The sequence below is a fragment of the Symphalangus syndactylus genome, chromosome 3, assembly GCF_028878055.3.
Source record: "Symphalangus syndactylus isolate Jambi chromosome 3, NHGRI_mSymSyn1-v2.1_pri, whole genome shotgun sequence".
Classification (NCBI taxonomy): Eukaryota; Metazoa; Chordata; class Mammalia; order Primates; family Hylobatidae; genus Symphalangus; species Symphalangus syndactylus.
This window is the reverse complement of record NC_072425.2, coordinates 6,131,956-6,204,044: the sequence shown is the minus strand read 5'-3', so window position 1 is coordinate 6,204,044 and position 72,089 is coordinate 6,131,956.

The window sequence follows — 72,089 nt, the reverse complement described above, 5'->3', positions numbered from 1 at the left end:
TTATTTCTGATCTGTAAATTCAGTTAACAGAGCTAAACCATATTTTTGATTGAGCAGTTATGAAACAATCTTTTTGTAGAAAATGCAAGTGGACATTCGGAGCGCTAAGATTGTAATAGAGGAAAAAGGAATATCTCCAATTAAAAACTACACAGAAGCATTCTCTGAAACCACTTTCTGTTCTCCGCATTCAACTAACAGAGTTGAGCTTTACTTTTGAAGGAGCAGTTCTGAAGCACTCTTTGTGTAGAGACTGCCAGTGGATATTCGGAGCGATAAGTGGGTAATAGTCCAAAAAGGAGTATCTTCAACTAAATACTACACAGAAGCATTCTGTGAAACTTCTTTCGGTTCTGTGCATTCAACTAAGAGAGTTGAACCTTACATTTGATTGAGCCGTTCTGAAACACTCTTTCTGTAGAAACTTCAATTGGACATTCTGAGCGCTAAGAGGCCTATATTGGGAAAAATAATATCTTCAAATAAAAACTACACAGAAGCATTGTTTGAAACTTATTTCTGATATGTGCATTCAGCTAACAGAGTTAAACCATACTTTTGATTGCGCAGTTCAGAACACTCTTTCTGTAGAAAATGCAAGTGGACATTCGGAGCGCTAAGAGGGTAATAGTGTAAAAAGGAATATATTCAAATATAAACTACACAGAAGCATTCTGTGAAACTTTTTTCTGTTCTGTGCATTCAACTACCAGGGTTGAACCTTACATTTGATTGAGCCGTTCTGAAACACTCTTTCTGTAGAAACTGCAATTGGACATTCTGAGCGCTAAGAGGCCTATATTGGGAAAAATAATATCTACAAATAAAAACTACACAGAAGCATTCTGTGAAACTTCTTTCTGTTCTGTTCATTCAACTAAAAGAGTTGAACATAAGTTTTGATTGAGCCGTTCTGAAACACTCTTTCTGTAGAAAATGCAAGTGGAGTTTCGGAACGCTAAGAGGGTAAAGGTGGAAAAAGGAATGTCTTCAAATATAAACTACACAGAATCATTCTGTGAAACTTGTTTCTGATCTGTGCATTCAGCTAACAGAGTTAAACCATACTTTTGATTGAGCAGATCTGAACACTCTTTCTGTAGAAAATGCAACTGGAAATTTGGAGCGCTCAGAGTGTAGTAGTGGAAAAAGGAATATATTCAAATACAAACTACACAGAAGCCCTCTGTGAAACTTCTTTCTGATCTGAGCATTCAGCTAACAGAGTTAAACCATACTTTTGATTGAGCAGTTTTGAAACACTCTGTCTGTAGAAAATGCAACTGGACATTCGTAGCGCTAAGTGGGTAATAGTGGAAAAAAGAATATGTTCAAATATAAACTACACAGAAGCATTGTATGAAACATCTTTCTGTTCTGTGCATTCAACTAACAGAGTTGAACCTTACTTTTGATTGAGCCGTTCTGAAACACTCTTTCTGTAGAAACTGCAATTGGATATTCTGAGCGCTAAGAGGCCTACATTGGGAAAAATAATATCTTCAAATAAAAACTACACAGAAGCATTGTGTGAAACTTATTTCTGATATGTGCATTCAGCTAACAGAGTTAAACCATACTTTTGATTGCGCAGTTCAGAACACTTTTTCTGTAGAAAATGCAAGTGGACATTCGGAGCGCTAAGGGGGTAATAGTGGAAAAAGGAATATATTCAAATATAAAATACACAGAAACATTCTGTGAAACTTCTTTCTGTTCTGTGCATTCAACTTCCAGGGTTGAAACTTAATTTTGATTGAGCCGTTCTGAAACACTCTTTCTGTAGAAACAGCAATTGGACATTCTGAGCGCTAAGAGGCCTATATTGGGAAAAATAATATCTACAAATAAAAACTACACAGAAGCATTCTGTGAAACTTCTTTCTGTTCTGTTCATTCAACTAAAAGAGTTGAACATTAGTTTTGATTGAGCCGTTCTGAAACACTCTTTCTGTAGAAAATGCAAGTGGAGATTCGGAGCGCTAAGAAGGTAATAGTGGAAAAAGGAATGTCTTCAAATATAAACTACACCGAATCTTTCTGTGAAACTTCTTTCTGATCTGTGCATTCAGCTAACAGAGTTAAACCATACTTTTGATTGAGCAGATCTGAACACTCTTTCTGTAGAAAATGCAACTGGACATTTGGAGCGCTCAGAGGGTAGTAGTGGAAAAAGGAATATATTCAAATACAAACTACACAGAAGCACTCTGTGAAACTTCTTTCTTATCTCAGCATTCAGCTAACAGAGTTAAACCATACTTTTGATAGAGCAGTTTTGAAACACTCTGTCTGTAGAAAATGCAACTGGACATTCGTAGCGCTAAGTGGGTAATAGTGGAAAAAGAATATGTTCAATTATAAACTACACAGAATCATTGTATGAAACTTCTTTCTGTTCGGTGCATTCAAATAACATAGTTGAACCTTACTTTTGATGGAGCCGTTCTGAAACACTCTTTCTGTAGAAACTGCAATTGGACATTCTGAGCGCTAAGAGGCCTACATTGGGAAAAATAATCTCTTCAAATAAAAACTACACAGAAGCATTTTGTGAAACATATTTCTGATATGTTCATTCAGCTAACAGACTTAAACCATACTTTTGATTGCGCAGTTCCGAACAATCTTTCTGTAGAAAATGCAAGTGGACATTCGGGGGGCTAAGAGGGTAATAGTGGAAAAAGGAATACATTCAAATATAAACTACACAGTAGCATTCTGTGAAACTTCTTTCTGTTCTGTGCATTCAACTAACAGAGTTGAACCTTACTTTTGATTGAGCCGTTCTGAAACACTCTTTCTGTAGAAACTGCAATTGGACATTCTAAGCGCTAAGGGGCCTACATTGGGAAAAAGAATATCTTCAAATAAAAACTACACAGATGCATTCTTTGAAACTTATTTCTGATCTGTAAATTCAGTTAACAGAGCTAAAGCATATTTTTGATTGAGCTCTTATGAAACACTCTTTTTGTAGAAAATGCAAGTGGACATTCGGAGAGCTAAGATTGTAATAGAGGAAAAAGGAATATCTCCAATTAAAAACTACACAGAAGCATTCTCTGAAACCCCTTTCTGTTCTCCGCATTCAACTAACAGAGTTGAGCCTTACTTTTGAAGGAGCAGTTCTGAAACACTCTTTGTGTAGAAACTGCCAGTGGATATTCGGAGCGCTAAGTGGGTAATAGTCCAAAAAGGAGTATCTTCAACTAAATACTACACAGAAGCATTCTGTGAAACTTCTTTCTGTTCTGTGCATTCAACTAAGAGAGTTGAACCTTACATTTGATTGAGCCGTTCTGAAACACTCTTTCTGTAGAAACTGCCATTGGACATTCTGAGCGCTAAGAGGCCTATATTGGGAAATATAATATCTTCAAATAAAAACTACACAGAAGCATTGTTTGAAACTTATTTCTGATATGTGCATTCAACTACAGAGTTAAGCCATACTTTTGGTTGTGCAGTTCAGAACACTCTTTCGGTAGAAAATGCAAGTGGACATTCGGAGCGCTAAGAGGGTAATAGTGGAAAAAGGAATATATTCAAATATAAACTACACAGAAGCATTCTGTGAAACATCTTTCTGTTCTGTGCATTCAACTACCAGGGTTGAACCTTAGTTTTGATTGAGCCGTTCTGAAACACTCTTTCTGTAGAAACTGCAATTGGACATTCTGAGCGCTAATAGGCCTATATTGGGAAAAAGAATATCTACAAATAAAAACTACACAGAAGCATTCTGTGAAACTTCTTTCTGTTCTGTTCATTCAACTAAAAGAGTTGAACATTAGTTTTGATTGAGCCGTTCTGAAACACTCTTTCTGTAGAAAATGTAAGTGGAGATTCGGAGCGCTAAGAGGGTAATAGTGGAAAAAGGAATGTCTTCAAATATAATCTACAGAGAATCATTCTGCGAAACTTCTTTCTGATCTGTGCAATCAGCTAACAGAGTTAAACCATACTTTTGATTGAGCAGATCCGAACACTCTTTCTGTAGAAAATGCAACTGGACATTTGGAGCGCTCAGAGGGTAGTAGTGGAAAAAGAAATATATTCAAATTCAAACTACACAGAACACTCTGTGAAACTTCTTTCTGATCTGAGCATTCAGCTAACAGAGTTAAACCATACTTTTGATTGAGCAGTTTTGAAACACTCTGTCTGTAGAAAATGCAACTGGACATTCGTAGCGCTAAGTGGGTAATAGTGGAAAAAAGAATATGTTCAAATATAAACTACACAGAAGCATTGCATGAAACATCTTTCTGTTCTCTGCATTCAACTAACAGAGTTGAACCTTACTTTTGATTGAGGCGTTCTGAAACACTCTTTCTGTAGAAACTGCAATTGGACATTCTGAGCGCTAAGAGGGTAATAGTGGAAAAAGGAATATATTCACATATAAACTACACAGTAGCATTCTGTGAAACTTCTTTCTGTTCTGTGCATTCAACTAACAGAGTTGAACTTTACTTTTGACTGAGCCGTTCTGAAACACTCTATCTGTAGAAACTGCAATTGGACATTCTAAGCGCTAAGAGGCCTACATTGGGAAAAAGAATATCTTCAAATAAAAACTACACAGATGCATTCTGTGAAACTTATTTCTGATCTGTAAATTCAGTTAACAGAGCTAAACCATATTTTTGATTGAGCAGTTATGAAACACTCTTTTTGTAGAAAATGCAAGTGGACATTCGGAGCGCTAAGATTGTAATAGAGGAAAAAGGAATATCTCCAATTAAAAACTACACAGAAGCATTCTCTGAAACCCCTTTCTGTTCTCCGCATTCAACAAACAGAGTTGAGCCTTACTTTTGAAGGAGCAGTTCTGAAACACTCTTTGTGTATAAACTGCCAGTGGATATTCGGAGCGCTAAGTGGGTAATAGTCCAAAAATGAGTATCTTCAACTAAATACTACACAGAAGCATTCTGTGAAACTTCTTTCTGTTCTGTGCATTCAACTAAGAGAGTTGAACCTTACATTTGATTGAGCCGTTCTGAAACACTCTTTCTGTAGAAACTGCAATTGGACATTCTGAGCGCTAAGAGGCCTATATTGGGAAAAATAATATCTTCAAATAAAAACTACACAGAAGCATTGTTTGAAACTTATTTCTGATATGTGCATTCAGCTAACAGAGTTAAAACATACTTTTGATTGCGCAGTTCAGAACACTCTTTCTGTAGAAAATGCAAGTGGACATTCGGAGCGCTAAGAGGGTAATAGTGGAAAAAGTAATATATTCAAATATAAACTACACAGAAGCATTCTGTGAAACATCTTTCTGTTCTGACCATTCAACTACCAGGGTTGAACCTTACTTATGATTGAGCCGTTCTGAAACACTCTTTCTGTAGAAACTGCAATTGGACATTCTGAGCGCTAAGAGGCCTATATTGGGAAAAATTATATCTACAAATAAAAACTACTCAGAAACATTCTGTGAAACTTCTTTCTGTTCTGTTCATTCAACTAAAAGAGTTGAACATTAGTTTTGATTGAGCCGTTCTGAAACACTCTTTCTGTAGAAAATGCAAGTGGAGATTCGGAGCGCTAAGAGAGTAATAGTGGAAAAAGGAATGTCTTCTAATATAAACTACATAGAATAATTCTGTGAAACTTCTTTCTGATCTGTGCATTCAGCTAACAGAGTTAAACCATACTTTTGATTGAGCAGATCTGAACACTCTTTCTGTAGAAAATGCAACTGGACATTTGGAGGGCTCAGAGGGTAGTAGTGGAAAAAGGAATATATTCAAATACAAACTACACAGAAGCACTCTTTGAAACTTATTTCTGATCTGAGCATTCAGCTAACAGAGTTAAACCATACTTTTGATCGAGCAGTTTAGAAACACTCTGTCTGTAGAAAATGCAACTGGACATTCGTAGCGCTAAGTGGGTAATAGTGGAAAAAAGAATCTGTTCAAATATAAACTACACAGAATCATTGTATGAAACATCTTTCTGTTCTGTGCATTCAACTAACAGAGTTGAACATTACTTTTGATTGAGCCGTTCTGAAACACTCTTTCTGTAGAAACTGCAATTGGACATTCTGAGCGCTAAGAGGCCTACATTGGGAAAAATAATATCTTCAAATAAAAACTACACAGAAGCATTTTGTGAAACTTATTTCTGATATGTGCATTCAGCTAACAGACTTAAACCATACTTTTGATTGCGCAGTTCCGAACACTCTTTCTGTAGAAAATGCAAGTGGACATTCGGAGCGCTAAGAGGGTAATAGTGGAAAATTAATATATTCAAATATAAACTACACAGTAGCATTCTGTGAAACTTCTTTCTGTTCTGTGCATTCAACTAACAGAGTTGAACCTTACTTTTGATTGAGCCGTTCTGAAACACTCTTTCTGTAGAAACTGCAATTGGATATTCTAAGCGCTAAGAGGCCTACATTGGGAAAAAGAATATATTCAAATAAAAACTACACAGATGCATTCTGTGAAACTTATTTCTGATCTGTAAATTCAGTTAACAGAGCTAAACCATATTTTTGATTGAGCAGTTATGAAACAATCTTTTTGTAGAAAATGCAAGTGGACATTCGGAGCGCTAAGATTGTAATAGAGGAAAAAGGAATATCTCCAATTAAAAACTACACAGAAGCATTCTCTGAAACCACTTTCTGTTCTCCGCATTCAACTAACAGAGTTGAGCCTTACTTTTGAAGGAGCAGTTCTGAAACACTCTTTGTGTAGAGACTGCCAGTGGATATTCGGAGCGATAAGTGGGTAATAGTCCAAAAAGGAGTATCTTCAACTAAATACTACGCAGAAGCATTCTGTGAAACTTCTTTCTGTTCTGTGCATTCAACTAAGAGAGTTGAACCTTACATTTGATTGAGCCGTTCTGAAACACTCTTTCTGTAGAAACTGCAATTGGACATTCTGAGCGCTAAGAGGCCTATATTGGGAAAAATAATATCTTCAAATAAAAACTACACAGAAGCATTGTTTGAAACTTATTTCTGATATGTGCATTCAGCTAACAGAGTTAAACCATACTTTTGATTGCGCAGTTCAGAACACTGTTTCTGTAGATAATGCAAGTGGACATTCGGAGCGCTAAGAGGGTAATAGTGTAAAAAGGAATATATTCAAATATAAACTACACAGAAGCATTCTGTGAAACTTTTTTCTGTTCTGTGCATTCAACTACCAGGGTTGAACCTTACATTTGATTGAGCCGTTCTGAAACACTCTTTCTGTAGAAACTGCAATTGGACATTCTGAGCGCTAAGAGGCCTATATTGGGAAAAATAATATCTACAAATAAAAACTACACAGAAGCATTCTGTGAAACTACTTTCTGTTATGTTCATTCAACTAAAAGAGTTGAACATTAACTTTGATTGAGCCGTTCTGAAACACTCTTTCTGTAGAAAATGCAAGTGGAGTTTCGGAACGCTAAGAGGGTAAAGGTGGAAAAAAGAATGTCTTCAAATATAAACTACACAGAATCATTCTGTGAAACTTGTTTCTGATCTGTGCATTCAGCTAACAGAGTTAAACCATACTTTTGATTCAGCAGATCTGAACACTCTTTCTGTAGAAAATGCAACTGGACATTTGGAGCGCTCAGAGGGTAGTAGTGGAAAAAGGAATATATTCAAATACAAACTACACAGAAGCACTGTGTGAAACTTCTTTCTGATCTGAGCGTTCATCTAACAGAGTTAAACCATACTTTTGATTGAGCAGTTTTGAAACACTCTGTCTGTAGAAAATGCAACTGGACATTCGTAGCGCTAAGTGGGTAATAGTGGAAAAAAGAATATGTTCAAATATAAACTACACAGAAGCATTGTATGAAACATCTTTCTGTTCTGTGCATTCAACTAACAGAGTTGAACCTTACTTTTGATTGAGCCCTTCTGAAACACTCTTTCTGTAGAAACTGCAATTGGACATTCTGAGCGCTAAGAGGCCTACATTGGGAAAAATAATATCTTCAAATAAAAAATACACAGAAGCATTGTGTGAAACTTATTTCTGATATGTGCATTCAGCTAACAGAGTTACACCATACTTTTGATTGCGCAGTTCCGAACACTCTTTCTGTAGAAAATGCAAGTGGACATTCGGAGCGCTAAGAGGGTAATAGTGGAAAAAGGAATATATTCAAATATAAACTACACAGTAGCATTCTGTGAAACTTCTTTCTGTTCTGTGCATTCAACTAACGGAGTTGAACCTTACTTTTGATTGAGCCGTTCTGAAACACTCTTTCTGTAGAAACTGCAATTGGATATTCTAAGCGCTAAGAGGCCTACATTGGGAAAAAGAATATCTTCAAATAAAAACTACACAGATGCATTCTGTGAAACTTATTTCTGATCTGTAAATTCAGTTAACAGAGCTAAACCATATTTTTGATTGAGCAGTTATGAAACAATCTTTTTGTAGAAAATGCAAGTGGACATTCCGAGCGCTAAGATTGTAATAGAGGAAAAAGGAATATCTCCAATTAAAAACTACACAGAAGCATTCTCTGAAACCCCATTCTGTTCTCCGCATTCAACTAACAGAGTTGAGCCTTACTTTTGAAGGAGCAGTTCTGAAACAGTCTTTGTGTAGAGACTGCCAGGGGATATTCGGAGCGATAAGTGGGTAATAGTCCAAAAAGGAGTATCTTCAACAAAATACTACACAGAAGCATTCTGTGAAACTTCTTTCTGTTCTGTGCATTCAACTAAGAGAGTTGAACCTTACATTTGATTGAGCCGTTCTGAAACACTCTTTCTGTAGAAACTGCAATTGGACATTCCGAGCGCTAAGAGGCCTATATTGGGAAAAATAATATCTTCAAATAAAAACTACACAGAAGCATTGTTTGAAACTTATTTCTGATATGTGCATTCAGCTAACAGAGTTAAACCATACTTTTGATTGCGCAGTTCTGAACACTCTTTCTGTAGATAATGCAAGTGGACATTCGGAGCGCTAAGGGGGTAATAGTGTAAAAAGGAATATATTCAAATATAAACTACACAGAAGCATTCTGTGAAACTTTTGTCTGTTCTGTGCATTCAACTACCAGGGTTGAACCTTACATTTGATTGAGCCGTTCTGAAACACTCTTTCTGTGGAAACTGCAATTGGACATTCTGAGCGCTAAGAGGCCTATATTGGGAAAAATAATATCTACAAATAAAAACTACACAGAAGCATTCTGTGAAACTTCTTTCTGTTATGTTCATTCAACTAAAAGAGTTGAACATTAGTTTTGATTGAGCCGTTCTGAAACACTCTTTCTGTAGAAAATGCAAGTGGAGTTTCGGAGCGCTAAGAGGGTAAAGGTGGAAAAAGGAATGTCTTCAAATATAAACTACACAGAATCATTCTGTGAAACTTGATTCTGATCTGTGCATTCAGCTAACAGAGTTAAACCATACTTTTGATTGAGCAGATCTGAATACTCTTTCTGTAGAAAATGCAACTGGACATTTGGAGCGCTCAGAGGGTAGTAGTGGAAAAAGGAATATATTCAAATACAAACTACACAGAAGCACTCTGTGAATCTTCTTTCTGATCTGAGCATTCAGCAAACAGAGTTAAACCATACTTTTGATTGAGCAGTTTTGAAACACTGTGTCTGTAGAAAATGCAACTGGACATTCGTAGCGCTAAGTGGGTAATAGTGGAAAAAAGAATATGTTCAAATATAAACTACACAGAAGCATTGTATGAAACATCTTTCTGTTCTGTGCATTCAACTAACAGAGTTGAAACTTACTTTTGATTGAGCCGTTCTGAAACACTCTTTCTGTAGAAACTGCAATTGGACATTCTGAGCGCTAAGAGGCCTACATTGGGAAAAATAATATCTTCAAATAAAAACTACACAGAAGCATTGTGTGAAACTTATTTCTGATATGTGCATTCAGCTAACAGAGTTAAACCATACTTTTGATTGCGCAGTTCAGAACACTCTTTCTGTAGAAAATGCAAGTGGACATTCGGAGCTCTAAGAGGGTAATAGTGGAAAAAGGAATATATTCAAATATAAACTACACAGTAGCATTCTGTGAAACTTCTTTCTGTTCTGTGCATTCAACTAACAGAGTTGAACCTTACTTTTGATTGAGCCGTTCTGAAACACTCTTTCTGTAGAAACTGCAATTGGATATTCTAAGCGCTAAGAGGCCTACATTGGGAAAAAGAATATCTTCAAATAAAAACTACACAGATGCATTCTGTGAAACTTATTTCTGATCTGTAAATTCAGTTAACAGAGCTAAACCATATTTTTGATTGAGCAGTTATGAAACAATCTTTTTGTAGAAAATGCAAGTGGACATTCGGAGCGCTAAGATTGTAATAGAGGAAAAAGGAATATCTCCAATTAAAAACTACACAGAAGCATTCTCTGAAACCACTTTCTGTTCTCCGCATTCAACTAACAGAGTTGAGCTTTACTTTTGAAGGAGCAGTTCTGAAGCACTCTTTGTGTAGAGACTGCCAGTGGATATTCGGAGCGATAAGTGGGTAATAGTCCAAAAAGGAGTATCTTCAACTAAATACTACACAGAAGCATTCTGTGAAACTTCTTTCGGTTCTGTGCATTCAACTAAGAGAGTTGAACCTTACATTTGATTGAGCCGTTCTGAAACACTCTTTCTGTAGAAACTTCAATTGGACATTCTGAGCGCTAAGAGGCCTATATTGGGAAAAATAATATCTTCAAATAAAAACTACACAGAAGCATTGTTTGAAACTTATTTCTGATATGTGCATTCAGCTAACAGAGTTAAACCATACTTTTGATTGCGCAGTTCAGAACACTCTTTCTGTAGAAAATGCAAGTGGACATTCGGAGCGCTAAGAGGGTAATAGTGTAAAAAGGAATATATTCAAATATAAACTACACAGAAGCATTCTGTGAAACTTTTTTCTGTTCTGTGCATTCAACTACCAGGGTTGAACCTTACATTTGATTGAGCCGTTCTGAAACACTCTTTCTGTAGAAACTGCAATTGGACATTCTGAGCGCTAAGAGGCCTATATTGGGAAAAATAATATCTACAAATAAAAACTACACAGAAGCATTCTGTGAAACTTCTTTCTGTTCTGTTCATTCAACTAAAAGAGTTGAACATAAGTTTTGATTGAGCCGTTCTGAAACACTCTTTCTGTAGAAAATGCAAGTGGAGTTTCGGAACGCTAAGAGGGTAAAGGTGGAAAAAGGAATGTCTTCAAATATAAACTACACAGAATCATTCTGTGAAACTTGTTTCTGATCTGTGCATTCAGCTAACAGAGTTAAACCATACTTTTGATTGAGCAGATCTGAACACTCTTTCTGTAGAAAATGCAACTGGAAATTTGGAGCGCTCAGAGTGTAGTAGTGGAAAAAGGAATATATTCAAATACAAACTACACAGAAGCCCTCTGTGAAACTTCTTTCTGATCTGAGCATTCAGCTAACAGAGTTAAACCATACTTTTGATTGAGCAGTTTTGAAACACTCTGTCTGTAGAAAATGCAACTGGACATTCGTAGCGCTAAGTGGGTAATAGTGGAAAAAAGAATATGTTCAAATATAAACTACACAGAAGCATTGTATGAAACATCTTTCTGTTCTGTGCATTCAACTAACAGAGTTGAACCTTACTTTTGATTGAGCCGTTCTGAAACACTCTTTCTGTAGAAACTGCAATTGGATATTCTGAGCGCTAAGAGGCCTACATTGGGAAAAATAATATCTTCAAATAAAAACTACACAGAAGCATTGTGTGAAACTTATTTCTGATATGTGCATTCAGCTAACAGAGTTAAACCATACTTTTGATTGCGCAGTTCAGAACACTTTTTCTGTAGAAAATGCAAGTGGACATTCGGAGCGCTAAGGGGGTAATAGTGGAAAAAGGAATATATTCAAATATAAAATACACAGAAACATTCTGTGAAACTTCTTTCTGTTCTGTGCATTCAACTTCCAGGGTTGAAACTTAATTTTGATTGAGCCGTTCTGAAACACTCTTTCTGTAGAAACAGCAATTGGACATTCTGAGCGCTAAGAGGCCTATATTGGGAAAAATAATATCTACAAATAAAAACTACACAGAAGCATTCTGTGAAACTTCTTTCTGTTCTGTTCATTCAACTAAAAGAGTTGAACATTAGTTTTGATTGAGCCGTTCTGAAACACTCTTTCTGTAGAAAATGCAAGTGGAGATTCGGAGCGCTAAGAAGGTAATAGTGGAAAAAGGAATGTCTTCAAATATAAACTACACAGAATCTTTCTGTGAAACTTCTTTCTGATCTGTGCATTCAGCTAACAGAGTTAAACCATACTTTTGATTGAGCAGATCTGAACACTCTTTCTGTAGAAAATGCAACTGGACATTTGGAGCGCTCAGAGGGTAGTAGTGGAAAAAGGAATATATTCAAATACAAACTACACAGAAGCACTCTGTGAAACTTCTTTCTTATCTCAGCATTCAGCTAACAGAGTTAAACCATACTTTTGATAGAGCAGTTTTGAAACACTCTGTCTGTAGAAAATGCAACTGGACATTCGTAGCGCTAAGTGGGTAATAGTGGAAAAAGAATATGTTCAATTATAAACTACACAGAATCATTGTATGAAACTTCTTTCTGTTCGGTGCATTCAAATAACATAGTTGAACCTTACTTTTGATGGAGCCGTTCTGAAACACTCTTTCTGTAGAAACTGCAATTGGACATTCTGAGCGCTAAGAGGCCTACATTGGGAAAAATAATCTCTTCAAATAAAAACTACACAGAAGCATTTTGTGAAACATATTTCTGATATGTTCATTCAGCTAACAGACTTAAACCATACTTTTGATTGCGCAGTTCCGAACAATCTTTCTGTAGAAAATGCAAGTGGACATTCGGGGGGCTAAGAGGGTAATAGTGGAAAAAGGAATACATTCAAATATAAACTACACAGTAGCATTCTGTGAAACTTCTTTCTGTTCTGTGCATTCAACTAACAGAGTTGAACCTTACTTTTGATTGAGCCGTTCTGAAACAGTCTTTCTGTAGAAACTGCAATTGGACAATCTAAGCGCTAAGAGGCCTACATTGGGAAAAAGAATATCTTCAATAAAAACTACACAGATGCATTCTGTGAAACTTATTTCTGATCTGTAAATTCAGTTTACAGAGCTAAACCATATTTTTGATTGAGCAGTTATGAAACACTCTTTTTGTGGAAAATGCAAGTGGACATTCGGAGCGCTAAGATTGTAATAGAGGAAAAAGGAATATCTCCAATTTAAAACTACACAGAAGCATTCTCTGAAACCCCTTTCTGTTCTCCGCATTCAACTAACACAGTTGAGCCTTACTTTTGAAGGAGCAGTTCTGAAACACTCTTTGTGTAGAAACTGCCAGTGGATATTCGGAGCGCTAAGTGGGTAATAGTCCAAAAAGTAGTATCTTCAATTAAATACTACACAGAAGCATTCTGTGAAAGTTCTTTCTGTTCTGTGCATTCAACTAAGAGAGTTGAACCTTACATTTGATTGAGCCGTTCTGAAACACTCTTTCTGTAGAAACTGCAATTGGACATTCTGAGTGCTAAGAGGCCTATATTGGGAAAATAATATCTTCAAATAAAAACTACACAGAAGCATTGTTTGAAACTTATTTCTGATATGTGCATTCAGCTAACAGAGTTAAACCATACTTTTGATTGCACAGTTCAGAACACTCTTTCCGTAGAAAATGCAAGTGGACATTCGGAGCGCTAAGAGGGTAATAGTGGAAAAAGTAATATATTCCAAAATAAACTACACAGAAGCATTCTGTGAAACTTCTTTCTGTTCTGTGCATTCAACTACCAGGGTTGAACCTTACTTTTGATTGAGCCGTTCTGAAACACTCTTTCTGTAGAAACTGCAATTGGACATTCTGAGCGCTAAGAGGCCTATATTGGGAAAAATAATATCTACAAATAAAAACTACACAGAAGCATTCTGTGAAACTTCTTTCTGTTCTGTTCATTCTACTAAAAGAGTTGAACCTTAGTTTTGATTGAGCCGTTCTGAAACACTCTTTCTGTAGAAAATGCAAGTGGAGATTCGGAGCGCTAAGAGGATAATAGTGGAAAAAGGAATGTCTTCAAATATAAACAACACAGAATCATTCTGTGAAACTAATTTCTGTTCTGTTCATTCAACTAAAAGAGTTGAACCTTAGTTTTGACTGAGCCGTTCTGAAACACTCTTTCTGTAGAAAATGCAAGTGGAGATTCGGAGCGCTAAGAGGGTAATAGTGGAAAAAGGAATGTCTCCAAATATAAACTACACAGAATCATTCTGTGAAACTACTTTCTGATCTGTGCATTCAGCTAACAGAGTTAAACCTTACATTTGATTGAGCAGATCTGAACACTCTTTCTGTAGAAAATGCAACTGGACATTTGGAGCGCTAAGAGGGTAGTAGTGGAAAAAGGAATATATTCAAATATAAACTACACAGAAGCATTCTGTGAAACTTCTTTCTGATCTGAGTATTCAGCTAACAGAGTTAAACCATACTTTTGATTGAGCAGTTTTGAAACACTCTGTCTGTAGAAAATGCAACTGGACATTCGTAGCGCTAAGTGGGTAATAGCGGAAAAAAGAATATGTTCAAATATAAACTACACAGAAGCGTTGTATGAAACTTCTTTCTGTTCTGTGCATTCAACTAAAAGAGTTGAACCTTACTTTGATTGAGCCGTCCTGAAACACTCTTTCTGTAGAAACTGCAGTTGGACATTCTGAGCGCTAAGAGGCCTATATTGGGAAAAATAATATCTTCAAATAAAAACTACACAGAAGCATTGTGTGAAACTTATTTCTGATATGTGCATTCAGCTAACAGAGTTAAACCATAGTTTTGATTGCGCAGTTCCGAACACTCTTTCTGTAGAAAATGCAAGTGGACATTCAGAGCGCTAAGAGGGTAATAGTGGGAAAAGGAATATATTCAAATATAAACTACACAGAAGCATTCTGTGAAACTTCTTTCTGTTCTGTGCATTCAACTACCAGTGTTGAACCTTACTTTTGATTGAGCCGTTCTGAAATACTCTCTCTGTAGAAACTGCAATTGGACATTCTGAGCGCTAAGAGGCCTATATTGGGAAAAAGAATATCTACAAATAAAAACTACACAGAAGCATTCTGTGAAACCCCTTTCTGTTCTGGGCATTCAACTAACAGGGTTGAACCTTACTTTTGATTGAGCCGTTCTGAAACACTCTTTCTGTAGAAACTGCAATTGGACATTCTAAGCGCTAAGATGCCTACATTGGGAAAAAGAATATCTTCAAATAAAAACTACACAGATGCATTCTGTGAAACTTATTTCTGATCTGTAAATTCAGTTAACAGAGCTAAACCATATTTTTGATTGAGCAGTTATGAAACACTATTTTTGTAGAAAATGCAAGTGGACATTCGGAGCGCTAAGATTGTGATAGAGGAAAAAGGAATATCTCCAATTAAAAACTACGCAGAAGCATTCTCTGAAACCCCTTTCTGTTCTGCACATTCAACTAACAGAGTTGAGCCTTACTTTTGAAGGAGCAGTTCTGAAACCCTCTTTGTGTAGAAACTGCCAGTGGATATTCGGAGAGCTAAGTGGGTAATAGTCCAAAAAGGAGTATCTTCAACTAAATACTACACAGAAGCATTCTGTGAAACTTCTTTCTGTTCTGTGCATTCAACTAAGAGAGTTGAACCTTACGTTTGATTGAGCCGTTCTGAAACACTCTTTCTGTAGAAACTGCAATTGGACATTCTGAGCGCTAAGAGGCCTATATTGGGAAAAATAATATCTTCAAATAAAAACTACACGGAAGCATTGTTTGAAACTTATTTCTGATATGTGCATTCAGCTAACAGAGTTAAACCATACTTTTGATTGCGCAGTTCAGAACACTCTTTCTGTAGAAAATGCAAGTGGACATTCGGAGCGCTAAGAGTGTAATAGTGGAAAAAGGAATATATTCAAATATAAACTACACAGAAGCATTCTGTGAAACTTCTTTCTGTTCTGTGCATTCAACTACCAGGGTTGAACCTTACTTTTGATTGAGCCGTTCTGAAACACTCTTTCTGTAGAAACTGCAATTGGACATTCTGAGCGCTAAGAGGCCTATATTCGGAAAATGAATATCTACAAATAAAAACTACACAGAAGCATTCTGTGAAACTTCTTTCTGTTCTGTTCATTCAACTAAAAGAGTTGAACCTTAGTTTTGATTGAGCCGTTCTGAAACACTCTTTCTGTAGGAAATGCAAGTGGAGATTCGGAGCGCTAACAGTGTAATAGTGGAAAAAGGAATGTCTTCAAATATAAACTACACAGAATCCTTCTGTGAAACTTCTTTCTGATCTGTGCATTCAGCTAACAGAGTTAAACCATACTTTTGATTGAGCAGATCTGAACACTCTTTGTGTAGAATATGCAACTGGACATTTGGAGCACTAAGAGTGTAGTAGTGGAAAAAGGAATATATTCAAATATAAACTACACAGAGGCATTCTGTGAAACTTCTTTCTGATCAGAGCATTCAGCTAACTGAGTTAAACCATACTTTTGATTGAGCAGTTTTGAAACACTCTGTCTGTAGAAAATGCAACTGGACATTCGTAGCGCTAAGTGGGTAATAGGGGAAAAAAGAATATGTTCAAATATAAACTACACAGAATCATTGTATGAAACTTCTTTCTGTTCTGTGAATTCAACTAACAGAGTTGAACCTTACTTTTGATTGAGCTGTTCTGAAACACTCTTTCTGTAGAAACTGCAATTGGACATTCTGAGCGCTAAGAGGCCTACATTGGGAAAAATAATATCTTCAAATAAAAACTACACAGAAGCATTTTGTGAAACTTATTTCTGATATGTGCATTCAGCTAACAGAGTTAAACCATACTTTTGATTGCGCAGTTCCGAACACTCTTTCTGTAGAAAATGCAAGTGGACATTCGGAGCGCTAAGATGGTAATAGTGGAAAAAGGAATATATTCAAATATAAACTACACAGTAGCATTCTGTGAAATTTCTTTCTGTTCTGTGCATTCAACTAACAGAGTTGAACCTTACTTTTGATTGAGCCGTTCTGAAACACTCTTTCTGTAGAAACTGCAATTGGACATTCTGAGCGCTAAGAGGCCTATATTGGGAATAAGAATATCTACAAATAAAAACTACACAGAAGCATTCTGTGAAACTTCTTTCTGTTCTGTTCATTCAACTAAAAGAGTTGAACCTTAGTTTTGATTGAGCCGTTCTGAAACACTCTTTCTGTAGAAAATGCAAGTGGAGATTCGGAGCGCTAAGTGGGTAATAGTGGAAAAAGGAATACCTTCAAATATAAACTACACAGAATCATTCTGTGAAACTTCTTTCTGATCTGTGCATTCAGTTAACAGAATTAAACCATACTTTTGATTGAGCAGTTCTGAACACTCTTTTTGTAGAAAATGCAACTGGACATTAGGAGCGCTAAGAGGGTAGTAGTGGAAAATGTAATATATTCAAATATAAACTACACAGAAGCATTCTGTGAAACTTCTTTCTGATCTGAGCATTCAGCTAACAGAGTTAAACCATATTTTTGATGAACTGTTTTGAAACACTTTGTCTGTAGAAAATACAACTGCACATTCGGAGCGCTAAGTGGGTAATAGTGGAAAAAGGAATATGTTCAAATATAAACTACACAGAAGCATTGTATGAAACTTCTTTCTGTTCTGTGCATTCAATTAACAGAGTTGAACCTTACTTTTGATTGAGCCGTTCTGAAACACTCTTTCTGTAGAAACTGCAATTGGATATTCTAATCGCTAAGAGGCCTACATTAGGAAAAAGAATATCTTCAAAAAAAACTACACAGATGCATTCTGTGAAACTTAATTCTGATCTGTAAATTCAGTTAACAGAGCTAAACCATATTTTTGATTGAGCAATTATGAAACACTCTTTTTGTAGAAAATGCAAGTGGACATTCGGAGCACTAAGATTGTAATAGAGGAAAAAGGAATATCTCCAATTAAAAACTACACAGAAGCATTCTCTGAAACCCCTTTCTGTTCTGCGCATTCAACTAACAGTGTTGAGACTTACTTTTGGAGGAGTAGTTCTGAAACCCTCTTTGTGTAGAAATTGCCAGTGGATATTCGGAGCGCTAAGTGGGTAATAGTACAAAAAGGAGTATCTTCAACTAAATACTACACAGAAGCATTCTGTGAAACTTCTTTCTGTTCTGTGCATTCAACTAAGAGAGTTGAACCTTACATTTGATTGAGCCGTTCTGAAACACTCTTTCTGTAGAAACTGCAATTGGACATTGTGAGCGCTAAGAGGACTATTTTGGGAAAAATAATATCTTCAAATAAAAACTACACAGAAGCATCCTGTGAAACTTCTTTCTGTTCTGTTCATTCAACTAAAAGAGTTGAACCTTAGTTTTGATTGAGCCGTTCTGAAACACTCTTTCCGTAGAAAATGCAAGTGGAGATTGGGAGCGCTAAGAGGGTAATAGTGGAAAAAGGAATGTCTTCAAATATAAACTACACAGAATCATTCTGTGAAACTTCTTTCTGATCTGTGCATTCAGCTAACAGAGTTAAACCATACTTTTGATTGCACAGTTCAGAACACTCTTTCTGTAGAAAATGCAAGTGGACAATCGGAGCGCTAAGAGTGTAATAGTGGAAAAAAGAATATCTACAAATAAAAACTACACAGAAGCATTCTGTGAAACTTCTTTCTGTTCTGTTAGTTCAACTAAAAGAGTTGAACCTTAGTTTTGATTGAGCCGTTCTGAAACACTCTTTCTGTAGAAAATGAAAGTGGAGATTCGGAGCGCTAAGAGGGTAATAGTGGAAAAAGGAATGTCTTCATATATAAACTACACAGAATCATTCTGTGAAACTTCTTTCTGTTCTGTTCATTCAACTAAAAGAGTTGAAGCTTAGTTTTGATTGAGCCGTTCTGAAACACTCTTTCTGTAGAAAATGCAAGTGGAGATTCGGAGCGCTAAGTGGGTAATAGTGGAAAAAAGAATGTCTTCAAATATAAACTACACAGAATCATTCTGTGAAACTTCTTTCTGATCTGTGCATTCCGCTAACAGAGTTAAACCTTACATTTGATTGAGCAGATCTGAACACTCTTTCTGTAGAAAATGCAACTGGACATTTGGAGTGCTAAGAGGGTAGTAGTGGAAAAAGGAATATATTCAAATATAAACTACACAGAAGCATTCTGTGAAACTTCTTTCTGATCTGAGTATTCAGCTAACAGAGTTAAACCCTTCTTTTGATTGAGGAGTTTTGAAACACTCTGTCTGTAGAAAATGCAACTGGACATTCGTAGCGCTAAGTGAGTAATAGTGGAAAAAAGAATATGTTCAAATATAAACTACACAGAAGCATTGTATGAAACTTCTTTCTGTTCTGTGCATTCAACTAACAGAGTTGAACCTTACTTTTGATTGAGCCGTTCTGAAACACTCTTTCTGTAGAAACTGCAATTGGACATTCTGAGTGCTAAGAGGCCTATATTGGGAAAAATAATATCTTCAAATAAAAACAACACAGAAGCATTGTGTGAAACTTATTTCTGATATGTGCATTCAGCTAACAGAGTTAAACCATACTTTTGATTGCACAGTTCCGAACACTCTTTCTGTAGAAAATGCAAGTGGACATTCGGAGCGCTAAGAGGGTAATAGTGGAAAAAGGAATATATTCAAATATAAACTACACAGAAGCATTCTGTGAAACTTCTTCCTGTTCTGTGCATTCAACTAACAGAGTTGAACCTTACTTTTGATTGAGCCGTTCTGAAACACTCTTTCTGTAGAAACTGCAATTGGACATTCTAAGCGCTAAGAGGCCTACATTAGGAAAAAGAATATCTTCAAATAAAAACTACACAGATGCATTCTCTGAAACTTATTTCTGATCTGTAAATTCAGTTAACAGAGCTAAACCATATTTTTGACTGAGCAGTTATGAAACACTCTTTTTGTAGAAAATGCAAGTGGACATTCGGAGCGCTAAGATTGTAATAGAGGAAAAAGGAAAATCTCCAATTAAAAACTACACAGAAGCATTCTCTGAAACCCCTTTCTGTTCTGCGCATTCAACTAACAGAGTTGAGCCTTTCTTTTGAAGGAGCAGTTCTGAAACCCTCTTTGTGTAGAAACTGCCAGTGGATATTCGGAGCGCTAAGTGGGTAATAGTCCAAAAAGGAGTATCTTCAACTAAATACTACACAGAAGCATTCTGTGAAACTTCTTTCTGTTCTGTTCGTTCAACTAAAAGAGTTGAACCTTAGTTTTGATTGAGCCGTTCTGAAACACTCTTTCTGTAGAAAATGCAAGTGGAGATTCGGAGCGCTAAGAGGGTAATAGTGGAAAAAGGAATGTCTTCAAATAAAAACTACACAGAATCATTCTGTGAAACTTCTTTCTGATCTGTGCATTCAGCTAACAGAGTTAAACCATACTTTTGATTGAGCAGATCTGAACACTCTTTCTGTAGAAAATGCAACTGGACATTTGGAGCGCAAAGAGGGTACTATTGGAAAAAGGAATATATTCAAATATAAACTACACAGAAGCATTCTGTGAAACTTCTTTCTGATCTGAGCATTCAGCTAACAGAGTTAAACCACACTTTTGATTGAGCAGTTTTGAAACACTCTGTTTGTAGAAAATGCAACTGGACATTCGTAGCGCTAAGTGGGTAATAGTGGAAAAAAGAATATGTTCAAATATAAACTACACAGAAGCATTATATGAAACTTCTTTCTGTTCTGTGCATTCAACTAACAGAGTTGAAACATGCTTTTGATTGAGCCATTCTGAAACACTCTTTCTGTAGAAACTGCAATTGGACATTCTGAGCGCTAAGAGGCCTATATTGGGAAAAATAATATCTTCAAATAAAAACTACACAGAATCATTGTTTGAAACTTATTTCTGATATGGGCATTCAGCTAACAGAATTAAACCATACTTTTGATTGCGCAGTTCAGAACACTCTATCTGTAGAGAATGCAAGTGGACATTCGGAGCGCTAAGAGGGTAATAGTGGAAAAAGGAATATATTCAAATATAAACTACACAGAAGCATTCTGTGAAACTTCTTTCTGTTCTGTGCATTCAACTACCAGGTTTGAACCTTACTTTTGATTGAGCCGTTCTGAAACACTCTTTCTGTAGAAACTGCAATTGGACATTCTGAGCGCTAAGAGGCCTATGTTGGGAAAAAGAATATCTACAAATAAAAACTACACAGAAGCATTCTGTGAAACTTCTTTCTGTTCTGTTCATTCAACTAAAAAAGTTGAACCTTAGTTTTGATTGAGCCGTTCTGAAACACTCTTTCTGCAGAAAATGCAAGTGGGGATTCGGAGCGCTAAGGGGGTAATAGTGGAAAAAGGAATGTCTTCAAATATAAACTACACAGATTCATTCTTTGAAACTTCTTTCTGATCTGTGCTTTCAGATAACAGAGTTAAACCATAATTTGATTGAGCAGATCTGAACACACTTTCTGTAGAAAATGCAACTGGACATTTGGAGCGCTAAGAGGGTAGTAGTGGAAAAAGGAATATATTCAAATATGAACTACAAAGAATCATTCTGTGAAACTACTTTCTGATCTGAGTATTCAGCTAACAGAGTTAAACCATACTTTTGATTGAGCAGTTTTGAAACACTCTGTCTGTAGAAAATTCAACTGGACATTCGTAGCGCTAAGTGGGTAATAGTGGAAAAAAGGATATGTTCAAATATAAACTACACAGAAGCATTGTATGAAACTTCTTTCTGTTCTGTGCATTCAACTAACAGAGTTGAACCTTACTTTTGATTGAGCCGTTCTGAAACACTCTTTCTGTAGAAACTGCAACTGGACATTCTGAGCGCTAAGAGGCCTATATTGGGAAAAATAATATCTTCAAATAAAAACTACACAGAAGCATTGTGTGAAAGTTATTTCTGATATGTGCATTCCGCTAACAGAGTTAAACCATACTTTTGATTGCGCAGTTCCAAACACTGTTTCTGTAGAAAATGCAAGTGGACATTCGGAGCGCTAAGAGGGTAATAGTGGAAAAAGGAATATATTCAAATACAAACTACACAGAAGCATTCTGTGAAACTTCTTTCTGTTCTGTGCTTTCAACTACCAGGATTGAACCTTACTTTTGATTGAGCCGTATTGAAACACTATTTCTGTAGAAACTGCAATTGGACATTCTGAGCGCTAAGAGGCCTATATTGGGAAAAAGAATATCTACAAATAAAAACTACACAGAAGCAGTCTGTGAAACTTCTTTCTGTTCTGTTTTTTCAACTAAAAGAGTTGAACCTTAGTTTTGAATGAGCCGTTCTGAAACACTCTTTCTGTAGAAAATGCAAGTGGATATTCGGAGCGCTAAGAGGGTAATAGTGGAAAAAGGAATGTCTTCAAATATAAACTACACAGAATCATTCTGTGAAACATCTTTCTGATCTGTGCATTCAGCTAACAGAGTTAAACCTTACATTTGATTGAGCAGATCTGAACACTCTTTCTGTAGAAAATGCAACTGGACATTTGGAGCGCTAAGAGGGTAGTAGTGGAAAAAGGAATATATTCAAATATAAACTACACAGAAGCATTCTGTGAAACTTCTTTCTGATCTGAGTATTCAGCTAACAGAGTTAAACCCTACTTTTGATTGAGGAGTTTTGAAACACTCTGTCTGTAGAAAATGCAACTGGACATTCGTAGCGCTAAGCGGGTAATAGTGGAAAAAAGAATATGTTCAAATATAAACTACACAGAAGCATTGTATGAAACTTCTTTCTGTTCTGTGCATTCAACTAACAGAGTTGAACCTTACTTTTGATTGAGCCGTTCTGAAACACTCTTTCTGTAGAAACTGCAATTGGACATTCTGAGCGCTAAGAGGCCTATATTGGGAAAAATAATATCTTCAAATAAAAACTACACAGAAGCATTGTGTGAAACTTATTTCTGATATGTGCATTCAGCTAACAGAGTTAAACCATACTTTTGATTGCGCAGTTCCGAACACTCTTTCTGTAGAAAATGCAAGTGGACATTCGGAGCGCTAAGAGGGTAATAGTGGAAAAAGGAATATATTCAAATATAAACTACACAGAAGCATTCTGTGAAACTTCTTCCTGTTCTGTGCATTCAACTAACAGATTTGAACCTTACTTTTGATTGAGCCGTTCTGAAACACTCTTTCTGTAGAAACTGCAATTGGACATTCTAAGCGCTAAGAGGCCTACATTAGGAAAAAGAATATCTTCAAATAAAAACTACACAGATGCATTCTCTGAAACTTATTTCTGATCTGTAAATTCAGTTAACAGAGCTAAACCATATTTTTGATTGAGCAGTTATGAAACACTCTTTTTGTAGAAAATGCAAGTGGACATTCGGAGCGCTAAGTTCGTAATAGAGGAAAAAGGAATATCGCCAATTAAAAACTACACAGAAGCATTCTCTGAAACCCCTTTCTGTTCTGCGCATTCAACTAACAGAGTTGAGCCTTTCTTTTGAAGGAGCAGTTCTGAAACCCTCTTTGTGTAGAAACTGCCGGTGGATATTCGGAGGGCTAAGTGGGTAATAGTCCAAAAAGGAGTATCTTCAACTAAATACTACACAGAAGCATTCTGTGAAACTTCTTTCTGTTCTGTTCGTTCAACTAAAAGAGTTGAACCTTAGTTTTGATTGAGCCGTTCTGAAACACTCTTCCTGTAGAAAATGCAAGTGGAGATTCGGAGCGCTAAGAGGGTAATAGTGGAAAAAGGAATGTCTTCAAATATAAACTACACAGAATCATTCTGTGAAACTTCTTTCTGATCTGTGCATTCAGCTAACAGAGTTAAACCATACTTTTGATTGAGCAGATCTGAACACTCTTTCTGTAGAAAATGCAACTGGACATTTGGAGCGCTAAGAGGGTACTATTGGAAAAAGCAATATATTCAAATATAAACTACACAGAAGCATTCTGTGAAACTTCTTTCTGATCTGAGCATTCAGCTAACAGAGTTAAACCACACTTTTGATTGAGCAGTTTTGAAACACTCTGTCTGTAGAAAATTCAACTGGACATTCGTAGCGCTAAGTGGGTAATAGTGGAAAAAAGAATATGTTCAAATATAAACTACACAGAAGCATTGTATGAAACTTCTTTCTGTTCTGTGCATTCAACTAACAAAGTTGAAACTTGCTTTTGATTGAGCCGTTCTGAAACACTCTTTCTGTAGAAACTGCAATTGGACATTCTGAGCGCTAAGAGGCCTATATTGGGAAAAATAATATCTTCAAATAAAAACTACACAGAAGCATTGTTTGAAACTTATTTCTGATATGGGCATTCAGCAAACAGAATTAAACCATACTTTTGATTGCGCAGTTCAGAACACTCTTTCTGTAGAAAATGCAAGTGGACATTCGGAGCGCTAAGGGGGTAATAGTGGAAAAAGGAATATATTCAAATATAAACTACACAGAAGCATTCTGTGAAACTTCTTTCTGTTCTGTGCATTCAACTACCAGGGTTGAACCTTACTTTTGATTGAGCCGTTCTGAAACACTCTTTCTGTAGAAACTGCAATTGGACATTCTGAGCACTAAGAGGCCTATGTTGGGAAAAAGAATATCTACAAATAAAAACTACACAGAAGCACTCTGTGAAACTTCTTTCTGTTCTGTTCATTCAACTAAAAAAGTTGAACCTTAGTTTTGATTGAGCCGTTCTGAAACACTCTTTCTGCAGAAAATGCAAGTGGAGAGTCGGAGCGCTAAGAGGGTAGTAGTGGAAAAAGGAATGTCTTCAAATATAAACTACACAGATTCATTCTTTGAAACTTCTTTCTGATCTGTGCATTCAGATAACAGAGTTAAACCATAATTTGATTGAGCAGATCTGAACACACTTTCTGTAGAAAATGCAACTGGACATTTGGAGCGCTAAGAGGGTAGTAGTGGAAAAAGGAATATATTCAAATATGAACTACAAAGAATCATTCTGTGAAACTACTTTCTGATCTGAGTATTCAGCTAACAGAATTAAACCATACTTTTGATTGAGCAGATCTGAACACTCCTTCTGTAGAAAATGCAACTGGACCTTTGGATCGCTAAGAGGGTTGTAGTGGAAAAAGGAACATATTCAAATATAAACTACACAGAAGCATTCTTTTAAACTACTTTCAGATCTGAGCATTCAGCAAACAGAGTTAAACCATACTATTGATTGAGCAGTTTTGAAACACTCTCTCTGTAGAAAATGCAACTGGACATTCGTAGCGCTAAGTGGGTAATAGTGGAAAAAATAATATGTTCAAATATAAACTACACAGAAGCATTGTATGAAACTTCTTTCTGTTCTGTGCATTCAACTAACAGAGTTGAACCTTACTTTTGATTGAGCCGTTCTGAAACCCTCTTTCCGTAGAAACTGCAATTGGACATTCTGAGCGCTAAGAGGCCTATATTGGGAAAAATAATATCTTCAAATTAAAACTACACAGAAGCATTGTGTGAAACTTATTTCTGATATGTGCATTCAGCTAACAGAGTTAAACCATACTTTTGATTGCGCAGTACCGAACACTCTATCTGTAGAGAATGCAAGTGGACATTCGGAGCGCTAAGAGGGTAATAGTGGAAAAAGGAATATATTCAAATATAAACTACACAGTAGCATTCTGTGAAACTTCTTTCTGTTCTGTGCATTCAACTAACAGAGTTGAACCTTACTTTTGATTGAGCCGTTCTGAAACACTCTTTCTGTAGAAACAGCAATTGGACTTTCTAAGCGCTAAGAGGCCTACATTGGGAAAAAGAATATCTTCAAATAAAAACTACACAGATGCATTCTGTGAAACTTATTTCTGATCTGTAAATTCAGTTAACAGGGCTAAACCATATTTTTGATTGAGCAGTTATGAAACACTCTTTTTGTAGAAAATGCAAGTGGACATTCGGAGCGCTAAGATTGTAATAGAGGAAAAAGGAATATCTCCAATTAAAAACTACGGAGAAGCATTCTCTGAAACCCCTTTCTGTTCTCTGCATTCAATTAACAGAGTTGAGCCTTACTTTTGAAGGAGCAGTTCTGAAACACACTTTGTGTAGAAACTGCCAGTGGATATTCGGAGCGCTAAGTGGGTAATAGTCCAAAAAGGAGTATCTTCAACTAAATACTACACAGAAGCATTCTGTGAAACTTCTTTCTGTTCTGTGCATTCAACTAAGAGAGTTGAACCTTACATTTGATTGAGCCGTTTTGAAACACTCTTTCTGTAGAAAATGCAAGTGGACATTCGGAGCGCTAAGAGGGTAATAGTGGAAAAAGGAATATATTCAAATATAAATTACACAGAAGCATTCTATGAAACTTCTTTCTGTTCTGTGCATTCAACAACCAGGGTTGAACCTTACTTTTGATTGAGCCGTTCTGAAACACTCTTTCTGTAGAAACTGCAATTGGAAATTCTGAGCGCTAAGAGGCCTATATTGGGAAAAAGAATATCTACAAATAAAAACTACACTGAAGCCTTCTGTGAAACTTCTTTCTGTTCTGTTCATTCAACTAAAAGAGTTGAACCTTAGTTTTGATTGAGCCGTTCTGAAACACTCTTTCTGTAGAAAATGCAAGTGGAGATTCGGAGCGCTAAGAGGGTAATTGTGGAAAAACGAATGTCTTCAAATATAAACTACACAGAATCATTCTGTGAAACTTCTTTCTGATCTGTGCACTCAGCTAACAGAGTTAAACCTTACTTTTGATTGAGCAGATCTGACCACGCTTTCTGTAGAAAATGCAACTGGACATTTGGAGCGCTAAGAGGGTAGTAGTGGAAAAAGGAATATATTCAAATATAAACTACACAGAAGCATTCTGTGAAACTTCTTTCTGATCTGAGTATTCAGCTAACAGAGTTAAACCATACTTTTGATTGAGCAGTTTTGAAACTCTCTGTCTGTAGAAAATGCAACTGGACATTCGTAGCGCTAAGTGGGTAATAGTGGAAAAAATAATATGTTCAAATATAAACTACACAGAAGCATCGTATGAAACTTCTTTCTGTTGTGTGCATTCAACTAACAGAGTTGAACCTTACTTTTGATTGAGCCGTTCTGAAACACTCTTTCTGTAGAAACTGCAATTGGACATTCTGAGTGCTAAGAGGCCTATATTGGGGAAAATAATATCTTCAAATAAAAACTGCACAGAAGCATTGTATGAAACTTATTTCTGTTATGTGCATTCAGCTAACAGAGTTAAACCATACTTTTGATTGCGCAGTTCAGAACACTCTTTCTGTAGAAAATGCAAGTGGACATTCGGAGCGCTAAGAGGGTAATAATGGAAAAAGGAATATATTCAAATATAAACTACACAGAAGCATTCTGTGAAACTTCTTTCTGTTCTGTGCATTCAACTACCAGGGTTGAACCTTACATTTGATTGAGCCGTTCTGAGACACTCTTTATGTAGAAACTGCAATTGGACATTCTGAGCGCTAAGAGGCCTATATTGGGAAAAAGAATATCTAGAAATAAAAACTACACAGAAACATTCTGTGAAACTTCTTTCTGTTCTGTTCATTCTACTAAAAGAGTTGAACCTTAATTTTGATTGAGCCGTTCTGAAACACTCTTTCTGTAGAAAATGCAAGTGGAGATTCCGAGCGCTAAGAGGGTAATAGTGGAAAAAGGAATGTCTTCAAATATAAACTACACAGAATCATTCTGTGAAACTTCTTTCTGTTCCGTTCATTCAACTAAAAGTGTTGAACCTTAGTTTTGATTGAGCCGTTCTGAAACACTCTTTCTGTAGAAAATGCAAGTGGAGATTCGGAGCGCTAAGAGGGTAATAGTGGAAAAAGGAATGTCTTCAAATTTAAACTACACAGAATCATTCTGTGAAACTTCTTTCTGATCTGTGCATTCAGCTAACAGAGTTAAACCTTACATTTGATTGGGCAGATCTGAACACTCTTTCTGTAGAAAATGCAACTGGACATTTGGAGCGCTAAGAGCGTAGTAGTGGAAAAAGGAACATATTCAGATATAAACTACACAGAAGCATTTTTTGAAACTTCTTTCTGATCTGAGCATTCAGCAAACAGAGTTAAACCATACTTTTGATTGAGCAGTTTTGAAACACTCTGTCTGTAGAAAATGCAACTGGACATTCGTAGCGCTAAGTGGGTAATAGTGGAAAAAATAATATGTTCAAATAGAAACTACACAGAAGCATTGTATGAAACTTCTTTCTGTTCTGTGCATTCAACTAACAGAGTTGAACCTTACTTTTGATTGAGCCGTTCTGAAACCCTCTTTCCATAGAAACTGCAATTGGACATTCTGACCGCTAAGAGGCCTATATTGGGAAAAATAATATCTACAAATAAAAACTACACAGAAGCATTGTGTGAAACTTATTTCTGATATGTGCATTCAGCTAACAGAGTTAAACCATACTTTGATTTCGCAGTTCCGAACACTCTTTCTGTAGAAAACGCAAGTGGACATTCGGAGCGCTAAGAGGGTATTAGTGGGAAAAGGAATATATTCAAATATAAACTACACAGTAGCATTCTGTGAAACTTCTTTCTGTTCTGTGCATTCAACTAACAGAGTTGAACCTTACTTTTGATTGAGCCGTTCTGAAACACTCTTTCTGTAGAAACTGCAATTGGACATTCTAAGCGCTAAGAGGCCTATATTGGGAAAAAGAATATCTTCAAATAAATACTACACAGATGCATTCTGTGAAACTTATTTCTGATCTGTGAATTCAGTTAACAGAGCTAAACCATATTTTTGATTGAGCAGTTATGAAACAATCTTTTTGTAGAAAATGTAAGTGGACATTCGGAGCGCTAAGATTGTAATAGAGGAAAAAGGAATATCTCCAATTAAAAACTACAGAGAAGCATTCTCTGAAACCCCTTTCTGTTCTCCGCATTCAACTAACAGTGTTGAGCCTTACTTTTGAAGGAGCAGTTCTGAAATACACTTTGTGTAGAAACTGCCAGTGGATATTCGGAGCGCTAAGTGGGTAATAGTCCAAAAAGCAGTATCTTCAACTAAATACTACACAGAAGCATTCTGTGAAACTTCTTTCTGTTCTGTGCATTCAACTAAGAGAGTTGAACCTTACATTTGATTGAGCCGTTCTGAAACACTCTTTCTGTAGAAAATGCAAGTGGACATTCGGAGCGCTAAGAGGGTAAGAGTGGAAAAATGAATATATTCAAATATAAACTACACAGAAGCATTCTGTGAAACTTCTTTCTGTTCTGTGCATTCAACTACCAGGGTTGAACCTTACATTTGATTGAGCCGTTCTGAAACACTCTTTCTGTAGAAACTGCAATTGGACATTCTGAGCGCTAAGAGGCCTCTATTGGGAAAAAGAATATCTACAAATAAAAACTACACAGAAGCATTCTGTGAAACTTCTTTCTGTTCTGTTCATTCTACTAAAAGAGTTGAACCTTAGTTTTGATTGAGCCGTTCTGAAACACTCTTTCTGTAGAAAATGCAAGTGGAGATTTGGAGCGCTAAGAGGGTAATAGTGGAAATAGTAATGTCTTCAAATATAAACTACACAGAATCATTCTGTGAAACTTCTTTCTGATCTGTGCATTCAGCTAACAGAGTTAAACCATACTTTTGATTGAGCAGTTTTGAAACACTCTGTCTGTAGAAAATGCAACTGGACATTCGTAGCGCTAAGTGGGTAAAAGTGGAAAAAACAATATGTTCAAATATAAACTACACAGCAGCATTGTATGAAATTTCTTTCTGTTCTGTGCATTCAACTAACAGAGTTGAACCTTACTTTTGATTGAGCAGTTCTGAAACACTCTTTCTGTAGAAACGGCAATTGGACATTATGAGCGCTAAGAGGCCTATATTGGGAAAAATAATGTCTTCAAATAAAAACTTCACAGAAGCATTGTTTGAAACTTATTTCTGATATGTGCATTCAGCTAACAGAGTTAAACCATACTTTTGATTGCGCAGTTCAGAACACTCTTTCTGTAGAAAATGCAAGTGGACATTCGGAGCGCTAAGAGTGTAATAGTGGAAAAAAGAATATCTACAAATAAAAACTACACAGAAGCATTCTGTGAAACTTCTTTTTCTTCTGTTCATTGAACTAAAAGAGTTGAACCTTAGTTTTGATTGAGCCGTTCTGAAACACTCTTGCTGTAGAAAATGCAAGCGGAGATTCGGAGCGCTAAGAGGGTAATAGTGGAAAAAGGAATTTCTTCAAATATAAACTACACAGAATCATTCTGTGAAACTCCTTTCTGTTCTGTTCATTCAACTAAAAGAGTTGAACCTTAGTTTTGATCGAGCCGTTCTGAAACAATCTTTCTGTAGAAAATGTAAGTGGAGATTCGGAGCGCTAAGAGGGTAATAGTGGAAAAAGGAATGTCTTCAAATATAATCTACAGAGAATCATTCTGTGAAACTTCTTTCTGATCTGTGCAATCAGCTAACAGAGTTAAACCATACTTTTGATTGAGCAGATCCGAACACTCTTTCTGTAGAAAATGCAACTGGACATTTGGAGCGCTCAGAGGGTAGTAGTGGAAAAAGAAATATATTCAAATTCAAACTACACAGAACACTCTGTGAAACTTCTTTCTGATCTGAGCATTCAGCTAACAGAGTTAAACCATACTTTTGATTGAGCAGTTTTGAAACACTCTGTCTGTAGAAAATGCAACTGGACATTCGTAGCGCTAAGTGGGTAATAGTGGAAAAAAGAATATGTTCAAATATAAACTACACAGAAGCATTGCATGAAACATCTTTCTGTTCTCTGCATTCAACTAACAGAGTTGAACCTTACTTTTGATTGAGGCGTTCTGAAACACTCTTTCTGTAGAAACTGCAATTGGACATTCTGAGCGCTAAGAGGGTAATAGTGGAAAAAGGAATATATTCACATATAAACTACACAGTAGCATTCTGTGAAACTTCTTTCTGTTCTGTGCATTCAACTAACAGAGTTGAACTTTACTTTTGACTGAGCCGTTCTGAAACACTCTATCTGTAGAAACTGCAATTGGACATTCTAAGCGCTAAGAGGCCTACATTGGGAAAAAGAATATCTTCAAATAAAAACTACACAGATGCATTCTGTGAAACTTATTTCTGATCTGTAAATTCAGTTAACAGAGCTAAACCATATTTTTGATTGAGCAGTTATGAAACACTCTTTTTGTAGAAAATGCAAGTGGACATTCGGAGCGCTAAGATTGTAATAGAGGAAAAAGGAATATCTCCAATTAAAAACTACACAGAAGCATTCTCTGAAACCCCTTTCTGTTCTCCGCATTCAACAAACAGAGTTGAGCCTTACTTTTGAAGGAGCAGTTCTGAAACACTCTTTGTGTATAAACTGCCAGTGGATATTCGGAGCGCTAAGTGGGTAATAGTCCAAAAATGAGTATCTTCAACTAAATACTACACAGAAGCATTCTGTGAAACTTCTTTCTGTTCTGTGCATTCAACTAAGAGAGTTGAACCTTACATTTGATTGAGCCGTTCTGAAACACTCTTTCTGTAGAAACTGCAATTGGACATTCTGAGCGCTAAGAGGCCTATATTGGGAAAAATAATATCTTCAAATAAAAACTACACAGAAGCATTGTTTGAAACTTATTTCTGATATGTGCATTCAGCTAACAGAGTTAAAACATACTTTTGATTGCGCAGTTCAGAACACTCTTTCTGTAGAAAATGCAAGTGGACATTCGGAGCGCTAAGAGGGTAATAGTGGAAAAAGTAATATATTCAAATATAAACTACACAGAAGCATTCTGTGAAACATCTTTCTGTTCTGAGCATTCAACTACCAGGGTTGAACCTTACTTATGATTGAGCCGTTCTGAAACACTCTTTCTGTAGAAACTGCAATTGGACATTCTGAGCGCTAAGAGGCCTATATTGGGAAAAATTATATCTACAAATAAAAACTACTCAGAAACATTCTGTGAAACTTCTTTCTGTTCTGTTCATTCAACTAAAAGAGTTGAACATTAGTTTTGATTGAGCCGTTCTGAAACACTCTTTCTGTAGAAAATGCAAGTGGAGATTCGGAGCGCTAAGAGAGTAATAGTGGAAAAAGGAATGTCTTCTAATATAAACTACATAGAATAATTCTGTGAAACTTCTTTCTGATCTGTGCATTCAGCTAACAGAGTTAAACCATACTTTTGATTGAGCAGATCTGAACACTCTTTCTGTAGAAAATGCAACTGGACATTTGGAGGGCTCAGAGGGTAGTAGTGGAAAAAGGAATATATTCAAATACAAACTACACAGAAGCACTCTTTGAAACTTATTTCTGATCTGAGCATTCAGCTAACAGAGTTAAACCATACTTTTGATCGAGCAGTTTAGAAACACTCTGTCTGTAGAAAATGCAACTGGACATTCGTAGCGCTAAGTGGGTAATAGTGGAAAAAAGAATCTGTTCAAATATAAACTACACAGAATCATTGTATGAAACATCTTTCTGTTCTGTGCATTCAACTAACAGAGTTGAACATTACTTTTGATTGAGCCGTTCTGAAACACTCTTTCTGTAGAAACTGCAATTGGACATTCTGAGCGCTAAGAGGCCTACATTGGGAAAAATAATATCTTCAAATAAAAACTACACAGAAGCATTTTGTGAAACTTATTTCTGATATGTGCATTCAGCTAACAGACTTAAACCATACTTTTGATTGCGCAGTTCCGAACACTCTTTCTGTAGAAAATGCAAGTGGACATTCGGAGCGCTAAGAGGGTAATAGTGGAAAATTAATATATTCAAATATAAACTACACAGTAGCATTCTGTGAAACTTCTTTCTGTTCTGTGCATTCAACTAACAGAGTTGAACCTTACTTTTGATTGAGCCGTTCTGAAACACTCTTTCTGTAGAAACTGCAATTGGATATTCTAAGCGCTAAGAGGCCTACATTGGGAAAAAGAATATATTCAAATAAAAACTACACAGATGCATTCTGTGAAACTTATTTCTGATCTGTAAATTCAGTTAACAGAGCTAAACCATATTTTTGATTGAGCAGTTATGAAACAATCTTTTTGTAGAAAATGCAAGTGGACATTCGGAGCGCTAAGATTGTAATAGAGGAAAAAGGAATATCTCCAATTAAAAACTACACAGAAGCATTCTCTGAAACCACTTTCTGTTCTCCGCATTCAACTAACAGAGTTGAGCCTTACTTTTGAAGGAGCAGTTCTGAAACACTCTTTGTGTAGAGACTGCCAGTGGATATTCGGAGCGATAAGTGGGTAATAGTCCAAAAAGGAGTATCTTCAACTAAATACTACACAGAAGCATTCTGTGAAACTTCTTTCTGTTCTGTGCATTCAACTAAGAGAGTTGAACCTTACATTTGATTGAGCCGTTCTGAAACACTCTTTCTGTAGAAACTGCAATTGGACATTCTGAGTGCTAAGAGGCCTATATTGGGAAAAATAATATCTTCAAATAAAAACTACACAGAAGCATTGTTTGAAACTTATTTCTGATATGTGCATTCAGCTAACAGAGTTAAACCATACTTTTGATTGCGCAGTTCAGAACACTGTTTCTGTAGATAATGCAAGTGGACATTCGGAGCGCTAAGAGGGTAATAGTGTAAAAAGGAATATATTCAAATATAAACTACACAGAAGCATTCTGTGAAACTTTTTTCTGTTCTGTGCATTCAACTACCAGGGTTGAACCTTACATTTGATTGAGCCGTTCTGAAACACTCTTTCTGTAGAAACTGCAATTGGACATTCTGAGCGCTAAGAGGCCTATATTGGGAAAAATAATATCTACAAATAAAAACTACACAGAAGCATTCTGTGAAACTACTTTCTGTTATGTTCATTCAACTAAAAGAGTTGAACATTAACTTTGATTGAGCCGTTCTGAAACACTCTTTCTGTAGAAAATGCAAGTGGAGTTTCGGAACGCTAAGAGGGTAAAGGTGGAAAAAAGAATGTCTTCAAATATAAACTACACAGAATCATTCTGTGAAACTTGTTTCTGATCTGTGCATTCAGCTAACAGAGTTAAACCATACTTTTGATTCAGCAGATCTGAACACTCTTTCTGTAGAAAATGCAACTGGACATTTGGAGCTCTCAGAGTGTAGTAGTGGAAAAAGGAATATATTCAAATACAAACTACACAGAAGCACTGTGTGAAACTTCTTTCTGATCTGAGCGTTCATCTAACAGAGTTAAACCATACTTTTGATTGAGCAGTTTTGAAACACTCTGTCTGTAGAAAATGCAACTGGACATTCGTAGCGCTAAGTGGGTAATAGTGGAAAAAAGAATATGTTCAAATATAAACTACACAGAAGCATTGTATGAAACATCTTTCTGTTCTGTGCATTCAACTAACAGAGTTGAACCTTACTTTTGATTGAGCCCTTCTGAAACACTCTTTCTGTAGAAACTGCAATTGGACATTCTGAGCGCTAAGAGGCCTACATTGGGAAAAATAATATCTTCAAATAAAAACTACACAGAAGCATTGTGTGAAACTTATTTCTGATATGTGCATTCAGCTAACAGAGTTACACCATACTTTTGATTGCGCAGTTCCGAACACTCTTTCTGTAGAAAATGCAAGTGGACATTCGGAGCGCTAAGAGGGTAATAGTGGAAAAAGGAATATATTCAAACATAAACTACACAGTAGCATTCTGTGAAACTTCTTTCTGTTCTGTGCATTCAACTAACGGAGTTGAACCTTACTTTTGATTGAGCCGTTCTGAAACACTCTTTCTGTAGAAACTGCAATTGGATATTCTAAGCGCTAAGAGGCCTACATTGGGAAAAAGAATATCTTCAAATAAAAACTACACAGATGCATTCTGTGAAACTTATTTCTGATCTGTAAATTCAGTTAACAGAGCTAAACCATATTTTTGATTGAGCAGTTATGAAACAATCTTTTTGTAGAAAATGCAAGTGGACATTCCGAGCGCTAAGATTGTAATAGAGGAAAAAGGAATATCTCCAATTAAAAACTACACAGAAGCATTCTCTGAAACCCCATTCTGTTCTCCGCATTCAACTAACAGAGTTGAGCCTTACTTTTGAAGGAGCAGTTCTGAAACAGTCTTTGTGTAGAGACTGCCAGGGGATATTCGGAGCGATAAGTGGGTAATAGTCCAAAAAGGAGTATCTTCAACAAAATACTACACAGAAGCATTCTGTGAAACTTCTTTCTGTTCTGTGCATTCAACTAAGAGAGTTGAACCTTACATTTGATTGAGCCGTTCTGAAACACTCTTTCTGTAGAAACTGCAATTGGACATTCCGAGCGCTAAGAGGCCTATATTGGGAAAAATAATATCTTCAAATAAAAACTACACAGAAGCATTGTTTGAAACTTATTTCTGATATGTGCATTCAGCTAACAGAGTTAAACCATACTTTTGATTGCGCAGTTCTGAACACTCTTTCTGTAGATAATGCAAGTGGACATTCGGAGCGCTAAGGGGGTAATAGTGTAAAAAGGAATATATTCAAATGTAAACTACACAGAAGCATTCTGTGAAACTTTTTTCTGTTCTGTGCATTCAACTACCAGGGTTGAACCTTACATTTGATTGAGCCGTTCTGAAACACTCTTTCTGTGGAAACTGCAATTGGACATTCTGAGCGCTAAGAGGCCTATATTGGGAAAAATTATATCTACAAATAAAAACTACACAGAAGCATTCTGTGAAACTTCTTTCTGTTATGTTCATTCAACTAAAAGAGTTGAACATTAGTTTTGATTGAGCCGTTCTGAAACACTCTTTCTGTAGAAAATGCAAGTGGAGTTTCGGAGCGCTAAGAGGGTAAAGGTGGAAAAAGGAATGTCTTCAAATATAAACTACACAGAATCATTCTGTGAAACTTGATTCTGATCTGTGCATTCAGCTAACAGAGTTAAACCATACTTTTGATTGAGCAGATCTGAATACTCTTTCTGTAGAAAATGCAACTGGACATTTGGAGCACTCAGAGGGTAGTAGTGGAAAAAGGAATATATTCAAATACAAACTACACAGAAGCACTCTGTGAATCTTCTTTCTGATCTGAGCATTCAGCAAACAGAGTTAAACCATACTTTTGATTGAGCAGTTTTGAAACACTGTGTCTGTAGAAAATGCAACTGGACATTCGTAGCGCTAAGTGGGTAATAGTGGAAAAAAGAATATGTTCAAATATAAACTACACAGAAGCATTGTATGAAACAACTTTCTGTTCTGTGCATTCAACTAACAGAGTTGAAACTTACTTTTGATTGAGCCGTTCTGAAACACTCTTTCTGTAGAAACTGCAATTGGACATTCTGAGCGCTAAGAGGCCTACATTGGGAAAAATAATATCTTCAAATAAAAACTACACAGAAGCATTGTGTGAAACTTATTTCTGATATGTGCATTCAGCTAACAGAGTTAAACCATACTTTTGATTGCGCAGTTCCGAACACTCTTTCTGTAGAAAATGCAAGTGGACATTCGGAGCTCTAAGAGGGTAATAGTGGAAAAAGGAATATATTCAAATATAAACTACACAGTAGCATTCTGTGAAACTTCTTTCTGTTCTGTGCATTCAACTAACAGAGTTGAACCTTACTTTTGATTGAGCCGTTCTGAAACACTCTTTCTGTAGAAACTGCAATTGGATATTCTAAGCGCTAAGAGGCCTACATTGGGAAAAAGAATATCTTCAAATAAAAACTACACAGATGCATTCTGTGAAACTTATTTCTGATCTGTAAATTCAGTTAACAGAGCTAAACCATATTTTTGATTGAGCAGTTATGAAACAATCTTTTTGTAGAAAATGCAAGTGGACATTCGGAGCGCTAAGATTGTAATAGAGGAAAAAGGAATATCTCCAATTAAAAACTACACAGAAGCATTCTCTGAAACCACTTTCTGTTCTCCGCATTCAACTAACAGATTTGAGCTTTACTTTTGAAGGAGCAGTTCTGAAGCACTCTTTGTGTAGAGACTGCCAGTGGATATTCGGAGCGATAAGTGGGTAATAGTCCAAAAAGGAGTATCTTCAACTAAATACTACACAGAAGCATTCTGTGAAACTACTTTCGGTTCTGTGCATTCAACTAAGAGAGTTGAACCTTACATTTGATTGAGCCGTTCTGAAACACTCTTTCTGTAGAAACTTCAATTGGACATTCTGAGCGCTAAGAGGCCTATATTGGGAAAAATAATATCTTCAAATAAAAACTACACAGAAGCATTGTTTGAAACTTATTTCTGATATGTGCATTCAGCTAACAAAGTTAAACCATACTTTTGATTGCGCAGTTCAGAACACTCTTTCTGTAGAAAATGCAAGTGGACATTCGGAGCGCTAAGAGGGTAATAGTGTAAAAAGGAATATATTCAAATATAAACTACACAGAAGCATTCTGTGAAACTTTTTTCTGTTCTGTGCATTCAACTACCAGGGTTGAACCTTACATTTGATTGAGCCGTTCTGAAACACTCTTTCTGTAGAAACTGCAATTGGACATTCTGAGCGCTAAGAGGCCTATATTGGGAAAAATAATATCTACAAATAAAAACTACACAGAAGCATTCTGTGAAACTTCTTTCTGTTCTGTTCATTCAACTAAAAGAGTTGAACATAAGTTTTGATTGAGCCGTTCTGAAACACTCTTTCTGTAGAAAATGCAAGTGGAGTTTCGGAACGCTAAGAGGGTAAAGGTGGAAAAAGGAATGTCTTCAAATATAAACTACACAGAATCATTCTGTGAAACTTGTTTCTGATCTGTGCATTCAGCTAACAGAGTTAAACCATACTTTTGATTGAGCAGATCTGAACACTCTTTCTGTAGAAAATGCAACTGGAAATTTGGAGCGCTCAGAGTGTAGTAGTGGAAAAAGGAATATATTCAAATACAAACTACACAGAAGCCCTCTGTGAAACTTCTTTCTGATCTGAGCATTCAGCTAACAGAGTTAAACCATACTTTTGATTGAGCAGTTTTGAAACACTCTGTCTGTAGAAAATGCAACTGGACATTCGTAGCGCTAAGTGGGTAATAGTGGAAAAAAGAATATGTTCAAATATAAACTACACAGAAGAATTGTATGAAACATCTTTCTGTTCTGTGCATTCAACTAACAGAGTTGAACCTTACTTTTGATTGAGCCGTTCTGAAACACTCTTTCTGTAGAAACTGCAATTGGATATTCTGAGCGCTAAGAGGCCTACATTGGGAAAAATAATATCTTCAAATAAAAACTACACAGAAGCATTGTGTGAAACTTATTTCTGATATGTGCATTCAGCTAACAGAGTTAAACCATACTTTTGATTGCGCAGTTCAGAACACTTTTTCTGTAGAAAATGCAAGTGGACATTCGGAGCGCTAAGGGGGTAATAGTGGAAAAAGGAATATATTCAAATATAAAATACACAGAAACATTCTGTGAAACTTCTTTCTGTTCTGTGCATTCAACTTCCAGGGTTGAAACTTAATTTTGATTGAGCCGTTCTGAAACACTCTTTCTGTAGAAACAGCAATTGGACATTCTGAGCGCTAAGAGGCCTATATTGGGAAAAATAATATCTACAAATAAAAACTACACAGAAGCATTCTGTGAAACTTCTTTCTGTTCTGTTCATTCAACTAAAAGAGTTGAACATTAGTTTTGATTGAGCCGTTCTGAAACACTCTTTCTGTAGAAAATGCAAGTGGAGATTCGGAGCGCTAAGAAGGTAATAGTGGAAAAAGGAATGTCTTCAAATATAAACTACACCGAATCTTTCTGTGAAACTTATTTCTGATCTGTGCATTCAGCTAACAGAGTTAAACCATACTTTTGATTGAGCAGATCTGAACACTCTTTCTGTAGAAAATGCAACTGGACATTTGGAGCGCTCAGAGGGTAGTAGTGGAAAAAGGAATATATTCAAATACAAACTACACAGAAGCACTCTGTGAAACTTCTTTCTTATCTCAGCATTCAGCTAACAGAGTTAAACCATACTTTTGATAGAGCAGTTTTGAAACACTCTGTCTGTAGAAAATGCAACTGGACATTCGTAGCGCTAAGTGGGTAATAGTGGAAAAAGAATATGTTCAATTATAAACTACACAGAATCATTGTATGAAACTTCTTTCTGTTCGGTGCATTCAAATAACATAGTTGAACCTTACTTTTGATGGAGCCGTTCTGAAACACTCTTTCTGTAGAAACTGCAATTGGACATTCTGAGCGCTAAGAGGCCTACATTGGGAAAAATAATCTCTTCAAATAAAAACTACACAGAAGCATTTTGTGAAACATATTTCTGATATGTTCATTCAGCTAACAGACTTAAACCATACTTTTGATTGCGCAGTTCCGAACAATCTTTCTGTAGAAAATGCAAGTGGACATTCGGGGGGCTAAGAGGGTAATAGTGGAAAAAGGAATACATTCAAATATAAACTACACAGTAGCATTCTGTGAAACTTCTTTCTGTTCTGTGCATTCAACTAACAGAGTTGAACCTTACTTTTGATTGAGCCGTTCTGAAACACTCTTTCTGTAGAAACTGCAATTGGACATTCTAAGCGCTAAGGGGCCTACATTGGGAAAAAGAATATCTTCAAATGAAAACTACACAGATGCATTCTTTGAAACTTATTTCTGATCTGTAAATTCAGTTAACAGAGCTAAAGCATATTTTTGATTGAGCTCTTATGAAACACTCTTTTTGTAGAAAATGCAAGTGGACATTCGGAGAGCTAAGATTGTAATAGAGGAAAAAGGAATATCTCCAATTAAAAACTACACAGAAGCATTCTCTGAAACCCCTTTCTGTTCTCCGCATTCAACTAACAGAGTTGAGCCTTACTTTTGAAGGAGCAGTCCTGAAACACTCTTTGTGTAGAAACTGCCAGTGGATATTCGGAGCGCTAAGTGGGTAATAGTCCAAAAAGGAGTATCTTCAACTAAATACTACACAGAAGCATTCTGTGAAACTTCTTTCTGTTCTGTGCATTCAACTAAGAGAGTTGAACCTTACATTTGATTGAGCCGTTCTGAAACACTCTTTCTGTAGAAACTGCCATTGGACATTCTGAGCGCTAAGAGGCCTATATTGGGAAATATAATATCTTCAAATAAAAACTACACAGAAGCATTGTTTGAAACTTATTTCTGATATGTGCATTCAACTACAGAGTTAAGCCATACTTTTGGTTGTGCAGTTCAGAACACTCTTTCGGTAGAAAATGCAAGTGGACATTCGCAGCGCTAAGAGGGTAATAGTGGAAAAAGGAATATATTCAAATATAAACTACACAGAAGCATTCTGTGAAACATCTTTCTGTTCTGTGCATTCAACTACCAGGGTTGAACCTTAGTTTTGATTGAGCCGTTCTGAAACACTCTTTCTGTAGAAACTGCAATTGGACATTCTGAGCGCTAATAGGCCTATATTGGGAAAAAGAATATCTACAAATAAAAACTACACAGAAGCATTCTGTGAAACTTCTTTCTGTTCTGTTCATTCAACTAAAAGAGTTGAACATTAGTTTTGATTGAGCCGTTCTGAAACACTCTTTCTGTAGAAAATGTAAGTGGAGGTTCGGAGCGCTAAGAGGGTAATAGTGGAAAAAGGAATGTCTTCAAATATAATCTACAGAGAATCATTCTGTGAAACTTCTTTCTGATCTGTGCAATCAGCTAACAGAGTTAAACCATACTTTTGATTGAGCAGATCCGAACACTCTTTCTGTAGAAAATGCAACTGGACATTTGGAGCGCTCAGAGGGTAGTAGTGGAAAAAGAAATATATTCAAATTCAAACTACACAGAACACTCTGTGAAACTTCTTTCTGATCTGAGCATTCAGCTAACAGAGTTAAACCATACTTTTGATTGAGCAGTTTTGAAACACTCTGTCTGTAGAAAATGCAACTGGACATTCGTAGCGCTAAGTGGGTAATAGTGGAAAAAAGAATATGTTCAAATATAAACTACACAGAAGCATTGCATGAAACATCTTTCTGTTCTCTGCATTCAACTAACAGAGTTGAACCTTACTTTTGATTGAGGCGTTCTGAAACACTCTTTCTGTAGAAACTGCAATTGGACATTCTGAGCGCTAAGAGGGTAATAGTGGAAAAAGGAATATATTCACATATAAACTACACAGTAGCATTCTGTGAAACTTCTTTCTGTTCTGTGCATTCAACTAACAGAGTTGAACTTTACTTTTGACTGAGCCGTTCTGAAACACTCTATCTGTAGAAACTGCAATTGGACATTCTAAGCGCTAAGAGGCCTACATTGGGAAAAAGAATATCTTCAAATAAAAACTACACAGATGCATTCTGTGAAACTTATTTCTGATCTGTAAATTCAGTTAACAGAGCTAAACCATATTTTTGATTGAGCAGTTATGAAACACTCTTTTTGTAGAAAATGCAAGTGGACATTCGGAGCGCTAAGATTGTAATAGAGGAAAAAGGAATATCTCCAATTAAAAACTACACAGAAGCATTCTCTGAAACCCCTTTCTGTTCTCCGCATTCAACAAACAGAGTTGAGCCTTACTTTTGAAGGAGCAGTTCTGAAACACTCTTTGTGTATAAACTGCCAGTGGATATTCGGAGCGCTAAGTGGGTAATAGTCCAAAAATGAGTATCTTCAACTAAATACTACACAGAAGCATTCTGTGAAACTTCTTTCTGTTCTGTGCATTCAACTAAGAGAGTTGAACCTTACATTTGATTGAGCCGTTCTGAAACACTCTTTCTGTAGAAACTGCAATTGGACATTCTGAGCGCTAAGAGGCCTATATTGGGAAAAATAATATCTTCAAATAAAAACTACACAGAAGCATTGTTTGAAACTTATTTCTGATATGTGCATTCAGCTAACAGAGTTAAAACATACTTTTGATTGCGCAGTTCAGAACACTCTTTCTGTAGAAAATGCAAGTGGACATTCGGAGCGCTAAGAGGGTAATAGTGGAAAAAGTAATATATTCAAATATAAACTACACAGAAGCATTCTGTGAAACATCTTTCTGTTCTGAGCATTCAACTACCAGGGTTGAACCTTACTTATGATTGAGCCGTTCTGAAACACTCTTTCTGTAGAAACTGCAATTGGACATTCTGAGCGCTAAGAGGCCTATATTGGGAAAAATTATATCTACAAATAAAAACTACTCAGAAACATTCTGTGAAACTTCTTTCTGTTCTGTTCATTCAACTAAAAGAGTTGAACATTAGTTTTGATTGAGCCGTTCTGAAACACTCTTTCTGTAGAAAATGCAAGTGGAGATTCGGAGCGCTAAGAGAGTAATAGTGGAAAAAGGAATGTCTTCTAATATAAACTACATAGAATAATTCTGTGAAACTTCTTTCTGATCTGTGCATTCAGCTAACAGAGTTAAACCATACTTTTGATTGAGCAGATCTGAACACTCTTTCTGTAGAAAATGCAACTGGACATTTGGAGGGCTCAGAGGGTAGTAGTGGAAAAAGGAATATATTCAAATACAAACTACACAGAAGCACTCTTTGAAACTTATTTCTGATCTGAGCATTCAGCTAACAGAGTTAAACCATACTTTTGATCGAGCAGTTTAGAAACACTCTGTCTGTAGAAAATGCAACTGGACATTCGTAGCGCTAAGTGGGTAATAGTGGAAAAAAGAATCTGTTCAAATATAAACTACACAGAATCATTGTATGAAACATCTTTCTGTTCTGTGCATTCAACTAACAGAGTTGAACATTACTTTTGATTGAGCCGTTCTGAAACACTCTTTCTGTAGAAACTGCAATTGGACATTCTGAGCGCTAAGAGGCCTACATTGGGAAAAATAATATCTTCAAATAAAAACTACACAGAAGCATTTTGTGAAACTTATTTCTGATATGTGCATTCAGCTAACAGACTTAAACCATACTTTTGATTGCGCAGTTCCGAACACTCTTTCTGTAGAAAATGCAAGTGGACATTCGGAGCGCTAAGAGGGTAATAGTGGAAAATTAATATATTCAAATATAAACTACACAGTAGCATTCTGTGAAACTTCTTTCTGTTCTGTGCATTCAACTAACAGAGTTGAACCTTACTTTTGATTGAGCCGTTCTGAAACACTCTTTCTGTAGAAACTGCAATTGGATATTCTAAGCGCTAAGAGGCCTACATTGGGAAAAAGAATATATTCAAATAAAAACTACACAGATGCATTCTGTGAAACTTATTTCTGATCTGTAAATTCAGTTAACAGAGCTAAACCATATTTTTGATTGAGCAGTTATGAAACAATCTTTTTGTAGAAAATGCAAGTGGACATTCGGAGCGCTAAGATTGTAATAGAGGAAAAAGGAATATCTCCAATTAAAAACTACACAGAAGCATTCTCTGAAACCACTTTCTGTTCTCCGCATTCAACTAACAGAGTTGAGCCTTACTTTTGAAGGAGCAGTTCTGAAACACTCTTTGTGTAGAGACTGCCAGTGGATATTCGGAGCGATAAGTGGGTAATAGTCCAAAAAGGAGTATCTTCAACTAAATACTACACAGAAGCATTCTGTGAAACTTCTTTCTGTTCTGTGCATTCAACTAAGAGAGTTGAACCTTACATTTGATTGAGCCGTTCTGAAACACTCTTTCTGTAGAAACTGCAATTGGACATTCTGAGCGCTAAGAGGCCTATATTGGGAAAAATAATATCTTCAAATAAAAACTACACAGAAGCATTGTTTGAAACTTATTTCTGATATGTGCATTCAGCTAACAGAGTTAAACCATACTTTTGATTGCGCAGTTCAGAACACTGTTTCTGTAGATAATGCAAGTGGACATTCGGAGCGCTAAGAGGGTAATAGTGTAAAAAGGAATATATTCAAATATAAACTACACAGAAGCATTCTGTGAAACTTTTTTCTGTTCTGTGCATTCAACTACCAGGGTTGAACCTTACATTTGATTGAGCCGTTCTGAAACACTCTTTCTGTAGAAACTGCAATTGGACATTCTGAGCGCTAAGAGGCCTATATTGGGAAAAATAATATCTACAAATAAAAACTACACAGAAGCATTCTGTGAAACTACTTTCTGTTATGTTCATTCAACTAAAAGAGTTGAACATTAACTTTGATTGAGCCGTTCTGAAACACTCTTTCTGTAGAAAATGCAAGTGGAGTTTCGGAACGCTAAGAGGGTAAAGGTGGAAAAAAGAATGTCTTCAAATATAAACTACACAGAATCATTCTGTGAAACTTGTTTCTGATCTGTGCATTCAGCTAACAGAGTTAAACTATACTTTTGATTCAGCAGATCTGAACACTCTTTCTGTAGAAAATGCAACTGGACATTTGGAGCTCTCAGAGTGTAGTAGTGGAAAAGGGAATATATTCAAATACAAACTACACAGAAGCACTGTGTGAAACTTCTTTCTGATCTGAGCGTTCATCTAACAGAGTTAAACCATACTTTTGATTGAGCAGTTTTGAAACACTCTGTCTGTAGAAAATGCAACTGGACATTCGTAGCGCTAAGTGGGTAATAGTGGAAAAAAGAATATGTTCAAATATAAACTACACAGAAGCATTGTATGAAACATCTTTCTGTTCTGTGCATTCAACTAACAGAGTTGAACCTTACTTTTGATTGAGCCCTTCTGAAACACTCTTTCTGTAGAAACTGCAATTGGACATTCTGAGCGCTAAGAGGCCTACATTGGGAAAAATAATATCTTCAAATAAAAAATACACAGAAGCATTGTGTGAAACTTATTTCTGATATGTGCATTCAGCTAACAGAGTTACACCATACTTTTGATTGCGCAGTTCCGAACACTCTTTCTGTAGAAAATGCAAGTGGACATTCGGAGCGCTAAGAGGGTAATAGTGGAAAAAGGAATATATTCAAATATAAACTACACAGTAGCATTCTGTGAAACTTCTTTCTGTTCTGTGCATTCAACTAACGGAGTTGAACCTTACTTTTGATTGAGCCGTTCTGAAACACTCTTTCTGTAGAAACTGCAATTGGATATTCTAAGCGCTAAGAGGCCTACATTGGGAAAAAGAATATCTTCAAATAAAAACTACACAGATGCATTCTGTGAAACTTATTTCTGATCTGTAAATTCAGTTAACAGAGCTAAACCATATTTTTGATTGAGCAGTTATGAAACAATCTTTTTGTAGAAAATGCAAGTGGACATTCCGAGCGCTAAGATTGTAATAGAGGAAAAAGGAATATCTCCAATTAAAAACTACACAGAAGCATTCTCTGAAACCCCATTCTGTTCTCCGCATTCAACTAACAGAGTTGAGCCTTACTTTTGAAGGAGCAGTTCTGAAACAGTCTTTGTGTAGAGACTGCCAGGGGATATTCGGAGCGATAAGTGGGTAATAGTCCAAAAAGGAGTATCTTCAACAAAATACTACACAGAAGCATTCTGTGAAACTTCTTTCTGTTCTGTGCATTCAACTAAGAGAGTTGAACCTTACATTTGATTGAGCCGTTCTGAAACACTCTTTCTGTAGAAACTGCAATTGGACATTCCGAGCGCTAAGAGGCCTATATTGGGAAAAATAATATCTTCAAATAAAAACTACACAGAAGCATTGTTTGAAACTTATTTCTGATATGTGCATTCAGCTAACAGAGTTAAACCATACTTTTGATTGCGCAGTTCTGAACACTCTTTCTGTAGATAATGCAAGTGGACATTCGGAGCGCTAAGGGGGTAATAGTGTAAAAAGGAATATATTCAAATATAAACTACACAGAAGCATTCTGTGAAACTTTTTTCTGTTCTGTGCATTCAACTACCAGGGTTGAACCTTACATTTGATTGAGCCGTTCTGAAACACTCTTTCTGTGGAAACTGCAATTGGACATTCTGAGCGCTAAGAGGCCTATATTGGGAAAAATAATATCTACAAATAAAAACTACACAGAAGCATTCTGTGAAACTTCTTTCTGTTATGTTCATTCAACTAAAAGAGTTGAACATTAGTTTTGATTGAGCCGTTCTGAAACACTCTTTCTGTAGAAAATGCAAGTGGAGTTTCGGAGCGCTAAGAGGGTAAAGGTGGAAAAAGGAATGTCTTCAAATATAAACTACACAGAATCATTCTGTGAAACTTGATTCTGATCTGTGCATTCAGCTAACAGAGTTAAACCATACTTTTGATTGAGCAGATCTGAATACTCTTTCTGTAGAAAATGCAACTGGACATTTGGAGCGCTCAGAGGGTAGTAGTGGAAAAAGGAATATATTCAAATACAAACTACACAGAAGCACTCTGTGAATCTTCTTTCTGATCTGAGCATTCAGCAAACAGAGTTAAACCATACTTTTGATTGAGCAGTTTTGAAACACTGTGTCTGTAGAAAATGCAACTGGACATTCGTAGCGCTAAGTGGGTAATAGTGGAAAAAAGAATATGTTCAAATATAAACTACACAGAAGCATTGTATGAAACATCTTTCTGTTCTGTGCATTCAACTAACAGAGTTGAAACTTACTTTTGATTGAGCCGTTCTGAAACACTCTTTCTGTAGAAACTGCAATTGGACATTCTGAGCGCTAAGAGGCCTACATTGGGAAAAATAATATCTTCAAATAAAAACTACACAGAAGCATTGTGTGAAACTTATTTCTGATATGTGCATTCAGCTAACAGAGTTAAACCATACTTTTGATTGCGCAGTTCAGAACACTCTTTCTGTAGAAAATGCAAGTGGACATTCGGAGCTCTAAGAGGGTAATAGTGGAAAAAGGAATATATTCAAATATAAACTACACAGTAGCATTCTGTGAAACTTCTATCTGTTCTGTGCATTCAACTAACAGAGTTGAACCTTACTTTTGATTGAGCCGTTCTGAAACACTCTTTCTGTAGAAACTGCAATTGGATATTCTAAGCGCTAAGAGGCCTACATTGGGAAAAAGAATATCTTCAAATAAAAACTACACAGATGCATTCTGTGAAACTTATTTCTGATCTGTAAATTCAGTTAACAGAGCTAAACCATATTTTTGATTGAGCAGTTATGAAACAATCTTTTTGTAGAAAATGCAAGTGGACATTCGGAGCGCTAAGATTGTAATAGAGGAAAAAGGAATATCTCCAATTAAAAACTACACAGAAGCATTCTCTGAAACCACTTTCTGTTCTCCGCATTCAACTAACAGAGTTGAGCTTTACTTTTGAAGGAGCAGTTCTGAAGCACTCTTTGTGTAGAGACTGCCAGTGGATATTCGGAGCGATAAGTGGGTAATAGTCCAAAAAGGAGTATCTTCAACTAAATACTACACAGAAGCATTCTGTGAAACTTCTTTCGGTTCTGTGCATTCAACTAAGAGAGTTGAACCTTACATTTGATTGAGCCGTTCTGAAACACTCTTTCTGTAGAAACTTCAATTGGACATTCTGAGCGCTAAGAGGCCTATATTGGGAAAAATAATATCTTCAAATAAAAACTACACAGAAGCATTGTTTGAAACTTATTTCTGATATGTGCATTCAGCTAACAGAGTTAAACCATACTTTTGATTGCGCAGTTCAGAACACTCTTTCTGTAGAAAATGCAAGTGGACATTCGGAGCGCTAAGAGGGTAATAGTGTAAAAAGGAATATATTCAAATATAAACTACACAGAAGCATTCTGTGAAACTTTTTTCTGTTCTGTGCATTCAACTACCAGGGTTGAACCTTACATTTGATTGAGCCGTTCTGAAACACTCTTTCTGTAGAAACTGCAATTGGACATTCTGAGCGCTAAGAGGCCTATATTGGGAAAAATAATATCTACAAATAAAAACTACACAGAAGCATTCTGTGAAACTTCTTTCTGTTCTGTTCATTCAACTAAAAGAGTTGAACATAAGTTTTGATTGAGCCGTTCTGAAACACTCTTTCTGTAGAAAATGCAAGTGGAGTTTCGGAACGCTAAGAGGGTAAAGGTGGAAAAAGGAATGTCTTCAAATATAAACTACACAGAATCATTCTGTGAAACTTGTTTCTGATCTGTGCATTCAGCTAACAGAGTTAAACCATACTTTTGATTGAGCAGATCTGAACACTCTTTCTGTAGAAAATGCAACTGGAAATTTGGAGCGCTCAGAGTGTAGTAGTGGAAAAAGGAATATATTCAAATACAAACTACACAGAAGCCCTCTGTGAAACTTCTTTCTGATCTGAGCATTCAGCTAACAGAGTTAAACCATACTTTTGATTGAGCAGTTTTGAAACACTCTGTCTGTAGAAAATGCAACTGGACATTCGTAGCGCTAAGTGGGTAATAGTGGAAAAAAGAATATGTTCAAATATAAACTACACAGAAGCATTGTATGAAACATCTTTCTGTTCTGTGCATTCAACTAACAGAGTTGAACCTTACTTTTGATTGAGCCGTTCTGAAACACTCTTTCTGTAGAAACTGCAATTGGATATTCTGAGCGCTAAGAGGCCTACATTGGGAAAAATAATATCTTCAAATAAAAACTACACAGAAGCATTGTGTGAAACTTATTTCTGATATGTGCATTCAGCTAACAGAGTTAAACCATACTTTTGATTGCGCAGTTCAGAACACTTTTTCTGTAGAAAATGCAAGTGGACATTCGGAGCGCTAAGGGGGTAATAGTGGAAAAAGGAATATATTCAAATATAAAATACACAGAAACATTCTGTGAAACTTCTTTCTGTTCTGTGCATTCAACTTCAAGGGTTGAAACTTAATTTTGATTGAGCCGTTCTGAAACACTCTTTCTGTAGAAACAGCAATTGGACATTCTGAGCGCTAAGAGGCCTATATTGGGAAAAATAATATCTACAAATAAAAACTACACAGAAGCATTCTGTGAAACTTCTTTCTGTTCTGTTCATTCAACTAAAAGAGTTGAACATTAGTTTTGATTGAGCCGTTCTGAAACACTCTTTCTGTAGAAAATGCAAGTGGAGATTCGGAGCGCTAAGAAGGTAATAGTGGAAAAAGGAATGTCTTCAAATATAAACTACACAGAATCTTTCTGTGAAACTTCTTTCTGATCTGTGCATTCAGCTAACAGAGTTAAACCATACTTTTGATTGAGCAGATCTGAACACTCTTTCTGTAGAAAATGCAACTGGACATTTGGAGCGCTCAGAGGGTAGTAGTGGAAAAAGGAATATATTCAAATACAAACTACACAGAAGCACTCTGTGAAACTTCTTTCTTATCTCAGCATTCAGCTAACAGAGTTAAACCATACTTTTGATAGAGCAGTTTTGAAACACTCTGTCTGTAGAAAATGCAACTGGACATTCGTAGCGCTAAGTGGGTAATAGTGGAAAAAGAATATGTTCAATTATAAACTACACAGAATCATTGTATGAAACTTCTTTCTGTTCGGTGCATTCAAATAACATAGTTGAACCTTACTTTTGATGGAGCCGTTCTGAAACACTCTTTCTGTAGAAACTGCAATTGGACATTCTGAGCGCTAAGAGGCCTACATTGGGAAAAATAATCTCTTCAAATAAAAACTACACAGAAGCATTTTGTGAAACATATTTCTGATATGTTCATTCAGCTAACAGACTTAAACCATACTTTTGATTGCGCAGTTCCGAACAATCTTTCTGTAGAAAATGCAAGTGGACATTCGGGGGGCTAAGAGGGTAATAGTGGAAAAAGGAATACATTCAAATATAAACTACACAGTAGCATTCTGTGAAACTTCTTTCTGTTCTGTGCATTCAACTAACAGAGTTGAACCTTACTTTTGATTGAGCCGTTCTGAAACAGTCTTTCTGTAGAAACTGCAATTGGACAATCTAAGCGCTAAGAGGCCTACATTGGGAAAAAGAATATCTTCAATAAAAACTACACAGATGCATTCTGTGAAACTTATTTCTGATCTGTAAATTCAGTTTACAGAGCTAAACCATATTTTTGATTGAGCAGTTATGAAACACTCTTTTTGTGGAAAATGCAAGTGGACATTCGGAGCGCTAAGATTGTAATAGAGGAAAAAGGAATATCTCCAATTAAAAACTACACAGAAGCATTCTCTGAAACCCCTTTCTGTTCTCCGCATTCAACTAACACAGTTGAGCCTTACTTTTGAAGGAGCAGTTCTGAAACACTCTTTGTGTAGAAACTGCCAGTGGATATTCGGAGCGCTAAGTGGGTAATAGTCCAAAAAGTAGTATCTTCAATTAAATACTACACAGAAGCATTCTGTGAAAGTTCTTTCTGTTCTGTGCATTCAACTAAGAGAGTTGAACCTTACATTTGATTGAGCCGTTCTGAAACACTCTTTCTGTAGAAACTGCAATTGGACATTCTGAGTGCTAAGAGGCCTATATTGGGAAAATAATATCTTCAAATAAAAACTACACAGAAGCATTGTTTGAAACTTATTTCTGATATGTGCATTCAGCTAACAGAGTTAAACCATACTTTTGATTGCACAGTTCAGAACACTCTTTCCGTAGAAAATGCAAGTGGACATTCGGAGCGCTAAGAGGGTAATAGTGGAAAAAGTAATATATTCCAAAATAAACTACACAGAAGCATTCTGTGAAACTTCTTTCTGTTCTGTGCATTCAACTACCAGGGTTGAACCTTACTTTTGATTGAGCCGTTCTGAAACACTCTTTCTGTAGAAACTGCAATTGGACATTCTGAGCGCTAAGAGGCCTATATTGGGAAAAATAATATCTACAAATAAAAACTACACAGAAGCATTCTGTGAAACTTCTTTCTGTTCTGTTCATTCTACTAAAAGAGTTGAACCTTAGTTTTGATTGAGCCGTTCTGAAACACTCTTTCTGTAGAAAATGCAAGTGGAGATTCGGAGCGCTAAGAGGATAATAGTGGAAAAAGGAATGTCTTCAAATATAAACAACACAGAATCATTCTGTGAAACTTATTTCTGTTCTGTTCATTCAACTAAAAGAGTTGAACCTTAGTTTTGACTGAGCCGTTCTGAAACACTCTTTCTGTAGAAAATGCAAGTGGAGATTCGGAGCGCTAAGAGGGTAATAGTGGAAAAAGGAATGTCTCCAAATATAAACTACACAGAATCATTCTGTGAAACTACTTTCTGATCTGTGCATTCAGCTAACAGAGTTAAACCTTACATTTGATTGAGCAGATCTGAACACTCTTTCTGTAGAAAATGCAACTGGACATTTGGAGCGCTAAGAGGGTAGTAGTGGAAAAAGGAATATATTCAAATATAAACTACACAGAAGCATTCTGTGAAACTTCTTTCTGATCTGAGTATTCAGCTAACAGAGTTAAACCATACTTTTGATTGAGCAGTTTTGAAACACTCTGTCTGTAGAAAATGCAACTGGACATTCGTAGCGCTAAGTGGGTAATAGCGGAAAAAAGAATATGTTCAAATATAAACTACACAGAAGCGTTGTATGAAACTTCTTTCTGTTCTGTGCATTCAACTAAAAGAGTTGAACCTTACTTTGATTGAGCCGTCCTGAAACACTCTTTCTGTAGAAACTGCAGTTGGACATTCTGAGCGCTAAGAGGCCTATATTGGGAAAAATAATATCTTCAAATAAAAACTACACAGAAGCATTGTGTGAAACTTATTTCTGATATGTGCATTCAGCTAACAGAGTTAAACCATAGTTTTGATTGCGCAGTTCCGAACACTCTTTCTGTAGAAAATGCAAGTGGACATTCGGAGCGCTAAGAGGGTAATAGTGGGAAAAGGAATATATTCAAATATAAACTACACAGAAGCATTCTGTGAAACTTCTTTCTGTTCTGTGCATTCAACTACCAGTGTTGAACCTTACTTTTGATTGAGCCGTTCTGAAATACTCTCTCTGTAGAAACTGCAATTGGACATTCTGAGCGCTAAGAGGCCTATATTGGGAAAAAGAATATCTACAAATAAAAACTACACAGAAGCATTCTGTGAAACCCCTTTCTGTTCTGGGCATTCAACTAACAGGGTTGAACCTTACTTTTGATTGAGCCGTTCTGAAACACTCTTTCTGTAGAAACTGCAATTGGACATTCTAAGCGCTAAGAGGCCTACATTGGGAAAAAGAATATCTTCAAATAAAAACGACACAGATGCATTCTGTGAAACTTATTTCTGATCTGTAAATTCAGTTAACAGAGCTAAACCATATTTTTGATTGAGCAGTTATGAAACACTATTTTTGTAGAAAATGCAAGTGGACATTCGGAGCGCTAAGATTGTGATAGAGGAAAAAGGAATATCTCCAATTAAAAACTACGCAGAAGCATTCTCTGAAACCCCTTTCTGTTCTGCACATTCAACTAACAGAGTTGAGCCTTACTTTTGAAGGAGCAGTTCTGAAACCCTCTTTGTGTAGAAACTGCCAGTGGATATTCGGAGAGCTAAGTGGGTAATAGTCCAAAAAGGAGTATCTTCAACTAAATACTACACAGAAGCATTCTGTGAAACTTCTTTCTGTTCTGTGCATTCAACTAAGAGAGTTGAACCTTACGTTTGATTGAGCCGTTCTGAAACACTCTTTCTGTAGAAACTGCAATTGGACATTCTGAGCGCTAAGAGGCCTATATTGGGAAAAATAATATCTTCAAATAAAAACTACACGGAAGCATTGTTTGAAACTTATTTCTGATATGTGCATTCAGCTAACAGAGTTAAACCATACTTTTGATTGCGCAGTTCAGAACACTCTTTCTGTAGAAAATGCAAGTGGACATTCGGAGCGCTAAGAGTGTAATAGTGGAAAAAGGAATATATTCAAATATAAACTACACAGAAGCATTCTGTGAAACTTCTTTCTGTTCTGTGCATTCAACTACCAGGGTTGAACCTTACTTTTGATTGAGCCGTTCTGAAACACTCTTTCTGTAGAAACTGCAATTGGACATTCTGAGCGCTAAGAGGCCTATATTCGGAAAATGAATATCTACAAATAAAAACTACACAGAAGCATTCTGTGAAACTTCTTTCTGTTCTGTTCATTCAACTAAAAGAGTTGAACCTTAGTTTTGATTGAGCCGTTCTGAAACACTCTTTCTGTAGGAAATGCAAGTGGAGATTCGGAGCGCTAACAGTGTAATAGTGGAAAAAGGAATGTCTTCAAATATAAACTACACAGAATCCTTCTGTGAAACTTCTTTCTGATCTGTGCATTCAGCTAACAGAGTTAAACCATACTTTTGATTGAGCAGATCTGAACACTCTTTGTGTAGAATATGCAACTGGACATTTGGAGCACTAAGAGTGTAGTAGTGGAAAAAGGAATATATTCAAATATAAACTACACAGAGGCATTCTGTGAAACTTCTTTCTGATCAGAGCATTCAGCTAACTGAGTTAAACCATACTTTTGATTGAGCAGTTTTGAAACACTCTGTCTGTAGAAAATGCAACTGGACATTCGTAGCGCTAAGTGGGTAATAGGGGAAAAAAGAATATGTTCAAATATAAACTACACAGAATCATTGTATGAAACTTCTTTCTGTTCTGTGAATTCAACTAACAGAGTTGAACCTTACTTTTGATTGAGCTGTTCTGAAACACTCTTTCTGTAGAAACTGCAATTGGACATTCTGAGCGCTAAGAGGCCTACATTGGGAAAAATAATATCTTCAAATAAAAACTACACAGAAGCATTTTGTGAAACTTATTTCTGATATGTGCATTCAGCTAACAGAGTTAAACCATACTTTTGATTGCGCAGTTCCGAACACTCTTTCTGTAGAAAATGCAAGTGGACATTCGGAGCGCTAAGATGGTAATAGTGGAAAAAGGAATATATTCAAATATAAACTACACAGTAGCATTCTGTGAAATTTCTTTCTGTTCTGTGCATTCAACTAACAGAGTTGAACCTTACTTTTGATTGAGCCGTTCTGAAACACTCTTTCTGTAGAAACTGCAATTGGACATTCTGAGCGCTAAGAGGCCTATATTGGGAATAAGAATATCTACAAATAAAAACTACACAGAAGCATTCTGTGAAACTTCTTTCTGTTCTGTTCATTCAACTAAAAGAGTTGAACCTTAGTTTTGATTGAGCCGTTCTGAAACACTCTTTCTGTAGAAAATGCAAGTGGAGATTCGGAGCGCTAAGTGGGTAATAGTGGAAAAAGGAATACCTTCAAATATAAACTACACAGAATCATTCTGTGAAACTTCTTTCTGATCTGTGCATTCAGTTAACAGAATTAAACCATACTTTTGATTGAGCAGTTCTGAACACTCTTTTTGTAGAAAATGCAACTGGACATTAGGAGCGCTAAGAGGGTAGTAGTGGAAAATGTAATATATTCAAATATAAACTACACAGAAGCATTCTGTGAAACTTCTTTCTGATCTGAGCATTCAGCTAACAGAGTTAAACCATATTTTTGATGAACTGTTTTGAAACACATTGTCTGTAGAAAATACAACTGCACATTCGGAGCGCTAAGTGGGTAATAGTGGAAAAAGGAATATGTTCAAATATAAACTACACAGAAGCATTGTATGAAACTTCTTTCTGTTCTGTGCATTCAATTAACAGAGTTGAACCTTACTTTTGATTGAGCCGTTCTGAAACACTCTTTCTGTAGAAACTGCAATTGGATATTCTAATCGCTAAGAGGCCTACATTAGGAAAAAGAATATCTTCAAAAAAAACTACACAGATGCATTCTGTGAAACTTAATTCTGATCTGTAAATTCAGTTAACAGAGCTAAACCATATTTTTGATTGAGCAATTATGAAACACTCTTTTTGTAGAAAATGCAAGTGGACATTCGGAGCACTAAGATTGTAATAGAGGAAAAAGGAATATCTCCAATTAAAAACTACACAGAAGCATTCTCTGAAACCCCTTTCTGTTCTGCGCATTCAACTAACAGTGTTGAGACTTACTTTTGGAGGAGTAGTTCTGAAACCCTCTTTGTGTAGAAATTGCCAGTGGATATTCGGAGCGCTAAGTGGGTAATAGTACAAAAAGGAGTATCTTCAACTAAATACTACACAGAAGCATTCTGTGAAACTTCTTTCTGTTCTGTGCATTCAACTAAGAGAGTTGAACCTTACATTTGATTGAGCCGTTCTGAAACACTCTTTCTGTAGAAACTGCAATTGGACATTGTGAGCGCTAAGAGGACTATTTTGGGAAAAATAATATCTTCAAATAAAAACTACACAGAAGCATCCTGTGAAACTTCTTTCTGTTCTGTTCATTCAACTAAAAGAGTTGAAGCTTAGTTTTGATTGAGCCGTTCTGAAACACTCTTTCCGTAGAAAATGCAAGTGGAGATTGGGAGCGCTAAGAGGGTAATAGTGGAAAAAGGAATGTCTTCAAATATAAACTACACAGAATCATTCTGTGAAACTTCTTTCTGATCTGTGCATTCAGCTAACAGAGTTAAACCATACTTTTGATTGCACAGTTCAGAACACTCTTTCTGTAGAAAATGCAAGTGGACAATCGGAGCGCTAAGAGTGTAATAGTGGAAAAAAGAATATCTACAAATAAAAACTACACAGAAGCATTCTGTGAAACTTCTTTCTGTTCTGTTAGTTCAACTAAAAGAGTTGAACCTTAGTTTTGATTGAGCCGTTCTGAAACACTCTTTCTGTAGAAAATGAAAGTGGAGATTCGGAGCGCTAAGAGGGTAATAGTGGAAAAAGGAATGTCTTCATATATAAACTACACAGAATCATTCTGTGAAACTTCTTTCTGTTCTGTTCATTCAACTAAAAGAGTTGAAGCTTAGTTTTGATTGAGCCGTTCTGAAACACTCTTTCTGTAGAAAATGCAAGTGGAGATTCGGAGCGCTAAGTGGGTAATAGTGGAAAAAAGAATGTCTTCAAATATAAACTACACAGAATCATTCTGTGAAACTTCTTTCTGATCTGTGCATTCCGCTAACAGAGTTAAACCTTACATTTGATTGAGCAGATCTGAACACTCTTTCTGTAGAAAATGCAACTGGACATTTGGAGTGCTAAGAGGGTAGTAGTGGAAAAAGGAATATATTCAAATATAAACTACACAGAAGCATTCTGTGAAACTTCTTTCTGATCTGAGTATTCAGCTAACAGAGTTAAACCCTTCTTTTGATTGAGGAGTTTTGAAACACTCTGTCTGTAGAAAATGCAACTGGACATTCGTAGCGCTAAGTGGGTAATAGTGGAAAAAAGAATATGTTCAAATATAAACTACACAGAAGCATTGTATGAAACTTCTTTCTGTTCTGTGCATTCAACTAACAGAGTTGAACCTTACTTTTGATTGAGCCGTTCTGAAACACTCTTTCTGTAGAAACTGCAATTGGACATTCTGAGTGCTAAGAGGCCTATATTGGGAAAAATAATATCTTCAAATAAAAACAACACAGAAGCATTGTGTGAAACTTATTTCTGATATGTGCATTCAGCTAACAGAGTTAAACCATACTTTTGATTGCACAGTTCCGAACACTCTTTCTGTAGAAAATGCAAGTGGACATTCGGAGCGCTAAGAGGGTAATAGTGGAAAAAGGAATATATTCAAATATAAACTACACAGAAGCATTCTGTGAAACTTCTTCCTGTTCTGTGCATTCAACTAACAGAGTTGAACCTTACTTTTGATTGAGCCGTTCTGAAACACTCTTTCTGTAGAAACTGCAATTGGACATTCTAAGCGCTAAGAGGCCTACATTAGGAAAAAGAATATCTTCAAATAAAAACTACACAGATGCATTCTCTGAAACTTATTTCTGATCTGTAAATTCAGTTAACAGAGCTAAACCATATTTTTGACTGAGCAGTTATGAAACACTCTTTTTGTAGAAAATGCAAGTGGACATTCGGAGCGCTAAGATTGTAATAGAGGAAAAAGGAAAATCTCCAATTAAAAACTACACAGAAGCATTCTCTGAAACCCCTTTCTGTTCTGCGCATTCAACTAACAGAGTTGAGCCTTTCTTTTGAAGGAGCAGTTCTGAAACCCTCTTTGTGTAGAAACTGCCAGTGGATATTCGGAGCGCTAAGTGGGTAATAGTCCAAAAAGTAGTATCTTCAACTAAATACTACACAGAAGCATTCTGTGAAACTTCTTTCTGTTCTGTTCGTTCAACTAAAAGAGTTGAACCTTAGTTTTGATTGAGCCGTTCTGAAACACTCTTTCTGTAGAAAATGCAAGTGGAGATTCGGAGCGCTAAGAGGGTAATAGTGGAAAAAGGAATGTCTTCAAATAAAAACTACACAGAATCATTCTGTGAAACTTCTTTCTGATCTGTGCATTCAGCTAACAGAGTTAAACCATACTTTTGATTGAGCAGATCTGAACACTCTTTCTGTAGAAAATGCAACTGGACATTTGGAGCGCAAAGAGGGTACTATTGGAAAAAGGAATATATTCAAATATAAACTACACAGAAGCATTCTGTGAAACTTCTTTCTGATCTGAGCATTCAGCTAACAGAGTTAAACCACACTTTTGATTGAGCAGTTTTGAAACACTCTGTTTGTAGAAAATGCAACTGGACATTCGTAGCGCTAAGTGGGTAATAGTGGAAAAAAGAATATGTTCAAATATAAACTACACAGAAGCATTATATGAAACTTCTTTCTGTTCTGTGCATTCAACTAACAGAGTTGAAACATGCTTTTGATTGAGCCGTTCTGAAACACTCTTTCTGTAGAAACTGCAATTGGACATTCTGAGCGCTAAGAGGCCTATATTGGGAAAAATAATATCTTCAAATAAAAACTACACAGAATCATTGTTTGAAACTTATTTCTGATATGGGCATTCAGCTAACAGAATTAAACCATACTTTTGATTGCGCAGTTCAGAACACTCTATCTGTAGAGAATGCAAGTGGACATTCGGAGCGCTAAGAGGGTAATAGTGGAAAAAGGAATATATTCAAATATAAACTACACAGAAGCATTCTGTGAAACTTCTTTCTGTTCTGTGCATTCAACTACCAGGTTTGAACCTTACTTTTGATTGAGCCGTTCTGAAACACTCTTTCTGTAGAAACTGCAATTGGACATTCTGAGCGCTAAGAGGCCTATGTTGGGAAAAAGAATATCTACAAATAAAAACTACACAGAAGCATTCTGTGAAACTTCTTTCTGTTCTGTTCATTCAAATAAAAAAGTTGAACCTTAGTTTTGATTGAGCCGTTCTGAAACACTCTTTCTGCAGAAAATGCAAGTGGGGATTCGGAGCGCTAAGGGGGTAATAGTGGAAAAAGGAATGTCTTCAAATATAAACTACACAGATTCATTCTTTGAAACTTCTTTCTGATCTGTGCTTTCAGATAACAGAGTTAAACCATAATTTGATTGAGCAGATCTGAACACACTTTCTGTAGAAAATGCAACTGGACATTTGGAGCGCTAAGAGGGTAGTAGTGGAAAAAGGAATATATTCAAATATGAACTACAAAGAATCATTCTGTGAAACTACTTTCTGATCTGAGTATTCAGCTAACAGAGTTAAACCATACTTTTGATTGAGCAGTTTTGAAACACTCTGTCTGTAGAAAATTCAACTGGACATTCGTAGCGCTAAGTGGGTAATAGTGGAAAAAAGGATATGTTCAAATATAAACTACACAGAAGCATTGTATGAAACTTCTTTCTGTTCTGTGCATTCAACTAACAGAGTTGAACCTTACTTTTGATTGAGCCGTTCTGAAACACTCTTTCTGTAGAAACTGCAACTGGACATTCTGAGCGCTAAGAGTCCTATATTGGGAAAAATAATATCTTCAAATAAAAACTACACAGAAGCATTGTGTGAAAGTTATTTCTGATATGTGCATTCCGCTAACAGAGTTAAACCATACTTTTGATTGCGCAGTTCCAAACACTGTTTCTGTAGAAAATGCAAGTGGACATTCGGAGCGCTAAGAGGGTAATAGTGGAAAAAGGAATATATTCAAATACAAACTACACAGAAGCATTCTGTGAAACTTCTTTCTGTTCTGTGCTTTCAACTACCAGGATTGAACCTTACTTTTGATTGAGCCGTATTGAAACACTATTTCTGTAGAAACTGCAATTGGACATTCTGAGCGCTAAGAGGCCTATATTGGGAAAAAGAATATCTACAAATAAAAACTACACAGAAGCAGTCTGTGAAACTTCTTTCTGTTCTGTTTTTTCAACTAAAAGAGTTGAACCTTAGTTTTGAATGAGCCGTTCTGAAACACTCTTTCTGTAGAAAATGCAAGTGGATATTCGGAACGCTAAGAGGGTAATAGTGGAAAAAGGAATGTCTTCAAATATAAACTACACAGAATCATTCTGTGAAACATCTTTCTGATCTGTGCATTCAGCTAACAGAGTTAAACCTTACATTTGATTGAGCAGATCTGAACACTCTTTCTGTAGAAAATGCAAGTGGACATTTGGAGCGCTAAGAGGGTAGTAGTGGAAAAAGGAATATATTCAAATATAAACTACACAGAAGCATTCTGTGAAACTTCTTTCTGATCTGAGTATTCAGCTAACAGAGTTAAACCCTACTTTTGATTGAGGAGTTTTGAAACACTCTGTCTGTAGAAAATGCAACTGGACATTCGTAGCGCTAAGCGGGTAATAGTGGAAAAAAGAATATGTTCAAATATAAACTACACAGAAGCATTGTATGAAACTTCTTTCTGTTCTGTGCATTCAACTAACAGAGTTGAACCTTACTTTTGATTGAGCCGTTCTGAAACACTCTTTCTGTAGAAACTGCAATTGGACATTCTGAGCGCTAAGAGGCCTATATTGGGAAAAATAATATCTTCAAATAAAAACTACACAGAAGCATTGTGTGAAACTTATTTCTGATATGTGCATTCAGCTAACAGAGTTAAACCATACTTTTGATTGCGCAGTTCCGAACACTCTTTCTGTAGAAAATGCAAGTGGACATTCGGAGCGCTAAGAGGGTAATAGTGGAAAAAGGAATATATTCAAATATAAACTACACAGAAGCATTCTGTGAAACTTCTTCCTGTTCTGTGCATTCAACTAACAGATTTGAACCTTACTTTTGATTGAGCCGTTCTGAAACACTCTTTCTGTAGAAACTGCAATTGGACATTCTAAGCGCTAAGAGGCCTACATTAGGAAAAAGAATATCTTCAAATAAAAACTACACAGATGCATTCTCTGAAACTTATTTCTGATCTGTAAATTCAGTTAACAGAGCTAAACCATATTTTTGATTGAGCAGTTATGAAACACTCTTTTTGTAGAAAATGCAAGTGGACATTCGGAGCGCTAAGTTCGTAATAGAGGAAAAAGGAATATCGCCAATTAAAAACTACACAGAAGCATTCTCTGAAACCCCTTTCTGTTCTGCGCATTCAACTAACAGAGTTGAGCCTTTCTTTTGAAGGAGCAGTTCTGAAACCCTCTTTGTGTAGAAACTGCCGGTGGATATTCGGAGGGCTAAGTGGGTAATAGTCCAAAAAGGAGTATCTTCAACTAAATACTACACAGAAGCATTCTGTGAAACTTCTTTCTGTTCTGTTCGTTCAACTAAAAGAGTTGAACCTTAGTTTTGATTGAGCCGTTCTGAAACACTCTTCCTGTAGAAAATGCAAGTGGAGATTCGGAGCGCTAAGAGGGTAATAGTGGAAAAAGGAATGTCTTCAAATATAAACTACACAGAATCATTCTGTGAAACTTCTTTCTGATCTGTGCATTCAGCTAACAGAGTTAAACCATACTTTTGATTGAGCAGATCTGAACACTCTTTCTGTAGAAAATGCAACTGGACATTTGGAGCGCTAAGAGGGTACTATTGGAAAAAGCAATATATTCAAATATAAACTACACAGAAGCATTCTGTGAAACTTCTTTCTGATCTGAGCATTCAGCTAACAGAGTTAAACCACACTTTTGATTGAGCAGTTTTGAAACACTCTGTCTGTAGAAAATTCAACTGGACATTCGTAGCGCTAAGTGGGTAATAGTGGAAAAAAGAATATGTTCAAATATAAACTACACAGAAGCATTGTATGAAACTTCTTTCTGTTCTGTGCATTCAACTAACAAAGTTGAAACTTGCTTTTGATTGAGCCGTTCTGAAACACTCTTTCTGTAGAAACTGCAATTGGACATTCTGAGCGCTAAGAGGCCTATATTGGGAAAAATAATATCTTCAAATAAAAACTACACAGAAGCATTGTTTGAAACTTATTTCTGATATGGGCATTCAGCAAACAGAATTAAACCATACTTTTGATTGCGCAGTTCAGAACACTCTTTCTGTAGAAAATGCAAGTGGACATTCGGAGCGCTAAGGGGGTAATAGTGGAAAAAGGAATATATTCAAATATAAACTACACAGAAGCATTCTGTGAAACTTCTTTCTGTTCTGTGCATTCAACTACCAGGGTTGAACCTTACTTTTGATTGAGCCGTTCTGAAACACTCTTTCTGTAGAAACTGCAATTGGACATTCTGAGCGCTAAGAGGCCTATGTTGGGAAAAAGAATATCTACAAATAAAAACTACACAGAAGCACTCTGTGAAACTTCTTTCTGTTCTGTTCATTCAACTAAAAAAGTTGAACCTTAGTTTTGATTGAGCCGTTCTGAAACACTCTTTCTGCAGAAAATGCAAGTGGAGAGTCGGAGCGCTAAGAGGGTAGTAGTGGAAAAAGGAATGTCTTCAAATATAAACTACACAGATTCATTCTTTGAAACTTCTTTCTGATCTGTGCATTCAGATAACAGAGTTAAACCATAATTTGATTGAGCAGATCTGAACACACTTTCTGTAGAAAATGCAACTGGACATTTGGAGCGCTAAGAGGGTAGTAGTGGAAAAAGGAATATATTCAAATATGAACTACAAAGAATCATTCTGTGAAACTACTTTCTGATCTGAGTATTCAGCTAACAGAATTAAACCATACTTTTGATTGAGCAGATCTGAACACTCCTTCTGTAGAAAATGCAACTGGACCTTTGGATCGCTAAGAGGGTTGTAGTGGAAAAAGGAACATATTCAAATATAAACTACACAGAAGCATTCTTTTAAACTACTTTCAGATCTGAGCATTCAGCAAACAGAGTTAAACCATACTATTGATTGAGCAGTTTTGAAACACTCTCTCTGTAGAAAATGCAACTGGACATTCGTAGCGCTAAGTGGGTAATAGTGGAAAAAATAATATGTTCAAATATAAACTACACAGAAGCATTGTATGAAACTTCTTTCTGTTCTGTGCATTCAACTAACAGAGTTGAACCTTACTTTTGATTGAGCCGTTCTGAAACCCTCTTTCCGTAGAAACTGCAATTGGACATTCTGAGCGCTAAGAGGCCTATATTGGGAAAAATAATATCTTCAAATTAAAACTACACAGAAGCATTGTGTGAAACTTATTTCTGATATGTGCATTCAGCTAACAGAGTTAAACCATACTTTTGATTGCGCAGTACCGAACACTCTATCTGTAGAGAATGCAAGTGGACATTCGGAGCGCTAAGAGGGTAATAGTGGAAAAAGGAATATATTCAAATATAAACTACACAGTAGCATTCTGTGAAACTTCTTTCTGTTCTGTGCATTCAACTAACAGAGTTGAACCTTACTTTTGATTGAGCCGTTCTGAAACACTCTTTCTGTAGAAACAGCAATTGGACTTTCTAAGCGCTAAGAGGCCTACATTGGGAAAAAGAATATCTTCAAATAAAAACTACACAGATGCATTCTGTGAAACTTATTTCTGATCTGTAAATTCAGTTAACAGGGCTAAACCATATTTTTGATTGAGCAGTTATGAAACACTCTTTTTGTAGAAAATGCAAGTGGACATTCGGAGCGCTAAGATTGTAATAGAGGAAAAAGGAATATCTCCAATTAAAAACTACGGAGAAGCATTCTCTGAAACCCCTTTCTGTTCTCTGCATTCAATTAACAGAGTTGAGCCTTACTTTTGAAGGAGCAGTTCTGAAACACACTTTGTGTAGAAACTGCCAGTGGATATTCGGAGCGCAAAGTGGGTAATAGTCCAAAAAGGAGTATCTTCAACTAAATACTACACAGAAGCATTCTGTGAAACTTCTTTCTGTTCTGTGCATTCAACTAAGAGAGTTGAACCTTACATTTGATTGAGCCGTTTTGAAACACTCTTTCTGTAGAAAATGCAAGTGGACATTCGGAGCGCTAAGAGGGTAATAGTGGAAAAAGGAATATATTCAAATATAAATTACACAGAAGCATTCTATGAAACTTCTTTCTGTTCTGTGCATTCAACAACCAGGGTTGAACCTTACTTTTGATTGAGCCGTTCTGAAACACTCTTTCTGTAGAAACTGCAATTGGAAATTCTGAGCGCTAAGAGGCCTATATTGGGAAAAAGAATATCTACAAATAAAAACTACACTGAAGCCTTCTGTGAAACTTCTTTCTGTTCTGTTCATTCAACTAAAAGAGTTGAACCTTAGTTTTGATTGAGCCGTTCTGAAACACTCTTTCTGTAGAAAATGCAAGTGGAGATTCGGAGCGCTAAGAGGGTAATTGTGGAAAAACGAATGTCTTCAAATATAAACTACACAGAATCATTCTGTGAAACTTCTTTCTGATCTGTGCACTCAGCTAACAGAGTTAAACCATACTTTTGATTGAGCAGATCTGAACACTCTTTCTGTTGAAAATGCAACTGGACATTTGGAGCGCTAAGAGCGTAGTAGTGGAAAAAGGAATATATTCAAATATAAACTACACAGAAGCATTCTGTGAAACTTCTTTCTGATCTGAGTATTCAGCTAACAGAGTTAAACCATACTTTTGATTGAGCAGTTTTGAAACTCTCTGTCTGTAGAAAATGCAACTGGACATTCGTAGCGCTAAGTGGGTAATAGTGGAAAAAATAATATGTTCAAATATAAACTACACAGAAGCATCGTATGAAACTTCTTTCTGTTGTGTGCATTCAACTAACAGAGTTGAACCTTACTTTTGATTGAGCCGTTCTGAAACACTCTTTCTGTAGAAACTGCAATTGGACATTCTGAGTGCTAAGAGGCCTATATTGGGGAAAATAATATCTTCAAATAAAAACTGCACAGAAGCATTGTATGAAACTTATTTCTGTTATGTGCATTCAGCTAACAGAGTTAAACCATACTTTTGATTGCGCAGTTCAGAACACTCTTTCTGTAGAAAATGCAAGTGGACATTCGGAGCGCTAAGAGGGTAATAATGGAAAAAGGAATATATTCAAATATAAACTACACAGAAGCATTCTGTGAAACTTCTTTCTGTTCTGTGCATTCAACTACCAGGGTTGAACCTTACATTTGATTGAGCCGTTCTGAGACACTCTTTATGTAGAAACTGCAATTGGACATTCTGAGCGCTAAGAGGCCTATATTGGGAAAAAGAATATCTAGAAATAAAAACTACACAGAAACATTCTGTGAAACTTCTTTCTGTTCTGTTCATTCTACTAAAAGAGTTGAACCTTAATTTTGATTGAGCCGTTCTGAAACACTCTTTCTGTAGAAAATGCAAGTGGAGATTCCGAGCGCTAAGAGGGTAATAGTGGAAAAAGGAATGTCTTCAAATATAAACTACACAGAATCATTCTGTGAAACTTCTTTCTGTTCCGTTCATTCAACTAAAAGTGTTGAACCTTAGTTTTGATTGAGCCGTTCTGAAACACTCTTTCTGTAGAAAATGCAAGTGGAGATTCGGAGCGCTAAGAGGGTAATAGTGGAAAAAGGAATGTCTTCAAATTTAAACTACACAGAATCATTCTGTGAAACTTCTTTCTGATCTGTGCATTCAGCTAACAGAGTTAAACCTTACATTTGATTGGGCAGATCTGAACACTCTTTCTGTAGAAAATGCAACTGGACATTTGGAGCGCTAAGAGCGTAGTAGTGGAAAAAGGAACATATTCAGATATAAACTACACAGAAGCATTTTTTGAAACTTCTTTCTGATCTGAGCATTCAGCAAACAGAGTTAAACCATACTTTTGATTGAGCAGTTTTGAAACACTCTGTCTGTAGAAAATGCAACTGGACATTCGTAGCGCTAAGTGGGTAATAGTGGAAAAAATAATATGTTCAAATAGAAACTACACAGAAGCATTGTATGAAACTTCTTTCTGTTCTGTGCATTCAACTAACAGAGTTGAACCTTACTTTTGATTGAGCCGTTCTGAAACCCTCTTTCCATAGAAACTGCAATTGGACATTCTGACCGCTAAGAGGCCTATATTGGGAAAAATAATATCTACAAATAAAAACTACACAGAAGCATTGTGTGAAACTTATTTCTGATATGTGCATTCAGCTAACAGAGTTAAACCATACTTTGATTTCGCAGTTCCGAACACTCTTTCTGTAGAAAACGCAAGTGGACATTCGGAGCGCTAAGAGGGTATTAGTGGGAAAAGGAATATATTCAAATATAAACTACACAGTAGCATTCTGTGAAACTTCTTTCTGTTCTGTGCATTCAACTAACAGAGTTGAACCTTACTTTTGATTGAGCCGTTCTGAAACACTCTTTCTGTAGAAACTGCAATTGGACATTCTAAGCGCTAAGAGGCCTATATTGGGAAAAAGAATATCTTCAAATAAATACTACACAGATGCATTCTGTGAAACTTATTTCTGATCTGTGAATTCAGTTAACAGAGCTAAACCATATTTTTGATTGAGCAGTTATGAAACAATCTTTTTGTAGAAAATGTAAGTGGACATTCGGAGCGCTAAGATTGTAATAGAGGAAAAAGGAATATCTCCAATTAAAAACTACAGAGAAGCATTCTCTGAAACCCCTTTCTGTTCTCCGCATTCAACTAACAGTGTTGAGCCTTACTTTTGAAGGAGCAGTTCTGAAATACACTTTGTGTAGAAACTGCCAGTGGATATTCGGAGCGCTAAGTGGGTAATAGTCCAAAAAGCAGTATCTTCAACTAAATACTACACAGAAGCATTCTGTGAAACTTCTTTCTGTTCTGTGCATTCAACTAAGAGAGTTGAACCTTACATTTGATTGAGCCGTTCTGAAACACTCTTTCTGTAGAAAATGCAAGTGGACATTCGGAGCGCTAAGAGGGTAAGAGTGGAAAAATGAATATATTCAAATATAAACTACACAGAAGCATTCTGTGAAACTTCTTTCTGTTCTGTGCATTCAACTACCAGGGTTGAACCTTACATTTGATTGAGCCGTTCTGAAACACTCTTTCTGTAGAAACTGCAATTGGACATTCTGAGCGCTAAGAGGCCTCTATTGGGAAAAAGAATATCTACAAATAAAAACTACACAGAAGCATTCTGTGAAACTTCTTTCTGTTCTGTTCATTCTACTAAAAGAGTTGAACCTTAGTTTTGATTGAGCCGTTCTGAAACACTCTTTCTGTAGAAAATGCAAGTGGAGATTTGGAGCGCTAAGAGGGTAATAGTGGAAATAGTAATGTCTTCAAATATAAACTACACAGAATCATTCTGTGAAACTTCTTTCTGATCTGTGCATTCAGCTAACAGAGTTAAACCATACTTTTGATTGAGCAGTTTTGAAACACTCTGTCTGTAGAAAATGCAACTGGACATTCGTAGCGCTAAGTGGGTAAAAGTGGAAAAAACAATATGTTCAAATATAAACTACACAGCAGCATTGTATGAAATTTCTTTCTGTTCTGTGCATTCAACTAACAGAGTTGAACCTTACTTTTGATTGAGCAGTTCTGAAACACTCTTTCTGTAGAAACTGCAATTGGACATTATGAGCGCTAAGAGGCCTATATTGGGAAAAATAATGTCTTCAAATAAAAACTTCACAGAAGCATTGTTTGAAACTTATTTCTGATATGTGCATTCAGCTAACAGAGTTAAACCATACTTTTGATTGCGCAGTTCAGAACACTCTTTCTGTAGAAAATGCAAGTGGACATTCGGAGCGCTAAGAGTGTAATAGTGGAAAAAAGAATATCTACAAATAAAAACTACACAGAAGCATTCTGTGAAACTTCTTTCTCTTCTGTTCATTGAACTAAAAGAGTTGAACCTTAGTTTTGATTGAGCCGTTCTGAAACACTCTTGCTGTAGAAAATGCAAGCGGAGATTCGGAGCGCTAAGAGGGTAATAGTGGAAAAAGGAATTTCTTCAAATATAAACTACACAGAATCATTCTGTGAAACTCCTTTCTGTTCTGTTCATTCAACTAAAAGAGTTGAACCTTAGTTTTGATCGAGCCGTTCTGAAACAATCTTTCTGTAGAAAATGCAAGTGGAGATTCGGAGCGCTAAGAGAGTAATAGTGGAAAAAGGAATGTCTTCAAATATAAACTACACAGAATCATTCTGTGAAACTTCTTTCTGATCTGTGCATTCAGCTAACAGAGTTAAACCATACTTTTGATTGAGCGGATGTGAACACTCTTTCTGTAGAAAATGCAACTGGACATTTGGAGCGCTAAGAGTGTAGTAGTGGAAAAAGGAATATATTCAAATATAAACTACACAGAAGCATTCTGTGAAACTTATTTCTGATCTGAGCATTCAGCTAACAGAGTTAAACCATACTTTTGATTGAGCAGTTTTGAAACACTCTGTCTGTAGAAAATGCAACTGGACATTCGTAGCGCTAGGTGGGTAATAGTGGAAAAAAGAATATGTTCAAATATTAACTACACAGAAGCATTGTAAGAAACTTCTTTCTGTTCAGTGCATTCAACTAACAGAGTTGAACCTTACTTTTGATTGAGCCGTTCTGAAACCCTCTTTCCATAGAAACTGCAATTGGTCATTCTGAGCGCTAAGAGGCCTATATTGGGAAAAATAATATCTTCAAATAAAAACTACACAGAAGCATTGTGTGAAACTTATTTCTGATATGTGCATTCAACAAACAGAGTTAAACCATACTTTTGATTGCGCAGTTCCGAACACTCTTTCTGTAGAAAATGCAAGTGGACATTCGGAGCGCTAAGAGGGTAATAGTGGAAAAAGGAATATATTCAAATATAAACTACACAGAAGCATTCTGTGAAACTTCTTTCTGTTCTGTGCATTCAACTACCAGGGTTGAACCTTACTTTTGATTGAGCCGTTCTGAAACACTCTTTCTGTAGAAACTGCAATTGGACCTTCTGAGCGCTAAGAGGCCTATATTGGGAAAAAGAATATATACAAATAAAAACTACACAGAAGCATTCTGTGAAACTTCTTCCTGTTCTGTTCATTCTACTAAAAGAGTTGAACCTTAGTTTTGATCGAGCCGTTCTGAAACACTCTTTCTGTAGAAAATGCAAGTGGACATTCGGAGCGCTAAGAGGATAATAGTGGAAAAAGGAATATATTCAAATATAAACTACACAGAAGCATTCTGTGAAACTTCTTTCTGATCTGTGCATTCAGCTGACAGAGTTAAAACATACTTTTGATTGAGCAGATCTGAACACTCTTTCTGTAGAAAATGCAACTTTACATTTGGAGCGCTAAGAGGGTAGTAGTGGAAAAAGGAATATATTCAAATATAAACTACACAGAAGCATTCTGTGAAACTTCTTTCTGATCTGAGCATTCAGCTAACAGAGTTAAACCATACTTTTGATTGAGCAGTTTTGAAACACTCTGTCTGTAGAAAATGCAACTGGACATTCGTAGCGCTAGGTGGGTAATAGTGGAAAAAAGAATATGTTCAAATATTAACTAAACAGAAGCATTGTATGAAACTTCTTTCTCTTCTGTGCATTCAACTAACAGAGTTGAACCTTACTTTTGTTTGAGCCGTTCTGAAACCCTCTTTCCGTAGAAACTGCAATTGGACATTCTGAGCGCTAAGAGGCCTGTATTGGGAAAAAGAATGTCTACAAATAAAAACTACACAGAAGCATTCTCTGAAACTCCTTTCTGTTCTGTTCATTCTACTAAAAGAGTTGAACCTTAGTTTTGATTGAGCCGTTCTGAAACACTCTTTCCGTAGAAACTGCAATTGGACATTCTGAGCGCTAAGAGGCCTATATTGGGAAAAATAATATCTTCAAATAAAAACTACACAGAAGCATTGTGTGAAACTTATTTCTGATATGTGCATTCAGCTAACAGAGTTAAACCATACTTTTGATTGAGCAGATCTGAACACTCTTTCTGTAGAAAATGCAACTGGACATTTGGAGCGCTAAGAGCGTAGTAGTGGAAAAAGGAATATATTCAAATATAAACTAAACAGAAGCATTCTGTGAAACTTCTTTCTGATCTGAGCATTCAGCTAACAGAGTTAAACCATACTTTTGATTGAGCAGTTTTGAAACACTCTGTCTGTAGAAAATGCAACTGGACATTCGTAGCGCTAAGTGGGTAATAGTGGAAAAAAGAATATGTTCAAATATAAACTACACAGAAGCATTGTATGAAAGTTCTTTCTGTTCTGTGCATTCAACTAACAGAGTTGAACCTTACTTTTGATTGAGCCGTTCTGAAACCCTCTTTCCGTAGAAACTGCAATTGGACATTCTGAGCGCTAAGAGGCCTGTATTGGGTAAAAGAATATCTACAAATAAAAACTACACAGAAGCATTCTGTGAAACTCCTTTCTGTTCTGTTCATTCTACTAAAAGATTTGAACCTTAGTTTTGATTGAGCCGTTCTGAAACACTCTTTCCGTAGAAACTGCAATTGGACATTCTGAGCGCTAAGAGGCCTATATTGGGAAAAATAATATCTTCAAATAAAAACTACACAGAAGCATTGTGTGAAACTTATTTCTGATATGTGCATTCAGCTAACAGAGTTAAACCATACTTTTGATTGCGCAGTTCCGAACACTCTTTCTGTAGAAAATGCAAGTGGACATTCGGAGCGCTAAGAGGGTAATAGTGGAAAAAGGAATATATTCAAATATAAACTACACAGAAGCATTCTGTGAAACTTCTTTCTGTTCTGTGCATTCAACTACCAGGGTTGAACCTTACTTTTGATTGAGCCGTTCTGAAACACTCTTTCTGTAGAAACTGCAATTGGACATTCTGAGCGCTAAGAGGCCTATATTGGGAAAAAGAATATCTACAAATAAAAACTACACAGAAGCATTCTGTGAAACTTCTTCCTGTTCTGTTTATTCTACTAAAAGGGTTGAACATTAGTTTTGATCGAGCCGTTCTGAAACACTCTTTCTGTAGAAAATGCAAGTGGAGATTCGGAGCGCTAAGAGGGTAATAGTGGAAAAAGGAATGTCTTCAAATATAAACTACACAGAATCATTCGGTGAAACTTCTTTCTGATCTGTGCATTCAGCTAACAGAGTTAAAACATACTTTTGATTGAGCAGATCTGAACACTCTTTCTGTAGAAAATGCAACTGGACATTTGGAGCGCTAAGAGCGTAGTAGTGGAAAAAGGAATATATTCAAATATAAACTACACAGAAGCATTCTGTGAAACTTCTTTCTGATCTGAGCATTCAGCTAACAGAGTTAAAGCATACTTTTGATTGAGCAGATTTGAAACACTCTGTCTGTAGAAAATGCAACTGGACAATCGTAGCGCTAAGTGGGTAATAGTGGAAAAAAGAATATGTTCAAATATAAACTACACAGAAGCATTGTATGAAACTTCTTTCTGTTCTGTGCATTCAACTAACAGAGTTGAACCTTACTTTTGATTGAGCCTTTCTGAAACACTCTTTCTGTAAAAACTGCAATTGGACATTCTAAGCGCTAAGAGGCCTCTATTGGGAAAAATAATATCTTCAAATAAAAACTACACAGAAGCATTGTGTGAAACTTATTTCTGATATGTTCATTAAGCTAACAGAGTTAAACCATACTTTTGATTGCGCAGTTCTGAACACTCTTTCTGTAGAAAATGCAAGTGGACATTCGGAGCGCTAAGAGGGTAATAGTGGAAAAAGGAATATATTCAAATATAAACTACACAGTAGCATTCTGTGAAAATTCTTTCTGTTCTGTGCATTCAACTAACAGAGTTGAACCTTACTTTTAATTGAGCCGTTCTGAAACACTCTTTCTGTAGAAACTGCAATTGGACATGCTAAGCGCTAAGAGGCCTACATTGGGAAAAAGAATATCTTCAAATAAAAACTACACAGATGCATTCTGTGAAACTTATTTCTGATCTGTAAATTCAGTTAACAGAGATAAAACATAGTTTTGATTGAGCAGTTATGAAACACTCTTTTTGTAGAAAATGCAAGTGGAGATTCGGAGCGCTAAGAGGGTAATAGTGGAAAAAGGAATGTCTCCAAATATAAACTACACAGAATCATTCTGTGAAACTTCTTTCTGATCTGTGCATTCAGCTAACAGAGTTAAACCATACTTTTGATTGAGCAGATCTGAACACTCTTTCTGTAGAAAATGCAACTGGACATTTGGAGCGCTAAGAGAGTAGTAGTGGAAAAAGGAATATATTCAAATATAAACTACACAGAAGCATTATGTGAAACATCTTTCTGATCTGAGCATTCAGCTAACAGAGTTAAACCATACTTTTGATTGAGCAGTTTTGAAACACTCTGTCTGTAGAAAATGCAACTGGACATTCGTAGCGCCAAGTGGGTAATGGTGGAAAAAAGAATATGTTCAAATATAAACTACACAGAAGCATTGTATGAAATTTCTTTCTGTTCTGTGCATTCAACTAACAGTGTTGAACCTTACTTTTGATTGAGCCTTTCTGAAACACTCTTTCTGTAGAAACTGCAATTGGACATTCTGAGCGCTAAGAGGCCTATATAGGGAAAAATAATATCTTCAAATAAAAACTACACAGAAGCATTGTGTGAAACTTATTTCTGATATGTTCATTAAGCTAACAGAGTTAAACCATACATTTGATTGCGCAGTTCTGAACACGCTTTCTGTAGAAAATGCAAGTGGACATTCGGAGCGCTAAGAGGGTAATAGTGGAGAAAGGAATATATTCAAATATAAACTACACAGAAGCATTCTGTGAAACTTCTTTCTGATCTGAGCATTCAGCTAACAGATTTAAAGCATACTTTTGATTGAGCAGTTTTGAAACAC